Source organism: Abramis brama (genome assembly GCF_963993115.1).
Source record: "Abramis brama genome assembly, chromosome: 4".
Classification (NCBI taxonomy): Eukaryota; Metazoa; Chordata; class Actinopteri; order Cypriniformes; family Leuciscidae; genus Abramis; species Abramis brama.
Window position 1 is genome coordinate 4,521,109 of NC_139966.1, and position 72,089 is coordinate 4,593,197.

The 72,089-nt window shown below is 38.5% G+C and overlaps 1 protein-coding gene across 3 annotated transcripts; it reads left to right on the plus strand.

Moving 5' to 3' along the window:
- The first annotated feature begins 11,044 nt into the window (after nt 1-11,044).
- Nucleotides 11,045-46,248, plus strand: LOC311081595 (uncharacterized protein). Of its 3 annotated transcripts, none has more exons than XM_084112143.1 (5): nt 11,045-11,159; nt 28,290-28,393; nt 33,907-33,963; nt 34,384-34,965; nt 42,129-46,248. In XM_084112143.1, the coding sequence occupies exons 2-5, from the start codon at nt 28,372-28,374 to the stop codon at nt 43,526-43,528; spliced, it is 2,061 nt and encodes a 686-aa protein (XP_083968269.1). In that variant the 5' UTR covers nt 11,045-11,159; nt 28,290-28,371; the 3' UTR covers nt 43,529-46,248. The 3 variants fall into 3 exon arrangements, with proteins under 3 accessions (XP_083968269.1, XP_083968270.1, XP_083968271.1); XM_084112144.1 differs by having other exon boundaries at nt 42,132-46,248; XM_084112145.1 differs by lacking the exon at nt 33,907-33,963.
- The last annotated feature ends 25,841 nt before the right edge of the window (nt 46,249-72,089 follow it).

Sequence of the window (72,089 nt, forward strand, 5' to 3'; positions counted from 1 at the left end):
GTCAAAGCTCGGTACTTCTAGGGGGGTCCGGGGCCCCCCCCCCCCCCCCCCCCGGAAAGAACATTTTGTACATTTCAAAGATAAATTCATTAATCTGGTGCACTTTGAGTCTCCCGAATCTGCTGTTAAAAATAAATAATCCACCCGCCAACCTCCCGAACCTATATGATATTCTCTGATTTAGATATCTGCATCTGATCATCACATTTCAATAATTCAAATTCTCAGGGTTAAGCATGATAATATGATAAAATATCACACTGAAGTAGGCTGATTTAAAATTAAGATTTACTTAAAGGTGCATTGCGCAACATTTCATGTTAAAAATACCCGTTTTTCTAACCCATACATGCTTAAACAATTGCCTGATGGGCTGAATGAGCCCTTCTATGATCACTGCGATTGCCTCTATAATCCTGTACAGTAAAATAAATAAGAGGGATTCGGGTCGGAATCGACTGGGCGTGACGTCATGCGCGTTCACGCTCACCTGGCTATGTCTGGCAGGTTTGTGTATTCGCCGCCATTATCCGCATCAGCGAAGACAACTCAAGCGACTTTTGCAAAAGTAGAAGATGGATTCAAAGAGACCGGCTTCTAGTTCATCCCAAACCCCAACGCAAACTCCACGTAACCGCGTGCACAACTCTGTTGCAGTTTCGCGTGTCGCCAGAAGGGGGCATAGTTCTGCAAAAACTCAGAGACTTGCGCAATGCACCTTTAAAATAAAAGTTCTCCTTTTGTCAAAATTACATTTCCAGCCTAAACAGAGGCTTTACTCACTTCAAAATTAAATTGTCAATGTTTCATTACATCACTGTTGGAAAACACTCTTATCAGAATCTGATAAGTGTGTTTTCCAACAGTGATGTAATGAAACATTGACAATTTAATTTTGATCAGAATATTTTTTTTTTAGCTTTATAAAGGGCATTTCTTTCCCTAATTTTTACTCTCTATACACTTTCCCTACTCTCAGGGAACTGAGGTTATGTTAGTAACCGAGTAGGCTACGTTATTTCTTATTTTATTTTTTTGATATTGAAAATTGTTTTAATCAGGGCATTTATCTGGTTTGGGCAATTACAATTCTCTTTCACTTGTCCTTTAAAAAAAAAAAACACACGCACGTCACGTGTCCCGGACACCAGCGTTATGGCACCATATATTGGATTCTTATTTCTGTGTCCCTGAGTATGATTTAGAATGTTCAGTGACGTCACAGAACTGCCAGATTCAAACCTGATCCAAACTTCTTTCGCGCGTTGGCTGGCGCTGAGGCAGAGACGGACGCGCTCAGCGCTTGTCATATCACAACTAATATGCAGTGTTTTCAACCACATAATGTTTATTTTATGTTTCAGACAATTAAATACACATAAGTACTAGTAAAACAATACATTTGCAGTTTGTAAAATACACACTGATGTCTATGGAAGCGGCAATAAGCCACTTACTTTCATGTATTTCGGGAGAAACTGAATTCAGGTGCTGTAAATCCGGCTGACAGGACTCTGAACTGCAGCGCTCATCTCGTTATAGATTAAGATAATTTACTAAGTTTTTTAAACGAAGAATCGGAATATCAGATAGTTGACATGGTAAGCAAGTTTGTAAATATTTTTAATAAAAAAGGAAAAACGAAATAAAACGAATAGCAATACGTCTGTTAGTTATAGAGAGCCTAAGTCCCTCCCCTTCCGGTCGACCACCATGGGACCTTATTTCGGAAAAATATTGTATGGTAGTCAATGGCGAGAGACAACAAATATTTTGATCTCGTTTGAATTGTGCCCTGATTTACACATATGATGTTTGTCAATTTAAAAGATACATTTTAAAGTCAAGAAAGTCGCAGCTTGATGTAAAACTGCTGAGGTATAAGACTGTGAAAATACGTAATTACAAAGACTACAAACCCAGAAGGCGCACATGGGACGTCATCCCTTTTCTCTCAATGAATGAAGCTAACTTTACTGAAGCTAACGTCTGACATTTTTCTATATTCTTACGTTATAATCGTAACGTTACACCGTCATGCCTGAGTGTTTTGAGCCAGAATACACACATACGAGCAACGGATCTTGTGACGTACATAGTGCGAGACGAGAGATGTAGTTCATTGAGCGATTTTCACATAAAACTAAACGTTACTCTTCTGTTTTATGACAAACTGCGACTTTCTTGACTTTAATAATTACCTTTTAAATTGACAAACATCATATGTGTAGTTCAGGGCACAGTTCAGACGGAATAAAAAGATAAGTTGTCTCTCGCCATTGACTCCCATACATATTTTTTCCGAAATAAGGTCCCATGAGCCGGAAGCGGAGGGGCGGGACTTAGGCTCTCTATAGTGGCAGCGGTGTGTCATGTGACATCATGCCATGGAAACAAGCTGTCAGTTAAAATATTTTTAACTTATGCGTGAAAGGGTTGATTTAAAAAAAAAAAAGTATATTCTAAATAAACAACAACAGCCCAAGTTTAGTAAAACTTTTTTTATTGAGACTATAAAAAATAATTCTGCATCCATTTTTAGGTGTGCCAGCTGCCACTGTGGGTGGCACCGGCACACCCTGGCACACCCGTGGCTACGCCACTGCTGTCGGCTACACTGAGATTCGATCTCAGATCGCTTGAAGCTCCAAGAGGCTCATGTTGTTGCATTGACCACAGAGCTATCGTCTGAATGCTTTTAAACTAATGTCTTATGCTCTTACAAAGCCTCATTGATGTGGCCTAATATTTTTCTATTGCAATGTTTTATGTTGATTTTTTTATTATTTTTTTTCATTATTCAATTTATTCAATTTAATTTTAGTAATTTAAGTATTGTGATTATGAATTCGTTCAATGTTTCTTTTGAATTGAGTTGCTACCAGCTTTCAATCGCTCTCAATGAGCCGCGGTGCGGCGGCAGATTAAGCAATAGAGAGAATAAACTGACACTTTGCAAAGTCTGTGATTGTAGCGCCTCTTAGCGGTAAGAGGCTGCAAATACACACCCGCAATTTACCGCCGCGGCGGTAAAAGTATTATTCTGGTTGAGTACCATCTGTATATGTGTGCGAGTGTGTGTGTGTGTGTGTGTGAGACAGCACGAGATGACTGGTCAGGAAGCAGCGTGTAGTCTGTCATGTTTCTTGTCCTCAACACAATATTTTAGGGGTCAAAGTCATGTAATCTGACACAGTGACTATCCTAACTGACCAAAAAATTGTGTAATCTGAACCAGGCATTAAATGTTTTTGAAAAGTTTTTGACCACAAACCAAACTAGCCTGCAGTTGGCTCTGTCATCTAACTGTACAGTTTCATTTATTGTACAGCTCTTTTATTGATTCCTGAGGGATCAAACCAATGGCCTTGTGTTTTCCCCAAGCTGTTTAAAGGAACACGCCGACCTTTGGGGTCTTCAGCTTATTCACCGTATCCACCAGAGTTAGATAAGTCCATACATACCCTTTTCATCTCCGTGTGTGCCGTAACTCTGTCTGACACACCCACCGCTAGCCTAGCTTAGCACAAAGACTGGAGGTAAATGGCTCCAGCTAGCATACTGCTCCCAATAAGTGACAAAATAACGCCAACATTTTCCTATTTACATGTTGTGATTTGTATAGTCACAGCGTGTACAAATAACAAGGTCACATGAGACACAGTCATCCTCTAACCGTACTGGGAACTATATTCTCAGAAGGCGAAGCACTGATACTCAGGCGGAGTGATTTACTCGCAGCACCTGAGTGGTGAGGAGCAGAGAGTTCGTATTTTTTCCGGCGCCCATGTCAACAGATTAGAGCATTCACACCGCACGCAGAGGTGTTTGCACACCACAAAAGGAGAAATTTACGATTCACAGTTTTTATTTTCTCTTTCAGATTAACAAAACACTGCATTCATTCTGTTGCATCAAACGCTTCCCCATATCACCCACCCATCCAACACGTGTCAGCTACAGTTGCCTGAAGATTGCTAGAATACATCTGCAAGAAAGTGCAAACAAAGAATACTTAAATAATTAAAACATCAATATGAAAGAGTTAAAAAGGAGAAATACACAAAGAGTGTCCTGCTCGTGCTCGCCCATGTAATAGCAGGTGACAGGCTTCGGGTTTCTACATTTCTCAATATTGGGTCACTTATTCAGAACTCTTCCCAGTGTTCTCCCTGCCAGCTTTCTGCTCGGCACAGCAGTGAATCCAAGCATAGCTGGATCTTGAGAGCCGCCGCCGTTGAAACCAGCGACCAGCAAGCTTAGGATAGCGCCTGAGGAAGCCGGCCGCCTTCGCCGCCTTCAGCCATCCGTGCCTGCTACGCTATCCGGCGACATATCCTTTTATTACTGCTGTGTGTGTTCGCCCTGCGACACACACTTTCTCTCACTGTTCTAAAAGAGCACGAGGCGTTTTTGTCAAAATGCCTCGTTTTTCCTGCGGCTCCCGCTGTGGCCGGACAAACCGCCAATTCTCACACATTTCTCAGTCCCCTCTTAAGTTCATGCGGCTGGAAATATTACTATTGCAGTAAACAAGCCTGTTTTTATACACGCACGCCTGCAAACAAACATGAGGTCGCTCTCTTATATCCTCGCGCTAACTGAAAGGTAATGTGTTCTCCCCTGTGGTTCAGTGGCAGAATCATAGGTTTTCGCGCTAGAGACCCGTGTTCGATCCCGGCTCTCGCGGCAGATAAAAATTTATGCTGTTCACTTCTCCGAGCTCGCGGCCAGTTTTTCTTACATACAGAAAACGAACCCGCCTCTCGTACCACTCCTACTCATGGTGCTCGAGTATTTATGAGCGTCTAAACACGAGGGAAGAAAAGACGGTTAAGTCCCGCTGCGGCTGGACCACTGTCAAAGATTAACGCTCTATCATTCGCTCTATCATAACGCTCTATCATGTGTTTCAAATGCAGTGAATGTGCCCACGTTTCCGTGTTCACCCCTGCACACAAGCACTATAAATCCCGTGTCTCTCACAGAGCCCACTCTCTTAAAGCAGGCAGAAGCCGCTCGAGCGTTAAAAGTAGGTCATGTGTCCACCTCACCGTGCCCACACCTACTCACTGCCCGCTCTGTCACACGGCCTCTCACGACCGGTCATGTTTTAAATGTAAGTCCTGTACCCGCCCCCGAGCGCTCACACATACTAACGAACATTTCGCCCCCGACGCCGCCCTCGCACGTCGCGCCTCACACTATATGTTCCCCGTCCAAGCCACCGGGACACTGTGTGTAAAACGGCCAGCTATCGCTGCGTGCGATCCGCCGTATCTAAGCACCAAGAGCGCGCGCGCTGCGCCCACCCCTCCGTTTCGAGCTCTCGAGCCCGCAACGCGCGGCGATCAGAGCCCGGAGGCCATTCTGCCCCTGGCTTCACACTCAAAAGCATGGGAAGCTATTCCAGGCGCATCAGAATGGGTGCTAAGCACAGTAAAAAATAGCTATACTCTGCAGTTCGCTTGCCGCCCCCTGCGCTTTCAGGCGCGTACCGAGACGAGAGTGAATGGAGAAGTAGCACATCTACTTCGAGCAGAAATAGCTACACTTCTATAGGGGCTATAGAACCGGTTTCCCCTTCTATGAGCGAGTCGGGCTTTTACAGCCGTTATTTCCTCGTTCCCAAGAAGGACGGAGCTCTCAGACCAATTTTGGATCTAAGACATTTGAACAAGGCTCTTATGAGAAGACCGTTCAAAATGCTCACAACCAGGCAAATTCTCGCGCAAATTCGCCCGAGGGACTGGTTTACCTCTCTCGATCTAAAAGACGCGTACTTTCAGATCCAGATAATACCCCGTCACAGGCCATTCTTGAGATTCGCCGGTCAGGTATATCAGTACACCGTCCTGCCTTTCGGCCTGTCGTTGGCACCCCGTACATTTACGAAGTGCATGGACACGGCTCTCGCTCCCCTGAGGGGTCGGGGAATGCGAATTCTGAACTACTTGGACGATTGGCTAATTCTAGCACAGTCAGAGGCCGAACTCATCGCCCACAGAACAGTGCTTCTAAGCCACCTGGACAGCCTGGGGCTCACGGTCAACTGGACCAAGAGCTCATTAGTGCCCAGTCAATCAACCTCTTTTCTGGGTTTGGATCTGGACACTGTGGCAATGACGGCCCGCCTGTCGACACAGCACGCGCGCTGCATTCGACACCTGGCCGCGTCCTTCCAGCCGGGCAGCACCGCACCTCTCAAGACATTTCAGAGGATGCTGGGTTGTATGGCTTCAGCTGCAGCAGTGCTTCAGCTGGGTCTATTACGTATGCGCCCGCTACAACGCTGGCTGAATGCCCGAGTGCCTCACAGAGCCTGGGCTTCCGGCGGCATTTGAATCAGAGTGACTCAGAGCTGCGTTTCAGCACTGAAGCCCTGGTTAGCGGCCGACTGGTACCAGCGGGGAGTGACAATGGGAGCCATCTCACACCGCAAAGTTATCTCGACGGACGCTTCCACCTCAGGTTGGGGCGCTCTTTTCGAGGGCAAACCGGTCTTTGGCCTGTGGTCAGACCAGGAGAAATGCCTCCACATAAACTGTTTGGAGATGATAGCGGTCGAGAACGTGCTCAAGCGCTTCCTCCCATTCATACAGGATCACCATGTGCTAGTCCGCTCGGACAACATGTCCGTGGTATCCTATATGAACCGACAGGGCGGTGTCAGATCCAGGAACCTGTGCAAGCTGACAGAACGCCTTCTCGTGTGGGCTCACCGCTCGTTGCGCTCGCTGAGAGCCGCGCACGTGCCGGGCCACCTGAATGTCGTTCCAGACAGACTGTCCAGAGACATCATTCCCCCGGGAGAATGGTCCCTGCACCCCCAGACAGTCCAGTTTCTCTGGCGCCTATTCGGCAGAGCGTAGGTCGACCTCTTTGCGTCGAGAGACAACGCTCACTGCCCGAAATTTTTCTCGAAAAGCGAGGACGCGCTGTCCCAGACATGGCCCAGCCTCCCGCTGTATGCTTTTCCTCCGATCTCCCTGTTGCCACAGGTCATTACGAGGATCAGGGAAACGCACCACCCAGTGCTTCTTATAGCCCCGCGTTGGGAGAACCAAACCTGGTACCCAGAGCTAGTGAGGCTGTCGCACTCATCCCCATGGCCGATCCCGGTGAGAAAGGATCTCCTCTCTCAAGCCGGTGGATCGATCTGGCATCCCCATCCAGAACGATGGTCTCTGCATGCATGGGTAATCAACGGATACCCGTTGACCTGCCAGAAGGGGTCGTGAACACGATCACGCAGTCTAGAGCTCCCTTCACGAGACGGCTCTACGCGTCTAAATGGTCGGTGTTTCCTAAGTGGTGCGCTACTAAGAGCTTGGATCCACGTGCATGTGGGGTCCCACGGGTGCTCTCCTTCCTACAAGAGCTGTTGGACAAGGGCAGGTCCCCTTCCACACTCAAAGTGTATGTGGCGGCTATTGCAGCGTTCGCTGAGACGACGCGCGGCCAGGCAATAGGAAGGAACGAGCTTATTATCTGCTTCCTCAGAGGAGCTAGACGGATGAATCCCCCGCGGCCCCCCTCGGTCTTCAGTAAAACGCGTGGGGGATTTGCACGCACTATCTGTTAGCCCTGCATGTCTTGAGTTTGGACCGAACGACTCGAAAGTCATTCTCAGACCGAGAAACGGTTACATCCCCAAAGCGATTGGAACCCCTTTTAGGGCACAAATCATCTCCCTTTCGGCTCTGCCAGCATCCGATAATGGGGACAGTGATAACCTCCTATGCCCTGTCAGGGCGCTGAGAGTTTACATCACGCGCTCCGCCGCTTTCAGGCGTTCCGAGCAGCTCTTTGTTTCCTTCGCCGGACGCACCAAGGGTCTCGCCGCCTCGAAACAGAGCCTGTCCAGGTGGATAGTGGACGCGATTGCAGCAGCTTATGCCTCCAAACACCTGCAGTGCCCTCTGGGTATCAGAGCCCACTCTACTAGAGGCATGGCCTCTTCGTGGGCCTGGTCCAGTGGAATTTCTATCCACGATATTTGTATGGCGGCGGGCTGGGCCTCCCCATCGACATTCGTGAGGTTTTATAACCTGGAAGTTCCCGCCTTACAGGCTAAATTGCTGTCAGTATAAGTGACATGTATGCTCTGCCCAGTCGCTTATGTGCAGACTACGTTCACATGCTGGCGATATTTCTGGTATGGTACTTAGGGTGAAGTGTTTTATACTCAGACCGGCTGGGCCGCTCTGTTTCTCATTCCCCGTTACGCGCTGTTTACCGGTGCTGGCCCGCACCGCTGGCCGCCCGTCTTCCACTCTGTTGCGCGGGGGGTTATTCTCTTCGTAAAGACCGATGATGTCGCTCTTTTCTTACCCTAATGTGTGCTTATGTACTGTGTGGGCTCGCACTGCCGGCCCCACTGTTTTGCACTGATATATACTTATAGACCAGCCACGCCGCTCTATTTTATACACTGAGTGAAGTGCTTTGTGCTGTGCTGGCCCGTCTCTCCGACCGGCCACCTGTTCCAGCAGAATGTTTTTCCCCGGTCTCCCTGGGATTCAAGTGCTGGATGCTCGGCGCGCACGGCGTTAACAAGGGGTTCCCGTAGCATAAGCAACTTACGCAATACGAGAGAACCTCTCGTAAGAGAACGTACTCGGTTACCTAATGTAACTTCGGTTCTCTCTAGAAGAGGGAACGAGTATTGCGTAACCTGCCGTGTCACGCCACGAGCTTTTGCGCTTCAGACTACGAAAACCAGATATTCAGCCTGTGAGCCCTCCTTATATACACACTGGCCACACCCATCTTGACGGTTAGAAGGGTGTGGAGGGCGCGAAGCGCCCTCATTGGAGGCCACGTTTCACGAGGCTCACTGATAGGCTTAAGCAGTTGCCGCCGAGCAGCCAATGAGCACGCTAATACAGCCTGCCTTGGTCTGCCGGCTGCCGCACTGTGTTGACAATGAATACAAAATTAAGGATAATTTTTGGCTTCAGATCTCGAAGAAAGAAGACTTTCCCATAGCGTAAGCAACTTACCCAATACTCGTTCCCTCTTCTAGAGAGAACCGAGGTTACATTAGGTAACCGAGTACGTTTTCCATCAAACCCTTTCGTAAACCCCCTGAACCCTTGGATTATACGACATGTGACGCATCGACACGAGTCTTCTTCTAAAAGCTTGGTGCTGGTCTCTATCCACTGCCATTACATGGAAGCGTGCGAGTGGGACATTGGTTTAGATTTCTCCTTTTGTGGTCCATCAAAGACTAGCCCTCTTCAAAATCTGATTTATTTGTGGAAGAGTAATCCGGTGTTCATCTGAATGTAATGAAGTGTGAGCTTATGGCGGTCAGAGAATGTTCGGGGCATCTTATTATAACACTCCAGTCAAAACACAAGTCAGATACCTAGGAATTACTATAAATAAGAGTCAAAAGAATAGAAGTTCAGTAAACTTTAATCCTGTTATCCAAAAAATGTTTAATCAATGTCTTCTAAGAGACTAGTCATTGAGAGTGAGAGCTCTGATCTTATATCCCGCTCAACTTGTACAGCTTTGGCTCTTCGGGTTGATGATGAAATATCCAGGGAGATCGATAAGATGCTCTCTGATTCTGTGTGGAAAAATAGGATACATTATATAAGAAAAACTTAATGAACTCCTGAAAATGGTGGTCTCAATTTCCTGAACTACATTAAACAACACATTAAGTCATTTTGACCTGGAAAATATGTTTGATTTTTTTTAAAATTGAGTGTTCATCAGAGAGGTCCAAGACCCCAGGACTTTTGTCACACTTGAACCACGAATACACACAAAATTAAAATTAAAAAAATAATGGATTTGAGTAGTTTTGTGGTTAAAATTTAAAACGGTAAGAAATACCCTCGTGGGTCAATCTGACCCCCTCAGGAATGAAGGGAATGCGTATAAAAATGATTGTATAATGTCTACACGTGTATCTGAAAACACACTGAAGAGAACTGACCAGAGGAACAGCTCATTTGACAGCTATAAGGCCATCTAGAGTCATGAAATATCATATTATATTATTATTTTTCCACAAGAGGTCAGCAAAGACACACAATGAAGATACTGAGAGCTGAATTAAAAGAGTTATGCATGAAATTGTGAGTTATTTTGAATTTAAGTTGAACGAATGTGCATAAATTACAAATTATCCACACACACACACAAAAAAAACCTGCATTAAAAAATAAAAATAAAAAAATATCAAAATGAAATAAAATAAGCTTTCTGATTAAAAAAAGGAAAAAAAAAGATGAAGTATAATTTTAGGGCTTTGGGTCATTTTGATGGACGAAGGTTAAAATAGATTAGACAACTCAATGCCCTTGTATGTAAATGTACTTGATTTCATTGTTGGAAATGTTGATACAAATTTGACATTAATGTGGAAAGATGTTATACTAGGTATTATTGTAAACCCAAAGATAAACAACCACACACTTATTTTATTAATGTTTTTATTTTGATGGCTAAATTTCACATTCATAAGTGTACATTTTCAGGGGGAAAAACATGTTTTATTGCATTTAAAAATTAAGTGAAGCATTATATTGAGTAAATATTGCCCTCGAAGAAACAAAAGCTATCAGAATTTTACAGGCATATACACTTTAATGTATTCCTATAATACTGTTATACCTCCCCTAGCATTTGATATGTATTGTTTTGATATTTCTTCAATAAAAGAAGTAGTAGTAGAAGAACAGATGCGGGAGGAAAACAAGCATCAGCACTCTTAATAGGTGAGTTATGTTGTACAATAGACATGCACTGGATATAACAGCTTGTTAAGAGTTTAAAGGAGGCTTAAATCATCACTTAACCCATTTAGAAGACCTGCTGTTCATCCACAGAAGCGTGACTGAAACTAACTGGCTATTTAAAAAATGTAATTGCAACTTTTATCTGACAAATTGTTCCTTTGGTTCTGAGAATTATGAGATATGATGATTTATCGAGTCCGAGTTGTGAGAGATAAACTCGCAGTTCCGTTCTCGTCCACACGAGTTGTGGTGGCGCTAATGCGCCTAAAGCTGGTTTCCCAGCCGTCAATAAACAAGAGAAGAAGAAGAAGAAATCGAAACTGAAAGCTGGCTTTCATCTTCAGATAAGACGTCATTTTAAGACTACCGTAAACCAAACCAGTTCCATCATAAATGGTAAGTTCAGCGATGTCCTTCTCTTAATGTGTGTCGGCATTAGATGAGATTATATCCACGCTTTTTCTTAACGAGTCGACTGCGTGTTAGATCAGGGGAGGCGGTTTGGGGCAGTTCACCTCACAAAGACTGAAACAATGAGTTTGCACTTTAAATAATCCGTCAGTTCGACTGAATGATCTGTATAATTCCCCTCATGTTCTCATGTTCAGACTGACGGAGAATAACGCGACGCGTGGTGTTTGGGGCGTCAATTGCTCCGTTCTCTTCTTCCCGATTATTTTCTTTTCCCCTGAAATATCTTCATTTGTGTTTGGAAGTTGAACAAAAGTCTTATAAGTATGAAGGTTGAGTACATGATGACAGAATTTACATTTTTGGGTGAAACACTAAGTAAAATGATTTCATGACTTATGTTGAAAAGACGTCACTGACTGAGGAGAACCAGAACTAAAGTGTTTATGGCGTCTTTTTTGACGTGTTCTGCACCTCCGATATAGACGTTCATGGATCCTCCTTCGTACAAGGGTAAAACTAGTTAAAATGTGGTCATTGTCAGGGCTGGACTGGGACAAAAAATCGGCCCACTACATATGATCATAAACACCACCCATCTTTGCACGCCCTTGAATGTACCAACTCCTGTTCTTTAATCCACTAATGCCATGTAATGAGCGAGCAGGAACGAGTGAGAGTTAACAGATGAAATAAGTACAAAATTGTCATTTATTAATAGCCTACAGTTGACCTATACTACAGTTATAATCTGCATTGGCATAGCAATAACAGTGTTTCTCACAGGATTTTTGGTAAATCTGTGGTGGGTGGACCTCTGTCCTTCTAGGGGGGTTTGGGGGCATGCCCCCCCTAAGAACATTTTGTGCATTTTAATGTTAAATTCATCAATCTGGTGCACTTTGAGCAGGATTGAAGACCTCTGACTTTGAGAGTTCAAAATTAAAAGCTCCAGCCCATATTCAGTGTGCAAATGAAACAGAAAAACTCAAACCTCTTTTGGTTACAGTGTCTGTCTACATTACACTAATAATAGTTATAATATTAATCCCATGACAGTAATAGCCATATATTGTAAAACAAATGCACTGAAAAATAAAGGAAACTTTCATAATTAGTTTTGTACTAATTTCTATACTTGACAGAGATAAGCACATGATCTTTTATCTTGACGGACACTTCCTCATCCCTCTCCTGATCCTCCTCACTATCCTCATCATCACAGGAGCTGATGAAGGGCAGAACACATATTTTGACACAGTTTACAGCGTCTGCTTGAAGGGCCTGTTTCTATTTTTCACGCTGTTTCTCTGCACATTCCTTGCATTTCTTCTCCATCTCTCAGACTATTTTGACAGATACATTCTGACACTGCTGCACGCTCAGAGCCCAGAGGGAGGTGTTTAAAGATGTGATTGGGCCAGCCCAGTGTCAGTCAAGAAAAGAACCAATGGGCCACTGATTACACGTTTCATGGGCCGGTCTGTCAGAAAAAAGAAAAAAAACTAACCCTGACTTTTTTTGAACAATGCATTACACCGGCACAAAGATCCCAGCCCCGCCAATTAAGCAAAGCAAAACGAATTGGCCGATGAAAAAAAAAAAAAAAGAAGTATGAGATGTATCAGCCCAAAAAGCACGTCGGCCCACTGGGCGTCTGCACAGTATGCCAGATTACCATTGTGGTCATTGTGGACATATTTTCAACATCATTTAATGTGCTTTGTAAACACACGGGTTACAGCGGACAGAGAAAAACTTATGAGCAAGGGTCAAAGCCCAACTGAAGCAAACACTGATCTCTGAAAATCAGTAAATCATCAACTTCTAAACCTCTGTTAAAGGGCATATTGCAGGTTAGAGTACCCAGTAAGCCAATGTATAGAAAAATAATGTAGGAACTAGATTTAAATATAAACATATACTTATAAAACGCTATTTAGGCTTCTGGAGTCGTTTTTGTGAGAAAATTTTACTTCCGCATTTGAAAACCGCCGAACCGGATGTGACGTAACATGAGGGAGAGCGGTCAAAGTAAACAATAGGAAAGCAATGGATCGCAATGACAGCTCGGAAAGCTGGGGGAATTGTAGCCTAAATGTTTACTCGTATGATATATATAATTCATATAATTGATATGATGATATCATATAATTATGAGCCTGATATGAAGCCAAGTGAGCAGGACAGGCCAGGGTTAGACAGAATAACGGTGAGTTGTGGTGTGAGGAGAGCAGGGCGAGAGAACAGTGTTAGCTTTAGCCGACGATATATAGCCTATAACACTATGCTCAGATCATTATAATCATGTATCAGGCAATAGCAAAGCTAGTATTTAGACCCTTACCTGCATGTGTTGTGTGTGTCAGCCATTAGGAGACAGTTTCCAGAGGAAGAGGGACTTTATAAAGGCTTTGAATGGCCCCATTTGGTGACGATGAATAAAAAAAATGATCAAAAATGATCACAATCACATCTGTCTTACTGTATAAAAACTTTATATGTAGAAACAGCCAACACAAACATTAAAGTCGGTTTGTACAGATTAAAAATAAATTATAGAACACAATATTTATAATAATTAAATAATATTTATAATAATAATAAGTGTCGGCTGCAGACTAATAACAAACAAATAAATGCATTACATTACAAGTTTATGTAGGATATGTTAATGAATTAAATTAAGACAAGGCACATTTTGTAAAACAGATGTACAATAAGTGATCTCTGACAGATCCGTGAGCGTCATGTTTCCCTCTGGCAGCCGAACCACATGCCGATGAAGGAGCCGGGACAGTGTGCACATCGCCGGGATTATAATCATCCGGTCTATAGTGAACGCTACACAACGCGTTTTTCAAAGCAGAAGTGAAGTCCCGTCTCTTACCCTGCACAAAACGCACACAGGCACGGAAGATCGCACCGTCCTTTTTCTTATTCGGAAACCTGTGGACTCGATGCCCTGACAGGCCATAATAATTCACAATCATTTACCACGACGATGATTAATTGAAATACAATAAGCACCGAAAACACACTGAATCATGACCGCTCCAACTGAATACCAACCTACTCCACACTGATCGAACGCAGAGCCGGCGAACGACTCCCTCATGTGACGTCTTATGACGCGATGGTTAAAAAAAAAGCGTTTTTTCAACACGGTCAAGGAAACTGTCAAGTTTTCTATTAAATTTGTGCCCTTATGTCTTGCAAAACAATTTTTAATCCTGCATTTACTTTTCATATGGTATTTTCACACAAGGTTATATTAATTTTGAAAAAAGAAAAAAACCCTGCAACATGGGCTTTAATTCTGTCAAGACCTTCTGTAGACATCTGACAGAAATAGTCAAAGTATCTGTGTGTTATGTCTGTGATGAAGGGCAACACAAGTGGGAAAAAATTTGCTTTGCAATTACAAATGGAAATTACATTGAAATAAACAACAGTTTTAATTCAATGCATCCCAAGAGTGTTAATTTAGTCCAGAAACAGTATAAATTCTATCTAAATTATAGACCTTATATCATGGCTGGACTGGTCATCGGGCATACCCGTCTCTTTCCCGGTGGGCCGACGTGCTTTTTGGGCCGATACATCTCATACTCGTACATAATTTTTATAATTATTATAAAATTATAAAAACTCTCAAAGTGCACCAGATTGATGAATTTAACATTAAAACGCACAAAATTTTCTCATGGGGGGGCATGCCCCCCAACCCCCCCTAGAAGGACCGAGGTCCCACCACAGATTTACCAAAAATCCTGTAAGAAACACGGGTATTGCTTTGCCAATGCAGCTTGTTTTAGGATTCACCACTGTGGAGTATAGTTCAACTGTATTAATAAATGTCAAATTTTTACTTATTTCATCTGTTAACTCTCACTCGTTCCTATACTCACTCATTACATGGCATTAGTGGTTTTAAGGAATAGGAGATGGTATGCATATATTTAAGGGCGTGCAAAGATGGGTGCTGTTTATGATCATATAGTGGGAAAGTCTGGACCAAAATGCCAGGGCCGATTTTTTGTCCCAGTCCAGCCCTGCCTTATATGATGTTGAAAATCTGTCCACAATGACCACATTTGAACTAGTTTTTAACCTTGTATGGAGGATCCATGAACATCTATACTGGATGTGAAGAACACGTCAAAAAAAGACGTCATAAAAACTTTTCGTTCTGGCTCCTCAGTGGACGTCTTTTCAACGCACGACTTTTGTGACAAAGACGTCTTTTGGACATCATTTTGCTCAGTGCCTATACAGTAAGCTGAAACTAACTCTATATCGCCAATCATATCGTTTACATCAACAATACCATCACATTTTTATATTGCGATATCTGGGCAATTAACATGGAAATCGTGTTTAAACCGGTTTGGTTTATTGCGATTATGAAATCAGGAAGTCTGAGATTATTTTTAATGCACAGCGTGTCAGTGAAGAGCTGTTCTGTGATCAGTAGTAAACGCTGCTCTGTCTCTTAAAGCACTGAGTTTGACTCGATTATAACGTGCATTTGTAAAAGCAACACGCGTTAAACATCTTCCCAAACATGAGAAGCATTTATGAACCTCTTGTCCGCCGTAAGACACAGCAGTAAAGTTGTACAGCCTTTAAAGACCAAGCCTGGTTAGCCTTAGCCACTTGGTGCAGCATGGAAATGCTCCTAGCAAACACAAATAGCAAAATCAATACATTTAAACATGAAAGCATATCCAAACATCAACCAAAATTGAATCTGATAAATACATTTTCATAAACATTTAGTCTTAAAGAATTACTTAGGCCTACACATTCTAAGAAAATTTGTTTTTCAGTTAACGTTAAAGGGATAGTTCACCCCAAAATGAAAATGCTGTCCTCATTTACTCACCGTCATGTTGTTCCAAACCTGTATGACTTTCTTTCTTCTGCTGAACACAAAAGAAGATATTTTAAAGAAGGTTGGTAATTAAACAGTTGCTGGTCCCCATTGACTTCCATAGTATTTTTTTTTCCTACTATGGAAGTCAATGGGGTCCATCAGTCGTTTGGTTACCGACTTTCTTCAAAATATCTTCTTTTGTGTTCAGCAGAAGAAAGAAAGTCATACAGGTTTTGAACAACATGACGGTGAGTAAATGAGGACAGCATTTTCATTTTGGGGTGAACTATCCCTTTAAGTTTCAGTTAAGATAGGTGTGCTGGCAAACAAAAGTAAAAGATAGTTTGAGGATAAATACATTATGATATTTGCACATCACAAATATTGTCATAAAGCAAAATAACATTATAAAATACATATTGTAAATGAGTTAAAACACTTACTCTGTGTTTTCACTGTTAAAGCAAACTCTGTGTCTGCACTGCGTCACGAGTCAAAGAAGATGCAGGGCATAACGTTAGTCTGTGAGAAAGGTTTAGGCGCGCACATCACATAAATATCGTTATAAAACAATATAATGCCATGAAATACATGTTGTAAATTAGGTTAAAAACACTTACTTTCGGTGTTTTCCCTGTTAACGTTACAAGAAACCTTCTCGTCGTCAGCTCCGTATTGAGTCAAAGATGTCGCCTTTGAGAAAGGTTTCGGCTCGTTTAAGCACGCAGAGCATTTAAATTTCTCCATAAATCAATATGTTATAAAATACATATTGTAAATTAGATAAAACACTTACTTTCGTCGTTTCTCTGTTTAAAAGCAACCTCACCCTGGTCTGCTCCGCATCGCGCGTCAACGAAAATGCCTTTCTGAGAACGATTTAGCCGTTTACAGCACATACATATTGTAATAAAACAATATAATGTAATAAAATTTTATAAAATGCATATATAAATGCGATAAAACACTTCATATCTGCGTTTTCCCTCCTCGTATGCCTTGCATCGCTAGTCAAAGAAAATGGCGTCTATGAAAAAAGTTTCAGATCGTTTCGTCGCGCCCAGCGCGTAAATGTCCCGGATGTAACTAATAACACTCTCTCGGTGTAAATTTAGTAACTCTACATATTTTCACCAGCCAGAGGGTGCGGTTTACAGTAGCAGTGTTAATCCCTTGAAATTCAACACCAGAAAATTAACTCTTTACTCTAAGAGTCCTTAACAACAGGATTTCAACACTGGAGATTTTGCTGTGATGGATGTGACATTTGAACTCATAATGACAGGTGAAATGTCTCAGAAAAAAAAACTTCTTACAATATTTAAATTGGAAATGCATATTCTCAGAGCACCCAATCTGGGGAATTGACAGGCAAAATATGTTTTTCTAAAATATATTTAAGCACCCCCAAAAAAGGAAAATATGCATGCGTTATGGATGTGACGGGAAATGACAGAGTTTTTGGTATACTGTTCGATTTCCTTTAAAGTCTGTGAACTTTTAAGTCCAATGTATAAATATTGCTATCCACATGATGAAGGGGTCTTAGCTGAACATAAAAATATCAATGTTTAAAATATATATATTTTTATGAAGTGTATTATGAGGAAAAACCAACGTTATGGATGTGACAAAAACCCTGTTATGGATGTGACGCGTCTGAAATACATAGAATCTGTTTGGAAAATCAACAATACAACCATCATGGCACTTTTGTTGACGCATAATGGCTGTTTTGACATTAAGAAGACTGTCTGAAATGATTCTGAAGATCCCCCCCCCCCCCCCCCCCCCCCCCCTCCCCCCTGAGCTGTTTTCTGGGCCCTGGAGGTGTTCTGACATGCTCTGACATTTCTGGTTATTTCTGTTACTTGTGACATTTTCATGGCTAAAGTCTGATTACACTGTATTCAGCACAAACTCTGCTACAATTATATATCAGCAGCATGTATTTAAAAGTTTGTAGTTTTGAGATAATGACATTTATGCGTGGTTTGTGAAAATACAAAAAAAAATTCTCACTGAAATAAGGCCATGAAACCCATACTGATTATTTCTTCACAAGACTTTTGAAAATTGTATCACGTAGCCTAGAATATTTGCTCTAAAACTATGTGAAAATCACCCTGACTGCTCATTTAGATAAGACAATATATTGATTTAAAAATTTTACAACGTGTTTTGTGTAAGAAAGCTCTATGCGAGAGCTCATTAATATGTAAGCTTTTCACACCTGAGAAAGACAAAGTCCCTCCCCTAACGGCCCTATTAGGAGCTATCAGGCCCTGTCATTCTGAGCAACCTTGCACAATAAATGAGGAGATTTAAAAAAGAATGGCTTTTAAATTGTTTGGATTTATTTACAACACAACATAATCCAAAGATACACAAATGCCAAAAAAGCACTTATTGAAAACAATGATCCAAAGACAGAGACCTTTGTGCCATTCCTAAAAACATTGTACATACCTTTCATTTCCAAGGTGTTTGATTTTCATTTTACCATGTTCACGTACTGAGACTCATGCGAATGTTGAAGTCCTCAGTGGCATCTGGGCCCTGAAAAAAAAAACTGAACATGCTGATATCAAGAGAAAGGCCTGCACGATTTTGTAAATAAATATTGGATTTTTCTGGTTAAAATTGCTTTTTAAAATTCACGGAATACACACACACACACACACACACACACACAAATGTTTCCAACCATAATATAATGAACACCAGGTTTGTTGTGCCTTGTAGGCATAAGCTATGCGCAGTGCGGATAAAATAATCATATCAATAACCTGTAGCAGTATAAATCTTCCAAAAGATTTCAGTAACAACTAAGCTAGAGAAAAATATATTGATTATCATGTTACTTCAAATGTTTCCATTCGTTATGATGATATGAAATGAGATAATAGTAAAAACATGAAGCAGTTTGGTGCGTTTTGCTTTCATCCAAAATATGATACATTCAAATGCGATCGAGATCCAAAATATGATACATTCAAACGCGATCGCGCTCAAATATAAAACATTATGGTTACCATATACATATCTACGTTTGAGCAGATATCCACAAACACAGTAACAGTAAACACGGGTCTAAATCTTATAATATTCACCATATATCTAGCAACAGTTCAAGTGCAATGTGAAATTTATGCAACAGTAACAAACTAATATATGTAAGAATTTCTTACCTTACATCTTTCTTGTCTTCAAATCGCGTTCTTCTTCTGATGTAAATCAATGAATCAATCCAATGTAAGCTCAGGCGCGTATTTCAAACTCGACGAAAAGTGAAGTGAAGTGTTTTGGTGTTTTGTTGTTGAGGTAATGAGCCATTCGCGTTCCATGTGGAGATTTGCATGTGAATCTCTTTTGCGCGAGTGGGCGTGGCCAAATTAAATTTAATGAGCAAGCGTTTGAGAAGCTGGACATCTTGTTGGTTTTATACAAATTACTTAAACAGAGAATATTTGTTCTCAGTTTGAATCTGATTATTTAAAAGTACACACTTAAATGTTTATAAAGGTATATGGCTCATAAATGTGTGACAAGTATTCGCTGAGTTTTGTTTCAGTTTATAGACGTGCTCAAGAAAAAAAAGTTCACCGCGACGGAGAGGCAGAACGCACACCCTGTTTATTTTCTTTATTTTACAAAAGCACAATGTTTTGATTTGATTGTAAGTGGACACATACAAAAGTAGAAATATCACAGATTCTTTTTTTATATTTCTTTTTTCTGTGTGACCATAAATGACGGAGTAATTTAAGTTTATCCCTAAAACCGTATTCTGGACAAATGTGGGCAAAATAATCTTGATTTATTTTTAAAAAATACTTCCCTTGATCTGAGCGGTACAAGACTTGGCCACTTTTCCTAAGTTTGCCTCCTGAACACACACAATTTTTTTTGACTTAATTCTACAATGTTAAGTGGGTGAAAAAAAAAAAATCCTTAATCTTGTATTTGGGTCAAAAATGGGCACCCATAGAAATGAATGGGAAAAAGTGAAAGTGAAAGTGACATTGAAAGTGAAAGTGACAGTGAAAGTGAAAGTAATGTAATTTAGAGCAAAAACTGTAATTTAGAGCATTCTTCTTGTTTTTTGTAAAAATAAATCAATAGATCCAATACAATGCATATCTAACATACACACAAATGAAGGGCTGATCCTGTACAACATTCTCATCATGGCAAAAACTCACACTAAAAAAAATAAGCATAATTTACATAGAAAATATGGTACTTTTTGAAGAAAAAAAAATTCAAAAATACCCCCAAAATAAAAAAACACACCATAAATGGATGGACAAAATTTTATCGAAGACAGTGATATAACATTTATAATAAATAAAAAATAGGATCACTTCTGAGTCCTCTGTGCCCACATTTGTCCACAATTACAGAATTAAGGGCTATAAAGTGAATACGGTTTGAGGGCTACAGTGCTACAATGTGGAGAAAATCCAGCAAAACGCGCCGGCGCGTTTGCCGACCTCAGAGGGTTAATAAATAATGGATACATACAAGCAGATGACAAATACGTTATAATAACCATAATTAAACTACTAAACTATACCTGTTTCATCTCTATACAGCACTCTGACTCTGTAGGCATTATTGTCCGACTCGAAATGAACACCGTTACTGAGAGTTTCAGATATTATCATTATTCCGTGAGATGAAATTTTCCTGAGAGACTGAGCGCGAGCTTGTGAAGCTCCGCCCCCTGGGTCGTCCAGCAGCAGCTCATTTGCATTTAAAGGGCACACACTAAAACAGCGCGTTTTTCTGAGCCCCAAAAAATGATAATTTAAACATGCTGTAAAAAATGATCTGTTGGGTATTTTGAGCTAAAACTTCACATACACACTCTGGGGACATCAGAGACTTATTTTACATCTTGTGAAAATGGGCATAATACGGGACCTTTAATGAAAATAATGTCAAAGTCAGTTAGAATAATCAAATGTAACAATTTATTATGTCAGGTAAATGTATCATGCCAATTTCATAATCAATTCAAAGATAATCGATACAAAACATCAAATTCTCTGGAATAGAGAGAAGAGATGCAACCCAACATTAAGAAATACATTAGGCTGAGAAATCTCACACTTTCAGCCTCACGGGCTAATCTGAGTTACAGAAAAGGCCTCGAACTCCCTGCTGCATTTCATTATATAGACAAACCTTTCACATGGAAACCTGTACTAACAAAAGAAATATGCATTCAGAGGTTGCACCTTTTGGGGGTGTGTGACCATTTGTCAGATCACCTTCCTTTGTAAGTCAGTTATCTTTAAACTCTTAAAAACCTTATTACCTTGTGTTTTACATATTTGGAAATGAGACATTTGTACCAGTCGCACTGTGACATTTTAAATGATATCAAACATGAAAATACTGCGGTAATCATTCACATTAAACTATACATTTTCTTGGGTGAATTCAGGTGATCATCTGAGCATGAGAGAGAGGGGGTGAGAGAAGGGGGAAAGAGTTGTAGATTTGGATGACTCGGAGGTGAGACTTTCGTCTCAGTGGTGCACGAGGGCCAGTTCAAATGTTAATCTCCAGAGAGGTCCTTTGTTCTCTCAGGGTCTGGTCGCTCTTCAACCAGACTGTCCGGCATCTCCTAATTTCTCAATTCTTACACAAATATTGATTATGAATTAATTTAGATATTTGATTATTCTGAGCATCCCATACTTTCAATTATTAATTCACTAAGGGACCCGATGCCGCACAGAGTCACACACCCCGGGTTTACGTGGATCTCTCGGACACAGCCTTGCCAGTCTGATCTTGGTCAGAGGGTGCAGGGTTGGCTAATACCTCTTAAGTCGGTTGCCTACTGCTCACGCATACAGAAAAGTGTAGTTTATTTAGCCACTTCCGTACAACTTGCCAAGTCAGTGATAGACAGAAATCAACAGGTCTTCAGATGACGTGCCACTGCTCCATTCATATGCACCTTTAGTTTGACCTATCCTGGACACAGAGCTGCGGGAGCACCAGCCTCCTCTTAGACTACTAAAATAATGATTTCAGGATAATGATTTCATGAGTCCAGAATAAATCAAGATGTAACATTTATTTGTCAGGTAAAAATGTATCATGCCAATTACAGAAGTAAATGATTAAAAGCCAATTCAGAAAAATACATGACATCAATTACTCAAAGATGACTCTAAAAGTAAGCAATGCATTCCTGACAGAGACACACAGTGGTGTGTGAGTGTGTTCCAACAGGAGAACATTGAAACAGCACTGTATGGGGGTCGTTCCTGGTAAAGAGTCCCAATGACTGCTCTGTCACCTACCCTTAAATACCCATACCAAATATTGTTTAGAGTTGTTTAGGTCAATCCATGTACCCCAAGGGGGTAGCACCTGGTTTCTTTAGATATCTTGAAGAGACACCACCCAAAGAGGAGAACAGGATTCTCCCAAGTGTTCAATCTTTCTCATTAAATCAATGACTGCAATGAAATTAAAGGGATACTCCACCGTTTTTTCATATTTAACTATGTTATTCCCTTAACTAAGACGAGTTGATGCATACCTCTCTCATCTCAGTGTGTGCACTTAATCGCTCTAGCACGCGGTGACACTCTTATAGTACTTAGCTTAGCCCAGTATATTCAGTGGTATCTAGCAGCAATGAATTTAGAAGTGACCAAACACATCAACGTTTTCCCTATTTAAAATCAGTTACACGAGTAGTTATACGACCAAGTATGGTGACCAGTGATGCGCGGGTTGATCCGAAATGAGCGGGTGCCTGCGGTTACGAGTCATCCAAAAATATTTTTAATGATATTCGGGTCGCGGTCGGTCGGGTCGTTTGAAATAAAGATGCCAATTAAACCTTTGTAATTTATATAGTTCTAGACACAATTTTCTATGAATACGTTTTAAATTTAATTTACACTTTATTGGCTGAATAACTGGCGCGAAGATGACGCACGAGCTCAGTCTGCAGGTAGAGATGGAGGCGGCAAGAGAAAAGGTGAAGACTGGGGAGTGGAAGCTCCGCAAATACACAAAAGAGCAAAGTGTGGGAGACATTTGCCGAAATAATGAAAGATGATGACCAAAGTGCTGGCTTTGTCATGTGTAGGCTACTTCTTGCGATGCTATTTACACATTTGATAACCACAAAACTGGCACGACCAACCAGGCACGGCGCCAGGATTCCAGTTTTGGATAAGCCAGACCAATTGTGGGTGGGCCTTAAATTAAAAACGTTAAATTAAAAAAAATTTAAAAACGTTATCCAATCACTGCTTAACCTAATAAAAAAAAAATTGACTAATATAGCCTACTGTTATATTAGCTGTGCGTATACATAATATAGATTTTAATAGCTTGATGCTCTTTAAAAATTGTGTTGCATTGTTAAAGTAAATCCGCGATCGCTCTCCATGGTTCTGACCAAAGAAGAGCGCTTTGGAATCTCCATTATGTATACCTGGGCTGCATTTTCCGATAACATTGTCTCTTAGCGCGCTGCGATAACTTAACTAAAGGTGTACTACCACTAAAGGTATATCATTGCTAGGCGTCTTCAGGGCTATCATCCACTCGCGAAGCAGAGGCGCTGAGAGGCAGAGGCGCTGGCGCCCTCCTAGCAACGGCGCTGTTTTTGGTAAAACATGATTTTGACGACTTCATTAAGTTTTGTTTTATAGAAAACTCTTTTTAAAAGATTTTCGTTTTGTATAAATTGTATCTTAATTTTCTTAACAATGTTTTATCAATCAATTGCCTGTATTTATTAAATAAGCAAATATATAGCAGACAAAATAAGGCGCCGGTACGATCACTGCATGTGAACTGGAGGGCGCCGAAACTCAGCTTGTGCCTCACAGATTTGATAAATATAGGCTATATATTACAGAAAGCTTGAAATGTCTACTTTTAAACGAAAATATTCAAACCAAAATAAATAGGCTAGCCTACTCTCTGATTATGTAGGCTAAAATCCATATGAAATGTGCATTTCTCTCTGGCGTTCATGGCGAGTCCGCAATCTCCGCATTGTCAACTTCATCTTTGCAGCGACACAGAAAACACCAGTTTATTACTAAACAATTAAATGTCTCCTTGCTAATTTAGACACATTCATAATCATTACTTTAACCGGTTCTTTGTGGCAAGCTTTATGCGTGCGGTCATTACGCTTATAGGCTAGCCTATTTAAGTAATTAATTTTATAAAGGGGCGATATGTCCACGAATGGCTTAAATGAACAACTAGTCGACTAGAAAAAAATTAGTCGGAGGCAGCCCTTATTCCACATATTCATACCAGCAGGCCATCTGGGTTGGGCGAGCGACCGTGAGCGGAGCGGAATATTCAGAAATGCGCTCTCCGCTCACGAGCTCTGATCGGAACAAACCCGAACCCTCACTGTCTGCTGAACTTGCGCAGAAACATCAAAATAGACATAGCCAGCTTTTTAAAATTGTTTTTAAAACTAAACATTTAGACTATTTTAGTACAAATTATGAGCTTATATTGACGATTTTTTATAATTCTTGACAAAATTAGAATATTAAGTTATATTAAGACGCTACGATGAGCATTATAGCTACTTTTAAAAAAATGCGGGTCAGGAAGCGGGTCGGGTACAATACATACCTGCAAACTTGTCGCTTTTCGGCGACAATCGCCGTTTTCTTGGTCAATTGGGTCATTTACGTGAATCGCGTAGAACCGGCGAGTTTTTTTTTTTTGGGGGGGGGGGGGGGGGGGGGGTATTGTTTCTCACAGTAAACTGCCATGCAGTCTAGAATTGCGAAACATTATTGGATAATTCTTATAATTTACATTTCTCTTGGCCAATTGGAATCTTAGCACTTGCGTCATAATCTTGAAGCACACACAGCGTCAACAACAGCTGAGCTCGCCATTTGCCTGGCTACCGTGCGAGTCTAATGGAAACTCACGCATGAATTTTCCTGCATTGCAGTGGCGGCTCCAGAGATTTTCTGTTGCAGGTGCTATGGGGATGCTCAACACTTAAGAGAAGGTGCTTTGAATTTTGGGGCATTTCATTATGAAGGTCGCATCGGACCACCCTTGGTACACATGCGTACACGCCCGCATTAACAATACTCGTTCCACGACTATAAGCATATACTGTATATATATAATGAAAGGGCTATAGACAGGGGCGCAACTCCCCAGTGTCAGAGGGGTATGCAGCAACAATTTTGGCCATCATCAATCTGGTGCACTTTGAGAGTTAAATTAAAAGCCCCAACCCATATTCAGTGTGCAAATTAAACAGAAAAGTTCAAACCTCTTTTAGTTAGTGTCAGTCTACATTACACTACTACATAATAATAGTTATAATATTAATCCCATGATAGTAGCCTAATAGCCATATATTGTAAAACAAATGCACTGAAAAATAAAATAAACTTTCATTATTAGTTTTGTACTAATTTCTATACTTGAAAGAGTATATTTTTCTATACTTCATATTTAAGATGTGATTGGGCCAGCCCAGTGTCAATCAAGAAAAGAACCAATGGGCCGCTGATCTACGTGTTTCATGGGGTGTCAGAAAAAAACGAACGCTGACTTTTTTTGATCAATGCATTACATCGGCACTTTACACAATTAAGCAACACAAAACGAATGGGCCGCCGATGTACGAGTTTTATGGGCCGTTAAGACAAAAAAAAAAAAAAAAAGTATGAGATGTATCGGACCAAAAAGCACGTCGGCCCACCGGGAATCTCCCGGTAGTCCCGATAGCCAGTCTATGCCTGGACGTCACACTTTAAATCCTACCTGTTGCCTTTCACCATCCACTTATTTACAGTAGCTGCTGTTGCAACAATTGACATGCCATCTCCTTTTCCCTCTTTCTTTTTCTATTTTTAGTCCCCGACAGCTTTTTTGCTTTATCCATCTTTTTTGACGACAACTCACTAACGTTACTCATTCCTGCTCGCTCAGCGCTCACGGCGCCCGCGCGCATCCGCCCGCCCCGCGCGCATCCGCCTGCGATTTTTAAATTAGTATTTAATTCCTATTTTTAACAACATGAAAAAGACTATTCAAACATGAAATTAAAATACAAAAATAATATATTACAGACATTTCTTGGGGGTGCTGGGCAGGTGCTATGGCTATTATAGGGGGAGCTACAGCACCACCTAGCTCCCCCCTGGCGCCGCCACTGCTGCATTGAACTTGTTTTAGCGCCCGCCAAAGTGAATTTTTGTCCCGCCAAAGTCTTATTTGATCGGTGAGTAATGTAGATGAACGGCTGCGTTTGTGACAGGGCGCATGTTTTAACTAAAAGAACGACCAGTACAGAGAGAGAGAGTGAGAGAGAGCCGGTCGCGCGCGCGCACTCTCTGTGTAAACGACTTCACCGTCTCCAAACTAGGCGCTGTGTTGCTCTCTCTCCCTCGCACATATTAATCAAAATAAATCGACTCGGTGGTAAAAGGTCGGAAGACCAAAGTTTCGTGTGGAGCATTCGGAGATTTTTTTTCCCTGAATTATACTGCTGGGTGTGAATTGTGCTAAATAAGTTTCCTTATCTTCTCTGAAAAGCGTTCCGGACATTCAGCTGACATAAAACAACACTTTAATTAAACAAAATAAAACTATACAGTGATGAAATGTTTTCTATGTTGACACAAATCTTGGATGTCCATGTCCTAACTGCTGGGATAATCACACAACGCGCACAACACGTCCAATTCGCGAACTAATGACTCCTTTGAACCGATTCATTTAAACTCATTTAAATTCAGTTAAAACAACTGATCTTTCCAACAGTGAACTCAGGAGACGTCTGAATCGGTGTATAACTAATCAGTAACACTTTACAATAAGGTTCTATTTATTACATAAATTAAATAAAAAGTACAGTTTGCTAACTCAAGCTTAAACTTTAAAATAAATAAAACCACTTGTTTTTTTTTTAAAAGCATATGACTACATTTTTCCACACAGTGCTATCAAGAATCGATAAGAGAATCGTTAAAGAATTGGATCAATAATCAGAATCGTCAGTGCCATTATTATTGATAAAATTTTATCAAATCCCATCCCTATGTGAAGACAGTAAAATTATAATCAAACATTAAAGAACATACATGTTTTTTAAAGAGTTTTTTTTAAGAGTTAAAAGATTAAAACATTTTGCTAACATGAGGTCTTATTGTGTCACTGTCAGTCTTGTTACATCAGTGCAAAACTAGGGTATGCAGATTAATTATTATTATTATATATCATTCATCAGCATGCATTGATTAATCCCATGGCATGTATAAAAAAAAAAAAGTTAGTCCCCCCCGTCACCTTTTTTAGTGTGAGGAGTTTGCAGGTATGACAATATTTTCTTTTTCGTTTTTTTGCGGTCCGAGTTGCGGGCGGGTTAGTTGAAAACGTCGGTCGGGTGCGGTTTGTTTATACATTGACCCGCGCATCACTGATGGTGACACAAAATAAAACGTGGCGCTTTTCTAAGCGGGTTAAAAAGGATAACTATAATGTATGGCGGAATAGCACTTTTGGGAGTACTTCGACTCGGCGCAGTAAAAAGTCACGCCTGATCCTCTTTCCACTATTGACAGAAGTGAGAGGAAGAGGATCCGGGATGACTTTTTACTGCGCCGAGTCAAAGTACTCCCAAAAGTGCTATTCCGCTATTACTTTTATATTATAAAAGTGCTTTTACACTCAATAATGCAGGTCTGTTCTGTGCTCTGTCTGTGCTATCTGCTGTCCAGGGTGCGTTTTATGGCTTTATTGCAGGGTGAGATTGGTTTTAGCAGGAAAAATCAGTCCTTACAGAACCACTCCTTTCCTGGTAAATAATTAACTTGATTCAAGGAATTTGCAACAGCTGAATGTAACATTTTTGACACGCCAAACAGTCAGACTCTGAGTAACATAAATCAGGGCAAACCTTGTGAAATGCATTCCAGCCTTAAGTCATTTGTAGTTCTTGTGTTTCTGCTCGTCTTTTCTCTTTTTCTGTTCTTGTTGTTCCTCTTTCCTTCAGTGAATCTTAACACTTAGGCTAATTATCAACATTGTTGCATTTTACTCTCTGTAGTGTGATTTATATTTATTTATTTTTTAATTTATTTTTTTTAAAAAGAAAGGGTTTTGGCATCAAAATAATGCCAATGTATTTATGCATTTTAAAATGGCATGGAAAAAAAAAGGTGAAAAATCAATTTAATCTCCCAAAGGAAAAGGAACAGATCTCAGGAGTCAGAGAAGATGATCAACTGAAGATTAAAGAATGAGACAGATGAGAAACTGAATATCATCATGTCCAGCAGAGAGAGCAAAGGTGAGATATACACACAGCAAGACACATAGCTACATATATATACTACATATACAGTATACTAGGGATGTGACGGTGAGAAAATTTTCCCACCAGTTAATCAAAGTGTGACAGCACCTGTAATACCGTTATCACCAGCGGGGGCTTTTAAATCACTAATTTGAAAGTGAAACTAAAATGTGCATGTCTGCAGGGGCATTCATTATGGTGCAGAGCAAGCGTTTTCAATGAATTCCTACCATAGGAGTGATCTGAAAACACTCACTCTCTGTGGACGCGCACCGTTATGAATGCCAGTGCAGACGTGCGCATTTTAGTTTCACTTTCAAACCGTCCGTAATGTCGGACATTGCATTTGAGCTTAAACTGCAAAGTGAATGAATGGTCGGTTAACTGCAGCGTTTTTCCCGCTGGTTATTAAACTAAACCTAACGCGTCTTATATTTGAAATTAATCAGATATAGACAACATAAATGTAATCTTGCAACTTACATCTGCACAAAAGGAGGCGAATGCGCACATGAACTTGACCATGCTAGTCTGATGCACTGTAAAACCCAACAAGTTAAGCTAACTCATTTCATCTGAGGAAACCGATTGCCTTAATTCAATTAAGTTTATAAAAAACAATAGTTATGAGTACTCTGAACTTATTTTAATCGAATCCACTAAAACAATAATACAAAGTCAAATTCAATAAGTTAAGCTAACTTATTACATTTGAGGACACCGATTGCCTCAATTCAATTAAGTTTATAAAAAACAATAGTTATGAGTACTCTGAACTTATTTCAGTTGAGTTTACTAAAAGTATAGATATACATTGCAGTCAATAAATTAAGTGATTAATTAAGTGATTATTGAGCATTAGTGATTAACACCTGCTGTTAACGAGCAGAATCAATGAAGGAAAGAGAAACAAGAACTACAACTGACTTCCAGCCACAGCCTTAGATGAAACCAACTCAAGATAAAAGATGTTTAAATCTCTAAAGATCTCAGCAGAGGAGGATTAAACCACTACACAAACAGCATTACCAGCTTCACTTATTGCTAAACAGTTTGACTTTTGTCATGCGTCTACAGAAGTTGTTATTGAGAATGAACAGAGGGTTAGATGCTAATGATTTATTGAGTTTCATTTAAAGACACCATGATAGTTATCCATGTTTGCTTTAGTTGGGCTCTTGACCCTTGACTTTACAACACCAGTTTTTCCTTTGGCTGCTGTAACTGAGTGTTTATAAAACACATTTGTTATGGCACATACATAGACAGATGATGTGTTACTTGTATTAATCATTATAATAGAACTGATTCTGCTGTAAGACCCATTGTTGTGACAATCAGATTTTAAAAACCTCTATGGTATCATGCTGACTTACACAGTAATCAAAAATCAGCATATGAATCTCAACAATGGTGACCATTAAAAAATGATTTATGCCACAATGCATGCTGGAAGCCATGGATAAGTTTTGTATTATGCTAGTACCCAGCATGCATTGCAGCATGAATCATTTTTAATGGTCACCATTGTTGAGATTCATATGCTGATTCTTGATGTCTGTGTGAGTCTTAGTAATGCAATACCTTTTTGTGCACAACTATTTGTAAAATCCTTCATATTATCTGATGTCTCAACATGGCTAGCTCTTATGCTGTAGAATCACAGTTTTGAGTGAAACTAATATGTTGCCCTTTTAATCAGAGATCAGACTCTGAATGAAATCAGTGAATCAAGTCACTAAATGATGATTGTCATCATCAGTCCTTCACCATCAACACCCGATCAGACTTCTCCTTGCCTTTTGTGCCATAACAAATATGTTTTATAAACACTCAATTACAGCAGCCAAAGAAAATCTTAAGTGCAAAAGTCAAGGGTCAAGAGCTCAACTAAAGCAAACGCTGATCTCCATCATGGTGACCTTAAATGAAACTCAAATCATCAACTTCTAAACCTTTGTTAATTCTAATAAGAACTTCTGTAGACGAATGGCAGTAATAAAGTCAGTCTGGTTAGTAATAAGTGAAGCTGGTAATGCTGTTCGTGGAGTTGTTTAATCCTCCTCTGCTGAGATCTTGAGATATTTAATGTCTTCTTTTATCTCCAGTTGATTTTGCTGTGGCTGGAATTCAGTTGTAGTTCTTGTGTTTCTCTTTCCTTCAGTGATTCTGCTTGTTAACAGCAGGTGCTCATCACTAATGCTCAATCATCACTTAATTAATCACTTAATTATACAATTATCATTCTGGGATCTAGAAATGTTCTATAACTCATTCAGTTTGAGTTCTGTTTCAGTCATTCAAGTTTCGGTAATATTTGAGTGCTGTGAACTCAATTGTATTTAGTTAATATTACTGTTAGGTTTTACAGTGTGTGTAACACGTGAACGTGCTCTTCCTTCAAAATGCTCCTCTCTAAAGTAATTTTTCTAGCCGACTATCGAGTTTGTGGACACTGAAAGGCGGTAAAAGTGTATGTTACGTGACATTATTGTTCTCCAGCTGACAGTAGGATGCAGCTGACAGATGACAGTAGGCTATATTCATTTATTTTCTTAATATTTATCTTGTGTACCCATATACATACTAAATTAAAAAAATAAAATAAAGTATTTTATGACAAGCAATTTATTTTCTAAATAAAACTGCTCTTAATTTTCATTGATTACTGATTATTGTAGTGTTCAGAAATATTATAGACTGTTAATAATTGTAATTATAGGCCTATAATTCATTGTGTAATAGACCTAAATGTTTTTAAATCATTTTTAATAAGGAGTAAACTGATCTATCTAATCTTTTATTATCCTCACAGCGCGTCGGTTATGCTGTAATGCTCTATGAAATTATTGTGAGGTAATATAAATGTAATAATAAAAATAGGCCTGCACTAATAATAATAATAATAATTTAATGCATAAATTAAAAAATGCTAAATCCTCTTGATATCAATAGCTAATTGTCGCTATCTCTTGATACACAATATCATGGTCTGTTATATTGGCACGGTGGTTTATCGCACATATTTCACACGTATAGAGTGAGCAGTGAAGTCGCAGCTCGATGATCGGACCGTACAGTGTGAGCACATAAAACATGAGCTTTGGCTTTACATCACATAAGATCTACTCGTACAGTGTGAGTTGGTAACTTTGCTGAAATCACACAGAAATCACACATTTTATGCCTGCCTTAAGTTTTCAGACGCAGCCGATGTTTGCGTGAACAAGCAGTTGAACAGAGGGTTGTTCCATAAAAGACGCTTAGAAAAGCGGGGATTAAACTCCAAAACCGGACTTGAATGAGCCTAACAAATAAGTTGGGGCTAAAGTGGTTCCATAAAAGGTAATTGAAGTTCACGCAATCTCACTAATTTGATCCAGGTTTATCTAGTCTAGATAATTGCGTGTGCACGCGTTTCTGAAGCAGCCCTAGAGGTCGATCGTGGATCAAATCGATCCACCATCAAACAGCGTATATTTTGTGCTGTTTTTTTTCCCCTCAGTGTAAAACTTACATTTTACTGTTATATTCTCCATCTGTAAATGTTAGAAAGTCGTGCAAATGTATCCATTTTACTGCTAATCTTCATATTGAACGAGCGCTGCTGGAGCGCCAAATAGGAGCGCATAATTCTGACTAAAATATAAATTTTGCTTGGAAAATTAATACGCGATATTTTATAACACTAGAAATATCTTCTAATTATAATAATTTATCTTTAGGATGTTGGATAAGTTGCAGTGAATTTCTAGCGAACAGAAGTACTTCAGTGAACAGAAGTAGCCTATAATTCAGGGAAGATTATTTTAAGAAACTAAATATATAAAGATACAAAATATAGTTTTGGGTATAGGACCTGCTACTTAATAAAGATGATGTATACTTATTTAGAATGCTGAGAATTACAGCTTTTAATGCAATATTTGTTTTGGAGAAAGCAGGAATCCCCAGTTTTAAATGAGTAGATTTAGTTTCTAAAGTACATTATGGAGAGGATAACATGAAATTAAGAGCAAATGTATACATTTTGAAACGATATGTGCAACTCTAAAATCAAAGATTATTCCATAAAATAAAGGAATATATATTAGCCTACATTAACTACATTTTTATATAACCCTCCCTCCCTTTTATTTCTAGTTATTTGTTATTTTATTTATTGACTTATTTAATATTGAATATTTGATATTCAAATAATATTACTTGAATAACTATTAGGAATTATGTGTCATTATAAGAGTTTGATATAAATATGTGAATGTTACATTTGTATTAATATCTATTTATTGTTTTTTGTCTTTTCCCCCTTAAATCATATCTAAAAGTGTCTAACTACTTTTTGGTTATTGTTCTAATCATGTGTTTTTTAGGCTATGTGTTGGTGGGTATTATCACAAAAGAAAAAAAAGTAGAAGGAAAAATAAATAATAAATGAATATTTATTGGGGGATATATATATATATTATATATATATATATATATGCGCTAAAATACTATTGGGACTATTTTAATGGGGTAAATCAAATGTAGGCTAATATACTGTCAATTACTAAGCTCAGATTCATCTTACCAGTTAAAATTTATACTGTGCTTTTGTAATTATTTATTTTTAATTTTGTGATTTTAACTTCTGCTTTAAAAAGCTTTTTTTTAGATTGTGTTCTAATGTTCTTCTAATCATAAACATGTATTACAGCTGCCAAACAAAACCAGAGAGAAATGTATTCATAAATCTTTAAAACAATCTAATTAAATCTTGGGCAGAAAACATTCAGCCAGTAAAAAAAGAAAACCTGTAGTATATATATATATATATATATATATATACATACACATATTGTCTAATTTATCATTGTAGCCTTATTTAAGTTGATTTTCTGTATACTGTGTATTTATTTTTGGACTAATAGTGGTTAATAAAGTCCAATAATGGTATGAGAGAGTGTCAGTGGTAATATTGTGTTCTTGTCGGTCAGTGTTAGAGGATCTGTGTAACAGCTGAGGCTTAGCCTGACAGTTAGCCTGCCCTGGACCAGGCTAGTTTCCCAGCATACGTTGCCAGGGTAACTGAGTTTGAACTATTTTAAGTTTGCTTTATGAAACAGAATCCACCGACAATAAGTCTGACTAACCAAAATAAGCTTGGCTTGTATTCTAATCTTGTTTTATGGAACAACCCTCTGATGTACCTAATAAAGTGGCCTTTGAGTGTATATTGTATGAAACACTTCATAAATAAAGATGTCATGATTAATCTTCAGAATAAATCAACAGAGAATAATCACCAAAATCAAACACTTAAATTCACTAATAATTGAAATTACAATTCTGTTGTTGTGTTCGATAATTCTGATCATGTTGAGAATTGAATAAAGAAAGCGTCTAGAAAGAAAGCTTTGTTGTTTGTTTGCCAGTATTTATTTATTTATTTATTTAGTAAAACTGAGGTGTAGAATTACTGTGCTGTAAGTATCAAATATAATTGAAATGTTTTTTTTCTGCAGGTGTGGTCCGTGTTCGTCCTACCAGTAGAAGAAACAGCAAAAGTATTCCTCCTGAGAGTAAGTCTAGTCTTTATAGATACACAGAGACACCATACAGGGTATTTGAGGGACCTGAAGGCTATATTTTACATATATATTGTATTTTATTTAGCTATATTTTATAAATGTCATAATCATTTGTTAACAAACTAGTATTCATTACTTCAATGAGCTCATTGTTTATGCATTTAATTATTACGTTGTTTATATTAATACATTTTTAGCAAACTGTGACTTTGTAGATGTACATTTCTGAAATGCATAACTTTCACTCTAGATTGTAATGTGGACTCATGCACTTTCTGTAAAGCTGCTTTGAAATGATGTGTATTGTGAAAAGCGCTATACAAATAAATGTGAATTGAACTGAGTAAAGGGTTCCTAGAGGTTCTCGAGAAGAGACACACTGTAACGTCATGTGTGTGTTGTGTGTTTCAGTGAGTGATCTGAGGATTGTTCTTCTGGGTAGGAGTGTATCAGAAAACAGCCGAGTGGGAAACTTCATCTTAGGAAGAGCAGCGTTTGACAGTGAATCTCCTCCAGCTGATGTAAAGCCGTACAGTGAGAGAGTCAGAGGAAAACACATGACGGTCATCAACACTCCTCTCCTGCTCAGCTCCGATCTCTCACTACGTCACATCACACAGGGAGTGAAGGAGTGTGTGTCTCTGTCTGCACCGGGACCTCATGTGATCGCTCTGGTCCTCAAATCCGATGAGTGTTCGAGAGAAGAGAAAGGGTGCATAGAGATGGTGCTCAACTGTTTCTCTGACAGTGTGTTTGAACACACTCTGGTGCTCACGACACAAGAGCCTGACGGGGCAGAGCCGACCGAAGTCAATGACGTCATAAAGGAAATCATCAATAAGTGTTTTAACAGACACTACAGACTGGGGACTAACAGCACTCCTGCCGACCTCATAGCGACATTGCAGGAAACTGTTCAAGGCAGTGATGGACGTTACTTGATTTGTAACAGATATGAAGATTTATATTTCGCTACAGAAGCCACAGAAAGAGGTGAGTCAACACAATATCTCAGTAAATGTTATCTTTATTTGTAAAAAAAAAACTCTTTATGCTGCAATCACATGTTGCATCAACATTTCAGCATATTGGTGTGCATGTAGACACTCCTGTTGGCTGTGTTAAACTTGATAAAAAAAGTTAAGACAAACTTTTTTGTTGGCTTTTATGAAAGCCTGAAGTACTCCTTCATATTGTTGTCTCTCAGACAGATAAATGAACTTTGTAAGATGGTTACTACGGTGTTGCTAGGATGTTGTGGATAGACGGATCGAAATCCTCTGTTAAATCAACACGGCACATCCCTTTAAACAGACATCAGTGGAAAGTTTGTAGTTCAGTCATATGTCGATGGCAAAGAAAATAAAACTAGGCATGTAGCTTATTATTAACGTTAACTGACGAGAGAGAGAGAGAGAGAGAGAGAGAGAGAGAGAGAGAGAGAGAGAGAGAGAGAGAGAGAGAGAGAGAGAGAGAGAAAGAAAGAAAGAGAGAGAGAGAGAGAGAGAGAGAGAGAGAAAGAAAGAAAGAAAGAGAGAGAGAGAGAGAGAGAGAGAGAGAGAGAACTTCTGTTGAATGCTCTTAATTGCTGATCGTTCACTCAGCACGTGTTATTTCAGGGTTCACCAATCTCGGTCCTGGAGGGCCGCTGTCCTGCAGAGTTTAGCTCCAACCAGCTCCAACACACCTGTTTGAAAGTTTCTAGTATGCCTAGTGAGACCTTGATTAGCTGGTTCAGGTGTGTTTAATTGGGGTTGGAGCTAAACTCTGCAGGACAGCAGCCCTCCAGGACCAAGATTGGTGAACCCTGTGTTATTTGGATTAAAACTAAATCATATATGTAAGTAAAGTAAAACATTAACTATTACCTGATTTATGTATAACGAGTGGTTCCCTATATTATTACAGGACGTGTGCAGGTCAAGAAGTTTAATCTGCAAACACAAACATCCGAAGCACGCGCCCCCCAAACCAGGGCCGTGCACAGGGGGGTGGCCCGGTGGCTAGAGCCACTGCCCCTCTGCCCTCATCGACTGAGGTGCCCCTCTTCCCTACCCCCACCGCTCCGCTCAAAGCATTCCACTGATTCCGCCAATCCGCTCCACGTTTTCCCGCTCGCTCCGCAGCATCACTCGCAGTATAGGACAGTTCACGAAAGCTGTCGCATTAACAGGTAGGCTATGCAAAACAGTGGTTGAATCTGCGAAATTAGTCATTTGTTTTTGTTGTATTTATGTCGGTAATTTTTTGCTCTTGGTCTTCTGGCTCTTTCTTTGATTTATATCAACCAGGGATGGACTGGCCATCAGGCATACCGGGCACTTTCCCGGTGGGCCGACGTGCTTTTTGGGCCGATACATCTGATAGCCTACTCATACATTATTTTTATTATTAGGCCTATTATTTTTTCTTTTTAACGGCCCATAAAAATTGTACATCGGCGGCCCATTCGTTTTGCTTTGCTTAATTGGTGGCGCTGGGTTTGTGCCGGTGTAATGCACTGGTCAGAAAAAGTCAGCGTTAGGTTTTTTTTTTTCTTCTTCTGACAGACCAGTCCATGAAACGCGTAGATCAGCGGCCTATTGGTTCTTTTCTTGATTGACACTGGGCTGGGCCAATCACAGCTTTAAACGAGTGAGCGAGCGTGCAGCAGTGTCAGTGTGTATCTGTCAAAATAGTCAGCAAGATGGAGAAGAAACGCAAGGAATGTGCAGAAAAACAGCTTGAAAAAATAGAAACAGGCCCTTAAAGCAGACACTGTAAAATGTGTCAATATATACACTACCGTTCAAAAGTTTGGGGCCAGTAAGATTTTTTAATGTTTTTAAAAGAAATATCTTCTGCTCACCAAGGCTGCATTATTTGATAAAAAACAAACAGTAATATTGTGAAATATTATGACAATTTAAAATGACTGTTTTCTATTTTAATATATTTTAAATGGTAATTTATTCCTGTGATCAAAGCTGAATGTTCAGCATCATTACTCCAGTCTTCAGTGTCACATGATCCTTCAGAAATCATTTTAATATGATGATTTGATGATCAAGAAACATTCATTATTATTATCAATGTTGAAAACAGTTGTGTACAATTTTTTTTTCAAAATTCTTTGAATAGAAAGTTCAAAAGAACAGCATTACTGTATATTCACAAAGAAAACAGCTGTTTTAAATTGGAATAATATTTCAAAATATTACTGTTTTTGTTTGGATTTTTAATCAAATAAATGCAGCCTTGGTGAGCAGAAGAGACTTATTTTAAAAACATTAAAAATCTTATTGACCCCAAACTTTTGAATGGTAGTGTATATTTTCTGACCTTCATCAGCTCCTGTGGCAGATGATGATAGTGAGGAGGATCAGGAGAGAGATGAGAGAGTGTAGAGCCTGCGGTAAGCAGAACTACTTTCAAAACACTTAGGCCATGTCATGAGGAACCCATAACCCAGTTACAGATCATTTCCACATCTGCACAGTTGACGATTACCGCAATTCACTAGAAATTTAATGAGAGGCGTTTGTAAACCATGTTTTCCGCCAAAATAAAAGCTTGATGCAGTTTCCGTCAAAATAAAAGATCATGTGCTTATCTCTTTCAAGTATAGAAATTGGTACAAAACTAATTATGAAAGTTTCCTTTATTGTTTTACAAAATATGGCTATTACTGTCATTTGATTAATATTATAACTATTATTATGTAGTAGGTGTAATGTAAATAGACACTGTAACTAAAAGAGGTTTGAATTTCTTTGTTTAATTTGCACAGTGAATATGGGTTGGAGCTTTTAATTTTGAACTCTCAAAGTGCACCAGATTGATGAATTTAACATTAAAATGCACAAATTTTCTGTTGTTGGCAACCCCCCCAAAAAAACAAAATAGTGCCCCTTTTTTGGTTTAGGCCACTGCCCCTTAAAATGTCTGTGCACGGCCCTGCCCCAAACCAGCGTCTCAGACAGCGCGCGAATACTGAATTGAATTCTCTTTCACGTCTTGTGCTTGAACGGATGAATTCACACTAAATTAAGTAAAAAAAGTCTGTCTTAGCGAGTATCCCAGTAAACAAAGTCGGTTATATCTCAAGTGACTGTAGTCATGTTCAGATGGAGTCCGTGCGTTCGGTCTTAAAGGGACAGCAGTCTAATAAACCTGATGCTGTGTTTCAGTGTTAATCAAACAAAGGACAAATAAATTACTCACTGCTCTTGACTAAATAGGCTACCCTTTTCAACTTTACAAAAATATCTATCTATAATTTATACAGTAATGAATATGCATTTTTTTCACATTTGATGACTTTATTCAAATTGCTGTACCTGTTAGATCTACCCGAAAAACTCTAAACACTGTTTATTTTATTTGTAGCTTTTCTTTGTTCTATTGTATTTATTTGTCCTATTTGTAATTTGATTATTTGTTCTCATTTTGTTACTGACTGCTTACTTGTGTTTAATAATGTTTTAAATTCACATTAAAGGTTGTCTAAGCGATGTCAGGCCAAAACATTTTTTGTCACATACAGCAAACATCTCCTCACTATCCGCTAGCTGCCTGTCCCCTGAACACACTGTAAAAAAACGCGGTCTCTGTAGACACCACAGGCTCCACAAACGGCAACAAAAACAAACTGTGCTCACCCGCACCACGAAACATAACAAACAGAGCTCCAGCCAATAACCGACAAGAAGTGTTGGAGGGTGGGGTTTGCGCGTTTGCGGGGTTAGTGCGCGTGCACATGAGGTGGGTTTGTGGAGGAGAGAGATGACGAGGGAAGTTTGAATTATGGCCGACACACGACCAAAGAGATGACGTTCCGATGAACAGGACAACTTGCAAGAGGGACAAGGATAAGGAACGCGCGAAGTCCCGAATTTACATCGGAAAAACCTTTGAAATGTGGCGAGACCTCCGCCGGCAGAAGGGATTAGCTACTATCCGACATTCAGTTGCTCTGTTTTTGCAGAACAGGTAAATCCACTTTTCTTTCTAAACTGACGTTCATGTTCGCCAAACCAACACAAGGATGTAATTAGCTAGATTTATGCAGTCAGCGTTAACTTTGGTGAATACAACATGTATGTTTCTAGCAGCGATCAATCTCTATTGTAAATGATCAAGCAAATTCACAGTAGGGCGACAATTTGTGTAAGTTAAGGGTTGTTTTCACCCACGGTTTGTCGTGAATTTGAATGTTCATTTAGGCTATTGACAACTTTGACTAAATTGGTTTACAACGCCGCCGTTGTTTATGCTCACTGGGAAACGCGAAGCTAACGTTATCTTGCTATCATTACGTCCTTGTATGGGAGCTATTTATAACCTCAGGTGGCAAAACGATTTTAAGATAATTTTTCTCTTTTTCTGCATTCTGTTCTGCAATATATAAAAGCATTTATCTAACTTGGCGACATTACACATTGAATGAAGTATCAGTAAAACTTAACTTTGTAGTGACTATTTTGACTTTCCTTTATGCCGGAAGGGAGGGGAGGAGGGAGGAGACGGGATGAGGAGGAGGGAGGGTCTAGCCAGCCTCCGTTTTGTTTGACAATAATTCGAATGTCAACAAGAAGAAACGTCTCCCGGGATCGCTTAGACAACCTTTAATTAGGCTGGTAGTTTTTGTATCAAAATTGGATTCAATAATTGATATTTCACTGGTATCTAATCATCTGAACCACTGACCCGATCCTCAGCACTGAGCCCTGCTGGAGCGGCTCTAAATATGTGCTGTGGCTATTAAATGAAAGATAAAATATGATAGAGCAATAGAATGAACAGTGACAGTAACAGACTGCTGGCTTAATTAACCCTTGTGCATTGTTCAAATTGACTACCTTTCGTTATGTTTGTGGCTGAAAACAGCCACTACTTTAAACTGCTGTAAAAATGTATCAGATAAATATTTTTTTCAAAATGTTTTGCATAAATCTATTAATCAACCTCAGTCCTGCTCAAGAATACTAAATGTTTAAAAAAAAATTCAGGATTTTAAAAATTCGTAAATGATGTCACTGATTTGGGGGGAAAAAAAACACAAAATTACTCATTTTCAATATAAAATGTGATTGTGGACTGGATTTTTTTTTACCTTTTATCACAGTCTTGGACATGTCAAAGATTAGAAACAACATTGGTTTTGATGCATTGTTAGTTTTTGTGCAGCATCAGATTTTAACTTTTTCTCCCTCATTTACTGTTCGTGGCTGTTTTTTGCCCCATTGACTTCCATTATAACCACATTTTTTGATTGCAAAGCCATGACACCATATAAGCATGCATTTTTGATTGTTGGTGGTTTTCCCTGTTGGGAAGAAGTAAAATTTGTAATTTTGACTGTTGATAACCAGGTGGCACCATTAACCCTTTAGATAGGCCTGTGCAAAAAAAAGCTTAGTTTCTGGCTTTTACATGGAGTTATATGGAGTTTATATGAAGTATAATAGCATAATAAAGTGTGTGTTTGTTTGTGTGTGTGTGTGTGAACTCACCTTGATGCGTCTGAGAAAATCAAAACATGCACCTTAGCTCTCAGAACTACATGGAGTAAACAAAAACAAAGTAAGTGTATTTATGCATCTGCTGCCTTTTGATGGTGAGAAATGCAGACTAAACAAAGCAAGTGGATTTAAATGCGTGCATGCAAGCCTGCTGCTCATTTGATGGTGAGAAGAGCAGCAAGCAACATGAGAAAGGGCTTGACTTGTAGTGAAGTTTTAGAGATGATTATGCAGCCTGACCCCTCCAGCGAGCTGCAAGATGTATCGTCTTCTCCCTCTGACACCACAGACTCAGGAGAGTCAGATCCTGATTTGGATGTGGCACCCTCATCATCCTCTCTAGCTTCCACTGAAGGCGAGGAGGATTCGGGGGATCCTGGATCTGGGTGGATTGGGAGAAACGGCGAAGTGTGGTTTTCCACTAACGCGGAGACAACTCCCTTTCTTCAGCCTGCCAGAGGCGTGACTCCAGGGCCGACGCGCTATGCCATCACAAGGCATAGTCTCATACATGTTTGTATGACTGTACAAACATGTATGTGTTGACGCAAGTCATGCTGACAATGAGGTCAATCATCTCCTCCATAAAAAACAGATTGAACACGGAATCCATGTTCTGGACCCTTGTGATAGCATAGCGCGTTCTGAGAGCTGAGGTGCATATTTTGATTTTCTCAGACGCATCAAGGTGAGAAAATTGCGTTTTCTGATGCGTTTTCTCAGACGCATCAAAAATTACAAATGCAGTGAAAATTCAGGTATCGGTATTGGTATCGATGAGCACCAAAAATGAAAGTATTGGGTATCGGACTCGTTCTGCAAAAAGTAGTATCGGTGCATCCCTAATTAAAAAAATGTTGTTGTTGAAAGATTACAATCGTTTCACGCTAAATTAACACTGCAGCCAGTCTGAGATATAGAGCTATTTCACATGGCTATGAGCTTGATACTAAGTATATGATAAATATATAATACAACTTTCATTCTTCAGGTCAATCATATTTTCATAGGAAAAAAATCTGTTTCAATATCATTTCAATGGATAAGGTGATTTCCCATTCCTGACAGCGCTGGTCAATGGATTGATCTCTATGATGTGAAACATTAGATATCATATATATGTAATTTGAGTAAAACAATAAAGACATTGTTTGATAAGTGCTGATTGAAGTCCTTGAAATTCAAAAAAGTAGTGCTTAAAGTCCTGCAATTTCATTTGACAGAATCTGTATGAACCCTGTGAACAGTATCTGGGCAGTGTGTCCCTTCAGCCACGGCCATCTCCATAAAACTCAGGAGTTCCTGTAGGATTTCCTTGGGACGTTTGTAGTTGTATTGTAATAGGATTATCAAGGTCTGCAAGGAGCCAGAAAATCACCCACTAGCTTTATTATTATTTAACATTATCTGTTTATTTTCTCTTCAAGATTTAGATTATCTCCAAATTAAAAATGTCTGGCATTTTTTGGAAAACAGCTAAATATCCAAACATGCATTTGAAACATGTCATGACAGCATGTTTAAAGATTAGGCTGTTCACACAAGACATCAGATTCAGTCTAGATACAGTACAGCCGTACACAGTGTGAACACTGAGTAATTATACTGTATTGATGACCGGATGTTCACACTATTGTATTGTTTTTCTTTAAGCAGCTCGTGTGGAAACAGATCAGGAGAAGACAAATAGACTGTGCCAGTCTGCTGTTAATGACACACTGAAAACATCAAGAGAAAACACAAGCAGCAGCACCATGGGAAAAGACCACAGCGATGGAAAGAGTTTGAGTGTTGCACATTATATCAAGAACAACTGGAGCAGAAAAATAGCACATGGAAGCAATGAAAACCTGCCCATGTTTAAACTCCATCTATCTGAAGCGTGGCAGAACCGTGATGGATTCTGCAGAAGAAGCACGTTTGGGAAGAACATCACTAAAGAGAACAAGACCATCATGATGATCGGAGCCACAGGTTCAGGAAAAACCACTCTGATTAACAGCATGATCAACTACATCCTGGGAGTGCAATGGGAAGATGACTTCCGGTTTGTGCTGATAGATGAAGGGCAGAAATCCCAGGCTGAAAGTCAGACTTCGCAGATCACGGCATATCAAATCAATCACATGGATGGTTTCCGGGTCCCATATTCTCTGACCATTGTGGACACACCAGGCTTCGGTGATACCAGAGGAATTTCACAAGACCAGAAAATCACAAAGCAGATTCAGGAGTTCTTTTCTCATCCCGGAGGGATCGACTGCATTGATGCCGTGTGTTTTGTAGTACAGGCTTCACTTGCCCGTCTGACGCACACACAGAAATACGTCTTTGACTCCATTCTTTCCATATTTGGGAAGGATATTGCTGAAAACATCCTTATGATGGTCACCTTTGCAGATGGGAAAACACCTCCTGTTCTCCAGGCCATCAAAGCCTCTGAGGTTCCCTGTTCTACCAATGCGTCTGGAGAGCCACTTAACTTCAAGTTCAACAACTCTGCTCTGTTTGCTACCAATAACACTTCTGCAGACGACGAGGAGTCTGACTGTGACAACTTTGATCAGATGTTCTGGAAGCTGGGATTTTCTAGCATGAGAAAGTTCTTCACATCCCTTATAAAGATGGAAACCAAGAGCTTGTCTCTGACACGGGAAGTCCTGAAAGAGCGACAGCATCTAGAAGTGCTTGTGGAAGGCCTTCAGACCCAAATCAATGCTGGTCTGATGAAACTGGATGAAATCAAGAAGACAAGAGCTGCTCTGCAGCAACACAAGGCTGAGATGGAGGCAAACAAGGATTATGAATATGAATTTGAAGTAACTGTCCCAAAACAGACCGAAAGCAAATCTGGCTACTTCGTAATGAACTGCCAGAAGTGTCACATCACATGTCATGACACATGCACTTGTGCAAATAACAGTGATAATTATAAGTGCATTGTCATGAAAGCTGGAGTGTGTACGGTGTGTCCAGGAAAGTGTGCCTGGAGTGTGCATTTTGCTCAGAAATACAAATGGACAACCGCACGTCGGAAAGCAAGCCTGAGGTAAGTTAGTTTACAATGTTAACTGTCCTGTCAGATACAGACAGCGATGTTGCCAATGTCATTATTTTTAATTTTGACATAGAAGTGGGCGAGATGATATCGCGAGCGGGCGCGGGCGCCGTGAGCGCTGAGCGAGCAGGAACAACAGTTAGTGCAGTGTTTTTCATTGCGCGGCTCGCGAGCCTCATGCGGCTCGCCAAGCTTTATTTATGGCTCGCATGGCGGTAAATAATTGGTGATATGATAATGCATTCACTAGAGATATTTCATAAAAACATTAATAACAAGTACATAACCCGTTAAAAACTTCTATTACAAATAATTTCGATTGGATTGAAAGGGGTGGTTTATTGAGAGAACGTGAAAAAAACTTGATCGATTGAAAACCGAAACTGAAAGGACGACGTATGACGCGCGGAACGAGCTGTTCTCCTGATGAATAAAGTGTCATATAAATGAGTATCCTTTTATTCTATAATTCTCCTTTCACTCAGCATCTGTGAAGTGAAGCAGGACAACGGCTCACCAGTCCTTGTTTCAGATTATCATACAGACGACTGGTTTGGGGCATTTTTAATGCATGATAAATAGTAGTAGTAAATAGTTTTTTTTTCTCTTAAACCCGATGAAACACGTAGATCAGCGGCCCATTGGTTCTTTTCTTGATTTCCACTGGGCTAGCCCAATCACATCTTTAATGTGAAGTATAGAAATATACTCTTTCAAGTATAGAAATTAGTACAAAACTATGAAAGTTTCCTCTTTTTCAGTGCATTTGTTTTACAATATATGGCTATTACTATCATGGGATTAATATTATAACTATTATTGTAGCAGTAATGTAGACAGACACTGTAACTAAAGGAGTTTTGAAATTTTCTTTGTTTAATTTGCACCAGATTGATGAATTTAACATTAAAAATCACAAAATTTTCTTACGAGGGAGCATGCCCCCGAACCCCCCTAGAGTGGTAAAGGTCCACTCATCACAGTGATCCAAAAATCCTGTGACAAACACTGGTAATACTATGCCAATGCAGCTTACAGGGTTTTGGGGGCGTTCATCACTGTGGAGTATAGTTAAATTCTATTAATAAGTGAGAATTTCATCTGTTCGTGTTAACTCTTACGCGTTACTCACTCATTACTTTTTTTTTTTTGGGGGGGGGGGGGGGGGGGTATATATGCCGCATCCTTCTCACCTTTATTACCCCTGACCTGTTTTCATGCCTGGTAAAAGATTAAAAAAATTATGTGATCAAGTCAAACTTTAACCGTTAATCTACAATTACTACGACTATAAACTAAAACATTTGTCTTGGTGTTCAGATGCTCTGCATTTTTATTATACTTGAAATACTTTGAAAAATACAGTAGTTTAAAGGGTCTTCATCTTCTAAACATGATGTACAGTATATGTAAACCTGTATTATTTTGCTGAACAGCTTGTGAGAAAATCATACATCTAAAATTGACTTATGTTATATTGAACGAGCTGAATATGAATATGTCATGTCAGGGTTAGGGTTACAAATCACAAATGATCAGAAAGTATCAAACTGCTGTTTTGGGATGATGTAATTTTACTTTCATTGATTCTAGTTATTCATTCTGCATGAACAAGAAAAAAGTAAAGTTAATTAAATCAGTGAATGCATTTAAAACACACACATATATGTACTTTCATTTTGATAATGTATTAGTAAATGTTGAAATTAATATTAATTATTATTAATTAATGCTGTAGAAGTATTGTTCACTCTCAGTTCATCTTAACTAAGTTAGTTAACTAATGTTAACTGATGAACCTGATTATAAAGTGGTAGCATATATAATGGTTATGATAAACAGTCGGGATATTTCTCCTACTCTAAATCAGTTCTGAAACGTGTCGCATGTGTCCTGGACTCTCATGTTCTGCTGTTCCTGTGGTGTGTTTGTAGTTCTCTGAAGTTTTCCCCGTGATTAGACCTGATTGTTCGCAGCTGTTAGCCTGTTGCTCTGGTGTATGTTATCCTCAGTCATTCTGTGAAACGAGGAGCAAAGGCAGGAGACGGAGACGAGGAGTGGAGTTAATGATGAAAACACGGGAACATGGAGAACTGAGATCTGAGGGACTGCATGTCACAGTGTCTGGTTTGTGTTTCCCTGGGTCACCACTAGAGGTCCTCTTTCCCCACGGTGTCATTCACTCTTACTACATTTCCCATCATCCTGTTCTGTCACTATACACACACACGGGGAAAGACAGATCCAAGTGCAGTTATTTATTTGGGTAATCCGTACTCACAACCAGTCCAGGCAAAGGTCAAAAATCCAACAAGGCAATCCAAAACACAAGAAACAAATAAGTACCGGGCAGATACAGACATCAGAAGTGTGGTGACATAAAACAAGGACTCCGTGACAAACACTGAAACAACCAGGGTATATATACACAGATAGTAATGAGGTGACTGGAAACAGCTGTGTGCAATGATACAATGAGTGACAGAACAGGATGATGGGAAATGTAGTAAGAGTGAATGACACCGTGGGGAAAGAGGACCTCTAGTGGTGACCCAGGGAAACACAAACCAGACACTGACACTGCACCCAAACACACACAACATCATTATAGACAACAGACGGACAAACTGAAACCTTTTTTTATTTTAAAATGATTCATTTTAATTGTACATTTATATGATTTCATTAAAAATACACAATTGTTTTCTTGTTTAATTTTAACCCGTTGCTTTCTTTACTGTCAATTTATTTTTCCCTGTTGATAAACTTGCTTATTTAAACTGTAAATTGCTTTATTATCTTTCGTTTGATATAACAATAGAAGGTATTTACAATATAAGAAAATAACAATAATCATCATGTAAAAGAAAATAATGCAAAAAAGAAAAAAAATACCCTAATCTGTGTTGTACCACATGTCCCTCACTGGCTACACTTTTCCTGTAACACTTTCAATCTCAGTAGTGCAGTGTGTGGTTACCTTACCTGCTCTGGACATGTGCTTCGTGGTCACAGCAATTCTAGAGAGGAAGGCGTTACACTGCTCAACCTCCTCCCCAAGTGTCAATCCGGCTCCACTCCATTTAACCTATTAAAGAAAATACTTAAAAGCTGCCAACCTTTGCAGGTGTTCAGGGACAGTCAATGACATGCTAATGTTTTCTTACCTCGCATTATTTAAAATCATGGGCTTTGGCATGAAACACTGAGAGGAATGGTTTCATGCTGAGAAGGTGCTGGAGCTCCGGGCAGCTGTTTGCCACTTTGTTGAGGTAGGGCCAGCACTCGCAGGTTACATCCATGGCAAAAAAGCTTATTGGCTTATTTGCCAGCTTGTTCTGCAGGTAGAGGGGATAAGCATAGATTTCTCCCCTGAACATGTTGAGAGCGCAGAGAAAAACTCCATGTCGACAGACCGCAAGCTCAAGTCCCTCCTCATCAATTTTACTTGAGGATCTCTGAGACGTTTCCCTGCAGCTGACCCCTCCACAGACACCTCTTCCAGACCTACAACATGGAGAAAGGTTGATATAAATAGTCAGGACTCATTTTATCTAGCCATTTCAACAATCTCATTTGGATTATTCTCTTCTCTTTTACAACGTGTACAATGTTCAGCTTCAAGCAAATACTTTTTTGTTGCTGTACTGTTAATGGATTAAACTGAAAAGAAACACTGTCAGTTTGTGAAATAAATTCAACATCAGCTGCATTTTCATTGCTTGGGCATTCAGATGATATTCCTGTGTTCTCTTGTGTACATGGTTCATTCACCAGTATTTGATCTGTGCTTATGAAATCAGTCGAAGAGTGACTGCAACTTGCCATTTCTGAGTTTACACCTTTACTCACTCTTTCTGCATCAGCAGAGTCTATGCTGGGATGGTAAACCACTACACTCTTACCACGAGCTGAAACTGTCCATCACAGAGTCGTGCATGTGGATCAGTCACTGCATACCACGAACCCTGTCTGACAGCAGCACATATGGTGTGGTTAATGTTCACCAAATACGCTTCAAACCTCTGGAATGCTTGATTTACGGCTTCATCAAGGGACATAGCAACACCTTGCAGACCTTCATCGTATCGATTAATTCCAAACAACCCCGTAAAGGACACAGAAGAATAGTTTATTGAAAAACTACAGTTATTCAGTGTGTGTGAGTCAGGCAGCTCAGCAACTTCTATGTAGCCGTTCACAGGATCGTTGATTTTGCAGGCGTCTCTCATGGCACTATACAGGTCATCTCCAAGCATCAGAACATCATTCAGGTCACTCGGGGTCCATCGCAACACATTTTTCACCTTACACATCAAGATTGCAGTTAAACTGTTTGCTGCACATTGCCTGCCGCTATTGTAGCCAAAACAGTTATAGCTCCCTGATGGAGAGAGCCTCTGATGTACGATTTCTGTGGACACAAATCAGAAACAGCTTTCATGGTCATATTAGTATCTTGCTTAAATCAGAGTTTGGTTCAGTGTTTGGATCATATTTAGGCCCGTTGTGATATACACAATGTTCAGTTACTTCTGCCAATTTTTTAAGAGGTGGCAGAGCCTCTTCAGGATCAGCATCCATCCGGTCCGCCATCCTCTTCTTCGCTGCCTCAGAGCGCCGGGCTTGCTTTGTGCGAGGCGTCTGTACACACACAAACAGAAAGAGAAATTAACTGACACATTACTACATCACAATTCACAAACCGTACAAAGAAGAATAAAAATATAAAAATAAAATACATAAAAATATCGATTAGTGTTGAAATAAATATATAAATAAAAGATTAAATAATTATACAAGCATTGAGTTTATATGATTGTAAAATGTTTTGAGTTTAAAACTCCATAACTTAATAACTGGCAACTATTTAGACAGGACACACCAGTTCTCATAAACAGAACTAAATTAATTTTCCACACATCTAACAAAGACAATATCATTAATCTACATAGTAATTATACTTTTAAATAAACTATTTTAGAAAACATAATGGGAGTGCAGTAAAAACCATAATCAGCAATGCATCATGCTCTGAGTCCCCAGACATAACCGTATATCTGAAGCACTCCTACAAGCAACTACAGATGGCACAACCCTATTTTACTCGGTTATACTGACATCTAGTGGTAAAACTATGGTGTTTTATTTTATTTTATATTTATAACAATGAAGACTTCAAATTTAGATTTTAAATACATTTTCCTAATTTTCATTTCTTGACAAAACACACTATGCCGCATCCTGCCCAATACGGTCTTTCAAACAAACATGCCAATTGAATGCTAAGAAAACATATATAGTGAATATCTATGTTATACATTATGAGTGTTGATAGATAAGAGGAATGTTCTACACAGACACACATTCAGTTTTACTCATTTCTTTATCCTGTAAGAAATGTCTTACATTTATATTCAATTACCTGCTATTATATCTTTACAGTTACCATTCTCATAACATACTTGAATTACATGTTGACTGTTAAACCTAAATGTAACTGGTGCTGGCTCGGTGATATTTGAAGTTTAATGCACACACATTAATGCAAAATGGAAAAACTTGTAACATTTACATCAAAGATCTGTGTAAAATGAACATTTTGCGCTGAGGAAATCAATATCACACATTAAACGCCACATGCAAAATGTCTGACACGGCAAGCCATGTAAAACTATAGGTTGTGCCATGTGGATAGTGACATTATCGTGGAACATGTCACCGTATGTTGTGGCACCCTCAGTAGTGATTGACAGATGAATCGAGCAGCTATACTGACATAATTGTGACAAAATATCACAAAATTATGCTATTTATTTAGGATTTTGTAACTATCAATTAAACGCATTAAAAGCAGTAATATTTTTTTCCCAAACATGTTACTTGTGTCACGTCTGTATTTGATTGGCACTGAATGTTTTGTAATACCAGTGCTTCTCAGTGGCGGCGCCAGGGGGGAGCTAGGTGGTGCTGTAGCTCCCCCTATAATAGCCATAGCACCTGCCCAGCACCCCCAAGAAATGTCTGTAATTTATTATATTTGTATTTTAATTTCATGTTTGAATAGTCTTTTTCATGTTGTTAAAAATAGGAATTAAATAATAATTTAAAAATCGCAGGCGGATGCGCGCGGGGCGGGCGGGTGCGGGCGCCGTGAGCGCTGAGCGAGCAGGAATAACGTTAGTGAGTTGTCGTCAAAAAAGATGGATAAAGCAAAAAAGCTGTCGGGGACTAAAAATAGAAAAAGAAAGAGGGAAAAGGAGATGGCATGTCAATTGTTGCAACAGCAGCTACTGTAAATAAGTGGATGGTGAAAGGCAACAGGTAGGATTTAAAGTGTGACGTCCAGGCATAGACTGGCTATCGGGACTACCGGGAGATTCCCGGTGGGCCGACGTGCTTTTTGGTCCGATACATCTCATACTTTTTTTTTTTTTTTTGTCTTAACGGCCCATAAAACTCGTACATCGGCGGCCCATTCGTTTTGTGTTGCTTAATTGTGTAAAGTGCCGGTGTAATGCATTGATCAAAAAAAGTCAGCGTTCGTTTTTTTCTGACACCCCATGAAACACGTAGATCAGCGGCCCATTGGTTCTTTTCTTGATTGACACTGGGCTGGCCCAATCACATCTTAAATATGAAGTATAGAAAAATATACTCTTTCAAGTATAGAAATTAGTACAAAACTAATAATGAAAGTTTATTTTATTTTTCAGTGCATTTGTTTTACAATATATGGCTATTAGGCTACTATCATGGGATTAATATTATAACTATTATTATGTAGTAGTGTAATGTAGACTGACACTAACTAAAAGAGGTTTGAATTTTTCTGTTTAATTTGCACACTGAATATGGGTTGGGGCTTTTAATTTAACTCTCAAAGTGCACCAGATTGATGATGGCCAAAATTGTTGCTGCATACCCCTCTGACACTGGGGAGTTGCGCCCCTGTCTATAGCCCTTTCATTATATATATACAGTATATGCTTATAGTCGTGGAACGAGTATAGTTAATGCGGGCGTGTATGTGTACCAAGGGTGGTCCGATGCGACCTCCATAATGAAACGCCCCAAAATTCAAAGCACCTTCTCTTAAGTGTTGAGCATCCCCATAGCACCTGCAACAGAAAATCTCTGGAGCCGCCACTGGTGCTTCTCTATGTTGTTTATCTTGCAAAGTTACAATCTGCACATTCTCTAGGAAAGACACAAAATAAATATATCATGGGTAACTACGAATATCACATTAACAATCACATTCGTTACTGTAAACCTTTATTTTTGCATGATGCTGCATTGACGCACTCCAGTAGGTGTCAGTATAAGTAGCCTTTAGTGCAACACTGTCCAGCGCAGGGCTTTAATATTTCCAAAATAATTGTATTGAATTATGTATGATAATGTTGTACACATTAACTCAGCAATGTAAAAAAATCATATGACGACAGCATAAGTCAAATTGTTTTGCAAGTGGCACATGACACAATCCATTGGCACATCACACATTTTAATGACATGCCACAATGCATTCATCACTTTTACGTGGCCTAAGAAATAATTGTTTTACACTTCTTGAAAGAACTTGATATATTAAAGCCACAGATGAGAATCTTGCACACTTATACTGACACCTACTGGCGTGTGTCCGTGCAGCATCATGCAGAAATATGCTAATGGTTTACAGTGACGGGCGTGACTGTTAATGCATTATTCGTAGTGACCCATGATAGATTTCTTTCGTGTCTTTCCTAGAATGGGGAGTTTGTGACTTGTGACATAAACAACATAAAGAAGCACTGATATTATAAAACATTCAGTGGCCAATCAAATACAGACGTGACACAAGTCACATGTTTGGGAAAAACATTACTGACTTTAATGCGTTTAATTGATATTTAAAATATCACAAAATTGGGCTATTTATTTAGGATTTTTTATCACAATTATCTCAGTATAGCTGTTCGATTCATCTGTCAGTCATGACTGGAGGTGTCACAGCGTACGGTGATAATGTCAGTGCATCACTATCCACTGGCACATGCCAATGAAGACTGGATGTGCCAATAAGCGTAGTGACATGTGCCGATAAGCTTCTGTGCGTCACATGCCATGTCACTTAATGTTAATACCAACTCTCACATTCAACACTTTCCCAAATGTTTTCTAATACTGTACACTATTGCCTATATTATCACTATATATTATGAATAGGTAACATCTTACCTCAGATCAGGTTTGTCTTCTGCGAGTAACGAGTAAAAAAAAGTGTTTATAAAACATAAAAGCAATTACATTTAAGAACAATATCATATATAGACTTCACACTCACCGTGCAAAAAAAGACTTTAGCGCACATTGTTTTATATCATGCTAATTAATAAAGCGATTTTAAACTATAAATGTACATGCAACTTTAGTCAGTACGTGCTCAAACAAAACGCACACACAGTGTATTACACCATTTTTTTTTATTTGAAATATATATTATATTAAATGCTATATCTTCATTTGTGTCCTGAATAACACTGAATAAAATAAATCTTTCACAATACAAGAGATTTTATTTCACACGAATAATATATAAATATATACTTTATTTGTTTGTGTGTGTGTGTGTGTGTGTGTGTGTGTGTGTGTGTGTGTGTGTATACAGTCAAGCTGAAATTATTTATACCCCTGGCAAATTCTGACTTAAAGTTACTTTTATTCAACCAGCAAGTTTTTTCTTGATTAGAAATGACACAGGCGTCTCACAGAAGATAATAAGATGATCAAGAGGCATCATTGTGGAAAAAATTATTACTCATCTTTTATTTAGATTTGAACAAAAAGTGGCATGTCCAAAATTATTCATAATCATCTCAATAATCAATAGAAAAGCCTTTATCTGTCACCTCTGTGTCCTCGTGAGCATTAACGGGTAAATATAGCGTTTTGGTTTACAAAGACTTCACATAATTGCTAACAATGTAGTAAATCATGGTAAATAACGCTAGAAACATGGTAAATCATAGTAAATAAGGTAAATCATGCTAGAATCCTAGTAAATCATTCTAGAATGTGGTATATCATGGTAAATCATCCTATAACATGGTAAATCAATTGGTAAAATTTTTTCTAAATAAAAAGTGTCAATGGAAAAGATGCCAGCTTCACTTGTGTTGAATGCAATAAATACATATGCAGAAAGTACACACATACATTATGTTCAAAATGTGGAGAGAAAGACTGAAGGGATCATTTTGCTCAATATGGTAAAAAAAACCTAGTTGAGGAAATTAAAAATCTTGTTTGTGAGATAGGACAAGTCTTTAACAAATAGTTCTTCATTTATTACATGGCTTGGTTGAATCGGTGTGTTATTTCTTGATAATAGACGAAGTATAACACACCGTTGCCATGAAAAACAGAGCGTTGCCATGGACGCAGTTCTGTTCACTCAGGCAATATAATCATTTTTAAATCAATAAACTTTTTAAATCAATATTTTGTGTCAAATTATTGATCATTGAGCATTCAGAGAACACGTAAATGGATCAGGCTAGCAAGTGCAGGTCATTGCATCATTATGTCAGTAAAAAGGTCTGCTTTTGGCGCTGAACAATGGAAGTGCTGCTGGTTTGGTTGCTGTACAGCATTTTTGCTGATATGGAGATGGAGAGGCAGCATCGGCAACAAACACTCTTTTCAAGGCCTTGCTTTGATACAGCGTGAATATTCACGCTCTTTCCTGAGAAATGCACTTAAATCATTTGACTAGGGGTGTAAATCGGAGCCTACATGACGATTCGATACGATACCGATTTCTTAAGCCAACGATTCGATTATTTTCGATACTTCAGAATTCCCCGCGATACGATTCGATTCGATACGATTCAATACTAGATTTTTACATGATATCTAGTCAAGTCAAGTCAAGTTTATTTATATAGCGCTTTTCACAATACAGATTGTATCAAAGCAGCTTCACAGTATTAAATTAAAATAATACATCAATGTTTGTTTCTAGTGGAAAACATCTATTAAGTTTCAAATAAATCAAAAAAAAAAATTTAATAATTTGCCTTTTATTGAGAATACAGAATACAATTGCATGTCACAAAGAAATTGTTTTTCCACCTCCACGAATGAGACGAGTGTTGTTCATTATGTCGCCTTGTTGAGGTAAATTGTAGTTTTCCTTGCTTTACTGCGGTCTTAAAGTAAAAAAGATGACTGTGAAAAATAGTAGAATTAAATTAAATACATTTATGGTGAGATTACTACAATTTATTTAATTAAACGCATTTATGGTGAAATTACTACATTTTCATGTCAATCTGTGTTCATTTTGACCACGAAACATGCGCTGTCACTTTAATTCAGCGCGTGCAGCACAGCAAAAATAGACTCGGTGCGGAAACGACCTCTGCACTGCTGTATACGCACCGCAACTGGAACAGACAAACGGACCTGTACTGAAAAAAATACGCACCGCATACGCACTGAAAACGGAGTATGTGTGAAACGGGCGCAATCAGACAAACGCTCCATCTGTTTTCCTGAAGCCAAAATACATCCACACCCATGACTTGACGCCGACTGGAGTGTGTAACATTTCACTGTCATTGCCAACTCGCTCTGACGGATCCATGTCAGACTCAACAATGTGTGTGAACATAGATAGACTGTGAAACGTAAGTAATGCGTGTGAAGCGGTGTGAAGTAGAAGACAATAATGAGGTTAGCGCCACCCGCAGCTTAGTAGGTTGTACGCATATGTCGGAGCAGATGCTGAAAATAGACAGGCGGCAAAATAAACACATTAATCGATCCTCTTGCAGACGCATCGATGCATCGAATCGTCGGCTGTATAATCGATGCATCGATACAAATCGATTAATATTTACACCCCTACATTTGACACACCTAAACCTCCCACCCCAGACACGACGAACAGGAATAAATTTATTCCTTTGATGGTGCATTTTTCGTGTTTAAGTACACAGCTCAACCGGGCCGATAAATCTAATTTATCAAAGTTCTTGACTTCCACGAACTTCCTACAACACCATAAACCCCTCGCGGCCTATAGGAGAAACACTAATATTGTAGATGTTTTAGTGCAGAGCAAGCTCTCGACACCTTCACCTAAAGGTGGGCAAGCGCAAGTATTTCACCCCATCAAGATGGGTGAAGAATAGATTTAATGGTTTTCAAGTTGTCTCATACTCTGTTACATGAGTGTAAACTGTATTTATCTCATATACTGTCTCATATGTCAAAAACAGTATGTAGGCCAGACCAATAATGAACTGAGAGTAAGACATAGCCCTAAACCTACCCGTTGGCGTAACCTCAATAGGCGTACCCCTTACACTGCCCTAAACTTAACCACTCGAACCCTGAGCTAATTTACCCCGGGTCACAGAACCCTTCGGATCATAGCCCGGGTTCTCTTAACCCTTTTTCTGAATTTTATATTCACTCACTTGTAATATTGTTCTATATTTTGAATTTTGCAACCTTTACGGTTCTCCCCAGACTCATACAAGCCCGCCGTTGGGTTCCCCGGGTCATCTTACCCCCTTTTGAGTGGTGTAATGTAATTTAATGATTAAATTAATTAATTAATTAAGAAAACACAATTCATGTAGTTTAAAAATCCTGAGAACATAATTCATGTTATTTAAAATCAATAGAACATAATTCATGTGGTTAAAAACTAATTTTGTGTTCTTAAGACTACTACCAGAAGTTATATGATTCCCAAGGAAATCATGATGGTAACGACTTAAATTTTTTTTTTAATGCGGTAAATATTCCAGTTATTTCAGATGATTCGAGGGTTAATTTAAATATAGGAATAAATAAAGTGGAAATATCACGGGCAATTGATGGAATGAATTCTGGTAAGCAAGCAGGACCAGATGGTATTCCCATTGACCTTTATAAAAAATTTAAAGATAAATTGTTAATACCTCTATTAGATATGTTTACAGAGGCATTCGAAAAAGGCAAACTTCCATCTTCCATGAATCATGCCCTAATTACTTTGCTACCAAAGCCTGGTAAACCCCCTGATAAATGTGAAAACTTAAGACCTATCAGTTTACTAAATTCTGATCTCAAGATCATTTGTAAACTTTTAGCAATAAGGCTTCAAAAAATCCTGCCGGACATAATAAATAGGGATCAGAATGGGTTTATAATGGGAAGACAAGGTTATCATAATGTAAGAAGGGTTTTGAATGTTATTTGGTCTAAGGAAAATACCCAAGATACTGCGCTCCTATCGTTGGACGCAGAAAAGGCCTTTGATAGGGTCGAATGGCCCTATCTTTTTCATGTTCTGGAAAGGTTTGGATGTGGAACTAACTTTATTAAATGGGTTAAAATACTCTATAGTAACCTGACTGCGGAAATCATGTCAAATAAGTTATTTTCAGAGCTAATTAAAAGTAAAAAGGGTTGTAGGCAGGGATGTCCGCTCTCTCCCTTGCTATTTACGCTAGCAATAGAGCCTTTGGCAACGGCCATTCGCATCCATCCACAAATTTCGGGAATTACAGTGGGACCCACGGAGCACAGAATCTCTTTGTTTGCGGATGATGTCATTTTATTTTTGACAAATCTCAAGACGTCAATCCCGGCGGTGGTGAAAGTAATTCAGGAGTTTGGGAAAATATCAGGTTATAAAGTAAACAATACTAAATCCTCCATTCTTTTATTAAATGTAGCTGAAAGGAACAATCCTATTTGTGAGACTACTCAATTTAAAGTAGTGGAAAATTTTACCTATTTAGGAGTCCAGATTTTTCCAGTACTTAATCAGGTTGTTAAAATTAACTATGAGAATCTAATGAAAACAATAAATGATTCAAATAACAGATGGACAACCATGCCTATATCTGTAATGGGAAGAGTCAATATTCTAAAAATGAATGTACTGCCAAAAATACTTTATCTTTTTCAAAACGTTCCACTGCCACCTCCTCCGGAATTTTTTATATGGTTGAAAAAAATTACTGTAGGCTTTATATGGAATAATGGGAGGCCTAAGATTCGTCTTTCCTTACTCTATTTACCATTCGATGGTGGAGGGCTAAAGTGTCCCAACTTTAAATTCTATTATTGGGCCACACAGTTAAGGACTATCATCTTTTACTTTTCAAGCAAAAACAATCCACATTGGGTCGAAATGGAGTCTCATGATTTAAAATTATCTCTCCCATTGTTCATGTATTCTGACAGGGCAAAAAACCTACGGAAACAAACTAGAAATCCAATACTTAAAAATATGATTAAAGTCTGGTATGATGTAAGTAAATCGTTCAAAGAATCAAACACTTTGTCACAATTTAGCCCAATATGGGGCAATCAGCTCTTTATACCAGGAAGGGCAGATGCAACTTTCAAACGATGGGCGTCTGTAGGACTTAAAACAATTAATGACCTTTATCCATCAGAGTCTGATATATTTATGTCCTTATGAAGAGTTACAATCCAAATTTAAGCTTGATAAAAAACACTATTTTAAATACCTTCAGTTGAGAAGCTTTGTGAAAGCAAATCATAGTAATCTAAGTAAACCTCCCCTTACATCGCTAGAAAAGTTGTTGGTTAAAAATAAATTGAGAAAAGGCATTATTTCTGATTTTTATAATCTGTTGATCTCCACTGTAACAGAGAATTCGAGGGATAAACTTATGTCATGGAATGTGGATCTGTCATTATCGCTTGGAGAGCAGGAGTGGGAAAGGGCTTGTGTTAAAACCCATACCATGTCTATAAATAGCCATCTTAGAATGCTACAATATAAATGGCTCATGCGCGTATATTACACCTGTACAACTAAATAAATATAATAATAATATACCGGATACATGCACAAAGTGTGGCTCTAGAGGGACTCTAATACATTGCATGTGGGAATGCAGGCAAATAAAAATCTTCTGGGAGGAGGTAAAAAATTTAATTGAAAAAATTACTTCTAAACAGATAGTACTGGACCCAAAAATGTTTTTATTAGCCTTGTACCCAGACAAACATAATTATAGCAAAACTGAATGTACTTTTATAAATATAAGTTTATTGTCTGCAAAGAAATGTATAGCTTTGTCTTGGAAGAATGTGAACAGACCCAGCGCCACCCAGTGGTTAAAGCAGATGATGTCCAGCCTCCCTCTAGAGAGAATAACATACATTAGGAAATCTAAACAACATTTATTCGATAGGATTTGGGGACCTTTCATAGACTTTATTAAGGACTTAGATTTGACAGATGATTTTTTGGACTTTTGAGACAAGGAAACCTGTAGTTCCACAATTTAAGCTTAAGTTTAAATTTCATTTAAATAAAAGTGGAATAATGTACACTTTGAGAAAAGATTATATGTTATACTATGTTTTTATTTTCTATGCTTAATGACCTATGTTGAAGAGAGAAGCGTTGTTCACTGTATTAGTTCTTTCCTGCTTAATTCCTGCTTTTAATGGGTTTAAATTCATGTAATGCAGTCATTATGTTCACATGGACAATTTTGTATTAACAAGACTGTGATTGTATTTACGTGAAGAAAATCTTAATAAAAATATTTTGGCAAAAAATTTTGTGTTCTTTGATCATATAATAAAAAGATTGCATTAAAAAGCTTAAAAAGTCTCCTTTTTCATTTTCTGGACACTTAAATTTGATCCTTACATTAAAATATTTTACAGAATGAATCCTTACATACATAAAAAAATACTACAAGGATTCTCTTTCTTATAACATTGTATTTATTTTACTCATCCTACATGTCTTACGGTTTTGCAATATTTCCTACGTTGTTTTCAAGTAGTATTTTCACAGATCAAAGAACTATAAGTGCTCTTCAATCTTCCATTTTCATATTATCTTTAATTTCCTTTAAAAAAGACTAGGATTTTTGTGGGTAAAAACAACAACATTTCACACGACGAACAATTGTTATGACGTCATACGATGTCGTCCCCATCAGAGCTTTGCATATCTCATCTTTGAACAATCAAAAAACACATTTAAAGTTAAAAATATAACTCATCCCATTTGAATATCAGTTATACAACATTGACTACACATATAAGCCGTTTTTGGCATGAACATTCATTTGGTTGATTTTAAATTAATTATTTTCCTTCTGAGGAACACATTAAAAATTAAAAACAACACCCAGAATTAAAAATATTATCCATCTTACCCTAATATAAGTTGATTGAGATGTTAAAGGTATGTATAGCATGATTTGAGGCATTAAAACTCGATATTTTGATCTAAAATAAATATTTTCCCTCATGACGAGGAAAACCACATTCCACACGACGAACGATGGTCGTGACGTCATCCGATGTCGTCGCCATGAGTTGAGTACTTTAAAAATGAATAACAACATGCACAACACAGATACAAAAATATGTTCACACCAGCATGATTAGGCACAACCCTGGCTACATGTACATACCTATGGAAGTTTTTTCCTAACATAATAATAATGAAAATGAAAATGAAAAATGAAAATGAGATAAGATTCTTATCTTAAAAAGATCAAATAATAAATCAAAGTCTCAAAACAACTGATCAAATGATAAATCAAATGGTCAAAATATTAAATAATAAATCAAACTCTCAAAATGGCTGCACAAATTATAAATCAAATGCTCAAATGCAATTTTATTTCCTCATTCGGATTTGATTTTTAATTTTCATTATCAACCCAGTATAAACCTGTCATAATTAAATCTATAAGTCAATGCTCAAATTATAAATCAAATGCTCAAATCATAAATCAAATGCTCAAATTATAAATCAAATGCTCAAATTATAAATCAAATGCTCAAATCATAAATCAAATGCTCAAATGATAAATCAAATACTCAAACGCACATCGCAAATGATAAATCAACTACTCAAACGCACATCGCAAATGATAAATCAAATACTCAAACGCACATCGCAAATGATAAATCAAATACTCAAACGCACATCGCAAATCATAAATCAAATACTCAAACGCACATCGCAAATCATAAATCAAATACTCAAACGCACATCGCAAATGATAAATCAAATACTCAAACGCACATCGCAAATGATAAATCAAATACTCAAACGCACATCGCAAATCATAAATCAAATAGGCTACTCAAACGCACATCGCAAATCATAAATCAAATACTCAAACGCACATCGCAAATGATAAATCAAATACTCAAACGCACATCGCAAATCATAAATCAAATAGGCTACTCAAACGCACATCGCAAATGATAAATCAAATACTCAAACGCAAATCATAAATCAAATACTCAAACGCACATCGCAAATCATAAATCAAATGCTCAAACGGAAGCCGGAAATGATAAATCAAATGCAAATGAGGAATGTCAATCAAGTAGCGTGGGCGGAGCTTTGAGACAGAATGGACCGGGGTACCTCAGCCGCTATCTGTGTACATTACTGTGTTTACCTCATCGACGACATCGTTTTTTTTTTGTTTGTTTTTTTATATAAAATGGGCAAAAGTTTAATAACTAAACTTTTAAGGGATGCAGCAGAGGCCCTGGAGCAGAGCTCATTGACAACAGGTGAAGCAGTCGATTCAATAATTGATAAGGTAAACACATGGTGACACCTTTTATGTTCCCTGTATGAAATAAAAATGAATAAATATGACTAAAACCATATATTGCTATTATTACCTTCTTTATTATTTTTCACATGCAAGATACATGGGTGCAACATAACATTCTAATCATTATTAATTAACATACAATTTCAGAGGACACTAATTAAATCAATCAATTAATCAAGTTAATAAAGGGTGTTATAAATTGGGGAGATGACCACACAACATTGCCTCCTGAATTTCTATTTTTGCTGTCACATTCCAATAATGGATCCAAAAATATATGAAGAAAACATGAGCTGTAAAACTCAAAGCACATACCCGTTTGGCATAAAAAAAATCTATTCTAAATTAGAATTATTCTAGACAGTGGAGATAATAATTCCACATACAGGAGTAAGGTATAGTGATATAATAAGACTTGATACAAACAAAAAGCCCATACTTGTCCATGGACTATAGCTTTCTTATAATTTACTTGCCAGCAACTTAGAACATCAAAAATAACCTATCCTGCAATTTCAGTTTAAACGAGCCTATTTCTTTCATTGGGCCTTCAGAACCTCTTTGAAATTTAATAAACATTGCACTGAAATAAATTTGAAAAGAAAAAGGTGGATTGAATTGACAGATGGGGAAAACTCGCTTTGAATTAAAAAATTAAATTAAAAAATTAAAAACACTTTCAAGTTTCGGAAAAAAATACAATACTTTTTAAAACTTTCGGCATCCCGTACATTCAGTTGTTCTTCTTGCTCGTATTCAGTTCTGATGGTACGTACGGTAACGCGGCAACTACGCATGACTTGTAGGCTAGTATGATTGCCTAAAGGGAACAGAATCGACTGCTTCACCTGTTGTCAATGAGCTCTGCTCCAGGGCCTCTGCTGCATCCCTTAAAAGTTTAGTTATTAAACTTTTGTCCATTTTATATACAAAAAAACAAAACAAAAAACGATGTCGTCGATGAGGTAAACACAGTAATGTACACAGATAGCGGCTGAGGTACCCCGGTCCATTCTGTCTCAAAGCTCCGCCCACGCTACTTGATTGACATTCCTCATTTGCATTTTATTTATAATTTCCGGCTTCCGTTTGAGCATTTGATTTATCATTTGATTTATGATTTGAGCATTTGATTTTTGATTTGAGCATTTGATTTATGATTTGAGCATTTGATTTATGATTTGAGCATTTGATTTATGATTTGAGCATTTGATTTATGATTTGAGCATTTGATTTATAATTTGCGATGTGCGTTTGAGCATTTGATTTATGATTTGAGCATTTGATTTATGATTTGAGCATTTGATTTATGATTTAGCATTTGATTTATAATTTGAGCATTTGATTTATGATTTGAGCATTTGATTTATAATTTGAGCATTGACTTATAGATTTAATTATGACAGGTTTATACTGGGTTGATAATGAAAATTAAAAATCAAATCCGAATGAGGAAATGAAATTGCATTTGAGCATTTGATTTATAATTTGTGCAGCCATTTTGAGAGTTTGATTTATTATTTAATATTATGACCATTTGATTTATCACTTGAACAGTTGTTTTGAGACTTTGATTTATTATTTGATCTTTTTAAGCATTTTCATTTTCATTTTAATTATGTTAGGAAAAAACTTCCATACATACCATTCCCATGCGAATGTAACAAGAACTCGATTTTATATCGCCATTTTTCCTCGTGGACTCTGTTGTTTCATTGTCTCTCCACTCTTGCTCGACCATGTGCGGAGGAGAGAGTGACCTAATTACACTAAAACATCGTGTAGCTCTTTAATTTGAACTTTTTTCACAAAAATCATTGTATACATCTGTCCTTTCACTTATTTACTAACAATTCGCCGACTTGGATTTTTGTTTTGACTGTTTAAAGCTTAGTTTAGACGTTTTTCGGAAAAAAAAAATAATTCAACGGCAGTCTATTTAAGGGGGCGCGCAATGCGCGCGCTCATTCTCTCACACTTCACTTGTTGAATGTGCAGACACGATGATCGCTCTGTAGTATCGAATTTCAAAAAGAACACTATTTAAGACCGATTAATTAGAAAAATATATTGTATATATTATAAAATATATTCTTATTATATAAATATAATATATTTCCCTTTATTTATCTTTTTTGTTTACATTTATTATCTTTTTCTAAGCCAGGAACCCAGAGATAAGCCGTATTAGACTATATGGCTATCACATAAAAATTAGTTAAACCAGGTCAACATTAATAATAATATGATGATGATTATATATTATTATTATTGACAGATTCATACCGGTATATCAGATCACGGTGATTGCATGATGATGAGTGACAGGTGTTTGCTTGTGAGATGACATACACGAAAAAAAAGAGAACGTTTTAGAAGTGGGATTCAAATGACGCCATATTCATAGATGCCACCTACGTCACTACAAATAGAACGCCGCCATATTTGCGACCGACTCGTCCGGTATGGCCGCCCAAACTGCCCATTTGAATGAGAGAGAGAGACAGAGATACCTGGAGAAAATGTCTATTTTAGGATCCTTATTTGTTACCCCCAGTTTTTTTTTTTTTTGTTTGTTTTTTGTTTGTTTTGTTTTTTAATATTGGACTTTGAGTCTGTAATAAAGGGTTGATTGATTGATTGATTTAGTCCATTATTATCTGCCCCAGGCTTGCCCCAATTGGCCTTTCATGATATAGAAATACTTAAGTCATAGAGCTATGGCACGCGTTCATGAGAGTCAAGGCGATGTCATGAATGAATCTATGAATCTGCAGCTGTTCGGCTGGCATAAATTAATCTATCTAATCCGAACAGCAGCACTGGCAGAGTCCAGATAGACACCAGCATCAGTACAGCCAGAGACATCAGTCAAATATCATAAAAGACTGCCATATCTGTCCGAAAGAACAGATGTTCAATTACAGAGAAGGTTTAATACACACAAATATCGAAATGAACGAATCTTTCGAGTCGAATCTTTTTGAATGATTCGGTTGCGATTAAAAGCTATCAAGAGGTAAAGCTCATCAGTGCGTCACATAAAGCTATCATATGAATAAATAACGATATTAATATAACGGACGAGTCGTATTAGATCACTTTTATGATAGCCTACTTTTGTGATGTTTTTTGTCTTTTATTATTATTATTTTTTGCGTGACAGCCCCAGGGCCGTCGATAAGGGGGGATAAAGGGGAACGTTTTCTGGGGCCCAGCCGCTAGGGGGGGCCCATGCAGTCCAGCAATAACTATGTTCAGCTTTATAAGCAAAGGTTACCATAATTTATTTTGAACCAAAATAACACAATTAATTTTTGAAAGTGAGGAAAAAAAATGTATTTTATTTAATGTCGCTTAAGTAAAATGTAGCCTGTGTCATAATGAAACACCCCTCTCCTGAAAATGGATCCGCCTAATTTTTTGCACGTAACATAACGCAACGTCGTCAAAAACGACAGTGCTTCGCGCCAGTTTCCAGTCAGCAGCAAAGTGACATGAACAAAATTTCGCTGGTATGCCTGGGCCTGCAAATAAATCAGGGTGCCAGAAAAGAAAGGAGAAGAAGAAGAGGGAGCTGGCAAGGGCTTTAGACCCAAACAAAATTTTACTGACGAACTTTTTTCAGTCAGCTGCTCAGAAAGCTGTCAGTGCTCTCAGTCAGGCTAACGACGATAGCCAGGAGGCTATCAGCAACAGAGCCACCACCACCGAAGATGTTCTGCATTTCACGTTAACCAGAGGTGGGTAGTAACAGTACATTTAACTTTAGTTCATTACATATTTTTGGGAAAAAAGTGTATTTTTAAGAGTAAATTTTAATGTGCGTAGGTTACTTTTACTTTAACTCGAGTACATTTCTAATAAAAAAAACTTTTACTTCATTACGTTGGGTGACGTTCCTCTCGTTACTTTATTTTAATACAATTGTTAAAGGCCTAATGTTAGATTATTCCAAGCGCGCTGTATTTTTTTCTAAGCATGAGCGGTGCTCAATTCACAAATGAATCACTCATTTGAATCGATTCTGTTCAAATACTTCATCAAACAAGTTGGCCGATCTGTCTAAATTGAATCGCGAATCATTTTGAATCGTTCCTGCACGCACTGAATCGTCTGACGCACTATCAATTCAGACTCGTCTCAGAGTCGTAAAAGGAATATGAAAAACATCAGAAGCGTTGGATGAGTTGGCCATGGACCTACAGTAACAGTCAAGTGAGAGCAAATCTTCAAATGCATCATATTAAAGATATTTTGAAGAATGTTGGTAATCAGACAGTTGATTGACCCCATTGACTTCCATAGTAGGGAAAAATACTATGGAAGTCAATGGGGTCCATCAACTGTCTGATTACCAACATTCTTCAAAATATCTTTCTTTGTGTTCAGCAGAAGAAAGAACTTCATACAGGTTTGAAACAACTTGAGGCTGAGTAAATGATGACAAAATTTTCATTTTTGGGTGAACTAACCCTTTAATAGCATTATTACACTAACTAAAGTTAGAAAAGTGAAATCAACCATCCCTTTAAATATCTTGAGTTTTGCCAACTTATTCGGGTTTACAGTGCAGATCATTTGTTAACCTGTGTGTGCCCCCATCACTGAGTATGTCTCTCTCAGGTAAGTGTGTGTGTGTGTGTGAGAGAGAGAGAGAGAGAGAGAGAGGGAGAGAGAGAGAGAGAGAGAGCGCCAATGTATGATATGAGTATAGCCTAGCAAATTTGGGGGCCCATTCACTGGACATTTTCAGGGGCCCAGTCATTTCTGTGGGCGGGCCTGGACAGCCCCCAGTAGGCTAACGTTACTCATTCACTTTCATTACATCGACAGAAGAGTCTCCATTAGGCTACATATTCAAAAATGTCCCTTTATCTTCCACGGAAAGTAAACTTAAGGATTTGCGCATGAAGGTGAGTAAATGACGGCAGAATTATCATTTTTGGAAGAAGTCCTTTAATATGCATTTCAAGGCTGAGATTATGCATCGTCTGCAGAGCTAACGTTAACGTTACTCACACAAAATAACATCTAAAGTGCATGTGATGAAGACAATATCTTTATGAACTTCAGAAAAATATTTATCAGATTTAGGTAGGTATTAACTAACAGACAGACAGACAGTTATATTCAAAACAACCCCAAATCTTACTAACTTACCATGATAAAGTGCATTTAAACAGATCCAACAATAAAATGAAGACAAAACATTATCTGTCAATATCTGTCTGTATAATGTTGGGCACTGAAAGTATAATGGAAATATAATTAACCACAAACCAACATGAGACTTCAAGTCTTTTAAATAAATGATTCTCTCTTCTCTCCTCTTTTGGTATAGAATAAAATACCAGTTCAGGGTTCCTCTTTCGGCTGTTGTTGCAGCAACTGCACAACATATTGCAGGCATTACTGAGACCGTCGGTCGCAAAGATGGCGGCGCAAAGCTACAGTGACGTCATGTGAATCGAATGAATATCAGTTATACCGTACCACTCCAAAAAGGAGTTAATTGTTTTGGAGGATTGGGACAGGGTAGCTGGTCTGGGGGATGACCTATCTAATGCAGTATTCAGGACACAATTTAAGTCACCACCCATAATCAATTGGTAAAAATTCAGGTCCAGAAAATTAGAAAAAAGTTTTACAAAAAAGTCTGGATTATCCCAATTAGGGGCATAAACACTTGCTAAAGCAACTTGATTACCATAAAGAGTGCCTGAAACGATCACATATCTACCATTGGGGTCTGAAATGACTTTAGAAGGATTAAATGGAGTATTCTTGTTAATTAAAATGGCTGTACCTCTAGCTTTAGAATTAAATCCAGAGTTGAACACCTGTCCCACCCATGACCTCATCAAGCTTTTATGGCTGGAGTTCTTAAGGTGGGTTTCCTGCAAAAAGCATATATCTCCCTTCAACTTAAATAAATTGGAAAATATTTTTATACTTTTCACTCGATTTAATCCCTTTACGTTCCAACTAATTAATTTAACACTGCCCCCCCCTCCCCTGGACTGCATTAAGCATTGGTAATAAACCGTAGCTCAATATTGTTAGGGGGAATTTTTTTTTTTTTTTGTAAAAATACAGCATGACAAAAAGTGCTGGCAAATAAGAGATGGCTGAAGGTGCAGAGAAAAAAAAAAAAAACTTAAAAAAGTTAACTAGCTCTTGCAACTTTAGCTGCCCTTTCGGCAGTGCTCCGTGAACAGGAGTTAAGTATAGTTTATTCTTTCAGCAGTAGGCTATATGATGCACGGCAATCATATAGCCGTGCATCATATAATCAAAAGAGTTTGCAACCCTGCTTTAACTTAAGTGAGTGTTTGTGTTATGAAAAGGGAGGTAGGTAGTCCACATTCAATCCTGAGTTGCTAAAGGACTACCTACCCTCCCTTTTCATAACACAAACACTCACTTAAGTTAAAGCAGGGTTGCAAACTCTTTTTAATTTGAAAGAAGTCCGTCGCTCAATCCTTGCTGGTTGCAGACTTTGCACTAATGACCGTACTAACAAAGTCCATCGCCGCTTGCGGACTCTGGAATAAATGGCGCTGTTCTTGGAAGTCGACGCGGAGTCTGGCGGGGTGCAACATTCCGTAGGTGATACCAGCATTGCGGAGTGCTGTTTTCACGTCTTTGAATTCAGCGCGGCGTCTCGCCACCTCAGCAGACATGTCCGGGAAAATACGAACCACAGCACCATTAAACTCCAAAGAGCCCAGTTCGCCACTCAGCTTCAATATGAGTTCTTTGGTTTGGTAATGGTGGAGTCGGACCAGCATATGTCTAGAAAAAGCGCTTTGTTGAGATTTTTGGCCGACACGATGAGCTCGATCGATTTCCAGAGATCGCTTAAAGGCGCAGTCTCCAAACAGTTCAGTAAAAAATGAGGTCACAAAAGCAACCGCACTTTGGCCCTCCGAGCCCTCTGGTATTCCAATAATCCTTAGATTTTGCCTCTGTGACTGGTTCTCCAGGTCATCCAGCTTGAGTTTGAGGTTAGTGTTTTCTGTTTGCAGCATGCTGCACAAATTCTCCACCGCCATCAACCGGCCGTCTGAGTCGTTGAGTGCCTCTTCAATGTCCCCGATCTTTTGAGCTTAAGTGATGACGTTGTTGTTTGTAATGTGGAAACGGCAGAACGAATTTCAGACATTCAGAAATTCAGATCGTAGTGAAGATATTTCTGAACGGATGGTGGATGAAATTAGGTCCTTCAAGGAAGCTGGCGTGATCTCTTCCTCCACCTGTACTGAAGCGCTAGCGTTAGCCTTAGCAGCTTGGTCGCTCCCTTTGTCAGTCAGCATTTCTACAATATTTCGCCCCGATTTTCCTGGTTTTGGCATTCTTCTTTATTAATGTAACATAAATCAAATATTTAGGGGAAAAAATGACAGAATAAATAGCACTGCTGAAAAGAAAACGAATGAATGTTCACGGAGCGACTTCCAACCACGTCTATTCACCACGAGGCATACCGGAAGTTCCGTTAAAATATATTTAAATCAAATATTTCTAAATAGGTTGAGCAGAAACATACCTTTCTTTTGAGTTGTGGATTTTCTGCTGTGTTGAATGCGAACTGTTGACTTGACTTTGCTAAAAAAAAAAAAAAAAGAGAGAAAAAAAAAATAATAATAATAATGTTTAACATTTGCAACATCTGTAGAATAACTGGTTCAAAATGCTGAACTTACCTTGTTAAATCCAAATGTGGTTTAAGTAGGGAAATCCAAACACGTAATCCTAGTCACAGGCAAAAGTCAAACACAGGAAGGCAGTCCAAACTCAGGCAAACAAAACAGACAAGGGGCAGAGGCAAAATGGGTAATCCAGTGAACCGAGCTAAATCCAAAAACCAAAAGATGAGAGACAAGAAAACAACGCTCAGAAATGTAATATGAATAAGACAAGACTTCGCAGTGAGGGAGCGTGAAAACCAGGCTATTATATTGTAAGTTAAAGTTGATCATGCAAATGATTAAACTGTACTGGGAACCTGCTGATATATTGAACATGAAGAGATTCATAATTCATAATTCCTACTTGTGATTAGCCTGGGTTTCCCCATACTGCCTTGCTCGCAGCGCGATTTCATTCACGCTGCTAGGCAGTCTGGACACCATGGAACAAATTTTCCCCTGAAAAAGGGAACCAATCACAGAACGGGGAGGAAGCAGCAAGATGATGACGACACCGAAGCAGTTTGTTTATATCAGACTCGACGTTACCTTCTACCCTCATGTTTATCTTGCACAAACGGTAATATTCGCTAAACGCCATCGTGTACAAATAAATCTTTGACCCATCGTCTTTTTCCTCGTCAAATTTCTCTCACTCTACATACGTCATCTGGTATAATTGAAGCGATTGGCTATGAGCTACGTACAGGCGCATTTGATAGACATTCATAGCGCCCAATAAACGGCTCTGGGCATTCGTAAACCACGCCTCAAATACGAGAAAATGCACACGTAGTTCCCAGACCAAGTCTCAATGAGACTTGGTCTGACGTTAGCCAGGCTAACTTGTGATGTGTTTTCTCTCCATCAGATTCTCGTCAGCTCACTCTGGATCTGAACACAGTGAATAAACGCCTTCGTCTGTCTGAGAGGAACAACATGATTACTGTCACTGACACAGTCCAGCCATATCCTGATCATCCAGACAGATTTGATGGGTGGGAGCAGGTGTTGTGTAGAGAGAGTGTGTGTGAAAAACGCTCTTACTGGGAGATTGAGTGGAGTGGACGTGTGTATATATCAGTGTGTATATATCAGTGTCATATAAGAGCATCAGCAGGAAGGGTCATATTTTTCCAATATCCAAATATGATATTAAATAGCACAGGGAAAAGGGCTTCTGTTTGTGACGTGCTGTCTTTGCATTTGAACATTGCACATTTTAAACAGGGCACGCATTAGCTGAATAAATGTTAGCCAATACAAACATATTTATAGAAAACAGTTGACAATGAATAGACAGGAGTCCAATAATAGCATAACGAATCACTTATTCTAAAAATAATATCAAGTATAAGTTAGACGAATCCGACATATAACGAGGGCTGTGTTACTGTTAACAGTAAAACGTCCGTCATTTAACGAATTTTAAAAACACGGATGGATAATACAAAATGCTTTCTGACATTTTGACAGAAAAAAAAACACAAAAACAAGCAAGAACAAAATTTAAACTATAGCCCGTCAATTTTCATTTTACAATTATCTTCTCTCTCTGTGTGCACGCGTCCGTGTTGTGAGAGAGAGAGAGCTCGCGCAGCACTGATACAATGGTACGTCCAAGTAACGGTCGCGGGGCTGAAGCCAACTTGATGTGTTGAATGCTCAGAGCACGTTATAAAACGTATTCTTAAAATACACATTTCTGTTTTAATAAATGCTCATAGTAAATCATAGCATATTGCCTAAAACATAGGTGCAAAAATAATCAGTGATACATTTGCGACCCATTAAAAATTAGGGTCGCAATGGCATTTCAAAAGGTCGCATATGCGACCATTTTGGTCGCAGTGTAGTTCCCTGTTGTCCATGTTTAGCATGGGAATCCAACTCTTTACAAGTGTAAAAAACTCAGTATGCATGAAATAGCATTTCACCCCCCCCTTTAAACATGTTTAAAAATTATCGGGAGGTCGGGGAGGTGCTTATAACGTGCTTGGCTCGGCTCGTAATTCCTCTCAAATGCTGCGAGCATTACCGATTCCACTCGATTTCTCCCAAGTGAAAAAAATAATCTGCGAGCTCGTAAAAACAGCAAAAATCGCACCGTGTACGCCCGCCTTAAGTGTGGTTAATGCTCATATTCTCTGTGTGTTGTCAACAGAAATTGAGTGTTCCGTTCTAAACAATTAGATAAAGATCTTAATGATAATGATATAAAAGCAGAAAATTACAGATCTTGGAAAATCTCTAGGGGCCATGCAGTTTTCATGAGGTGACAAAAACATACTGTAGGGCAGGGTTTCTCAAACTCAGTTTGTGGGAGTGGGGGCTGAATGCATCAACAAATACTTGAGACATGCATTCACAACCTTGTAACTATTGTTTTATGTTGCATTCATTTTAAACACCTTTTACCTTATTTTAATTATTCTCAGGTAAGGTAAAGTAAGTCAAGTCTGTTCTAAACAATAAGCATTTAAATTTCCATACTCACAATATTTAGATCACAGAAGACTTCTCCGTGGTCAGTTCAGCTCAATCTTTTGTAAAACAGAGACTTATGGCAGACAGGCTTCTTAATTTCGATTATATACAGTATATATATATATTTTTATTAAATGCAGGTTAACTAGTTTACATATAACGTATTAATATATAAAATAAAACAAAACAGAACAAAATCGAAAAACAACAGTTTGCAAGCTTTGAATGCAGGAGGCACAACAGCAAAGGCATCTAACACCGGAGAGGCGGTCCAGGTGGATCAGCGTCTGCCTGGACATTTACAGTCCTTTTAAAGTCCATCAAACTTTTTGACATCTTCAGAAATCCCCTCCTGGAAACTCCCTCAGCATACATTCAGTCCTTTACAGACAATCGGTCAAATCCAAAGTATTGAACTGTCACTAGTTCTGGAAAACCCCTTAGGACCTTCGCATGTAAAGCTCTCTGTCTCTTTGTCCTTTTTTTATGGGCTTTCATCCTCTGCTTTCTCCTGCGTCCAGTCTGCAACACATCGATCGGTAATACTTGCATCCTTCTCTTAAAGGAACCGTATGTAGGATTGTGGCCAAAACTGGTACTGCAATCACTTTAAAAATACTGTAGAGCGGTGTATCTCCTCCCCCCCCCCTCCCCTATAGGCTAGGCTATATATATATATATAGCCTAGCCTATATATATATATATATATATTTTTTTTTTAAATGACGGAAATCATTACATTTATTTTCTACGCAAATGGATGAGTGAGACGATCACGCGGGCGCGGCCGACAAGTGTTTTGTGAGTGGATTGCACTCCCTCCCTGTTAATTAGTTTGGTCTACTCCATTGCGTATCTTGAAACACGCTTCTTTATTCCACTCCGCTTATGTTAATATTGAAATATTCGCCAAGGAACACTCAGGTAACACGACGTGACATTAGAACAGCCTTCTATCTGTAGCGTTTTGACTTCTTTGCTCGCTGTTTTGCTATTATTATCGTGCACTGACTTGTTCACTAACCAGATAATTATTTTATAATAATTTATACAATTATTATAATTGTCCATGTATGACAAGAGGAAGTAAAGAAAAGGTGGAGCTGAAAGGTTACGTGTTAAAAAAAGCATTAGAGGTAGATGCTGTGAAATGCTTCAAATTAACATATTATAGGCCTACATTTGGTGCGAAGAGTATCAGTTCAGCAGGCTCTGACAGCTCTAGCTCCCCCTGACTAGCTGATATTCTGTCTTGATAGTTTTATATTAATAATGTTGTGTCTTAATGTTCTTCTGTTTGTTTCCCTTTGTTTTACAAATATGACCTAATATATGTTGTTATTTAAAATTAATGTTTAAATAGCATTTATTTTTGTATTGTGTTATATTTTTTATTAGGGCTTGGAAAAGATTAATCGCGATTAATCGCATCCAAAATAAAAGTTTGTGTCTACGTGATATATGCGTGTGTGCCGTGTATAATTATTTTGTATATATAAATACACACACATATGCATGTATATATTTAAGAAATATTTATTTATATATAAAATATTTAAATTTATATATAATATAAATCATATATAAATATAAACAGTATATACATGCAAATATTTCTTAAATATATACATGCATATGTGTGTGTATTTATATATACAAAATAATTATACACGGCACACGCATATATCACGTAGACACAAACTTTTATTTTGGATGCGATTAATCGCGATTAATCTTTTCC

Bases quoted from the DNA above. Each gene is read 5' to 3' on its own strand.
- LOC311081595 (XM_084112143.1), top strand. From the start codon at position 28,372: ATGTCCAGCAGAGAGAGCAAAG. The intron at 33,964-34,383 runs GTAAGTCTAGTC...TGTGTGTTTCAG, and splicing joins CAAAAGTATTCCTCCTGAGA to TGAGTGATCTGAGGATTGTT. The intron at 34,966-42,128 runs GTGAGTCAACAC...TTTTTCTTTAAG, and splicing joins TACAGAAGCCACAGAAAGAG to CAGCTCGTGTGGAAACAGAT.